Below are 64,582 nucleotides of genomic sequence, written 5' to 3'. Positions count from 1 at the left end.
ATTTTTGATCATCACTTATATATGTCTTGAGTGAAATGCACAAGAGTACTCATAATTCAAACATACTGAATTGTGTAATCAGCTTTTCTCCTGGCTGGACTGTGGACACGGTGGTTGTAATCCAGGCCAGCATGGTCCGATCAGTGTATACTGGTGAGAAGCACAGGGTTGTGGAAGACTGGTACTGGTATGAAATCTGCAGGTGACCTGAGGGCACAGTAGAATAAAACATTCAGGATGTTTTACTTAAGGTAAAGACAACGTTAGGTGTAAACATAGTATAACAATGAATCTAGGTGGTGAATAACCGTTGCAGTCTACAGCTACATTGTCTTGCCTAATGTTAGCGTCAGCAAACAAAGCTCTCAGCTGCGCTGTTGTTTTCCAACTCAGCTGCAGCTACAGATAATTCATCATCTCTGCTCTGGCTCCTACACCAGCATGTACTCGTAGTTACCGTTATCTGTATGCTAAGTAGGTAGCTACCATTAGCTGTCTGCTAATTAGAGATAAAAGTAACAAATTACCATCAAAATGAAAAAAGCCAGTCAAAATAGAGCGACCACGGTGTAACTTTTCAACCCCTTGGTGTTCCTCATCATTGAAAAGCCACGCAGCTATTACCCACCGGTCTGACCGATTCGCCCGTCAGGTCTGAGAGAGCTGACCTGGTGCGCGCATGTCAGCAGCTCCAGTAGTGGCACGGCTGGTAGCCATGGCAGCGAGGGAGCGTGACAGTCAGCCAGCCAATCATTGCATTCGATCCGAATGGAACGAGTGGCTGTGTTTCCTGCAGCGCTGCGAGGACTACAGACAGCCGATTGTTATACTCTCTTTTTCAGAGCACCTAACTTTTTAATATGTTTTAGTCTATATAGACAGTTTCAACAAATGACAAAAAGTGTTTTAGTAACAACTTGCCTACCTTCCTTTAAATAGTAATATCAGCATTGACCTCCAAAGACATTTTTTTTAATGGTGCTGCTGCCACTTTGATCAGCTGGGCCATACTACAGCTCTGTATTGCTGTTAATATTTCAACATAAACAGAACCCTGCATTCGTAAAATACCTGAAAATGGGAGTATTTGCATAAAAGATGCACGGACAGAAACTTGGGAGGAAACCAAGTGTCCCACGCTTCCATGCTGGAGCCTTCTGGTAACTACTCCTACTCACTACTGCTGGTGTTAAAAAAGAAATACTGCACAACTGCTCAAATATGAAAAGTACAAAATATGATATTTTAGGTTTTAATCTACGACTTAGTCTGACTTATTGCTGGTAATGCACATTATACCATCTGTCACATGCAAGCTGTCAGGAAAGCCACTTAAAGTCTCAGCCCTTCCTCTACGCAGAAAGTGTGTGTGTTTGCTGCTTTATGTTAACTGTTACAGGGTTTTATTTTCTTGTATCTTGTTCAACATAAACATCTAAATGTACTGTAAGTGCCTCATTGTTTCCTCCCTCTCACTGTCAACATTTAAATAATGTTGTAAATTAATGTTGTATCATGTAAAATGAAACAACGGAAGCTTGTGGCTTAAGATCACATATCTGGTTCCTTTTTCTTAAAAATGCAAAAGGTCTCTCACTTCTTTGGAAAATAGATGTGATGTTATATTTTTTGTATCTAACACACTATTCAGAGCAAAAAAAAAAAGCATTTTTTTGGAATAGAGAGTAACTATAGACAAAGGAACTTTTTGTAAAGAGCAATACAGTAATTTCCTTGGGATCTTTTTCCAACCTGGGTCATCTGTGTACTTTTTGAATAAAAACCTTGAAATCATTTTAAATTAACTGTAACATTAACTGTACGTTAAACTTCAGTGTTTGCCATAGTCAAAAGTAACATTTTAGAAATACATTTTTTATGATATGTCGACACTCTTTCCTGTCATCAGTTGCTTCTGATGACGGGACAAAACAACAAAAAAAAGTTAGCTGAACAATGAAGCAGAATTTTGATTTGTGTCTCAGGCCACATAACAAAGACTGGGTCCAAATAAAAAAAGGGAACAGAACAAGTAAAAGGCTCATTTCTGTCTTTGGATTTAACAGTAGAGAAAAGGCTTTTGTGCAATGTCTGAAAATCAAACGATTACCTCAGGTTATTTTTTTGGCTGCTGTTTAAAGCTGCTGTGGATTCAGTGTGGACGTCAGTGGGAGGCTGTTATTGTGTTCATGCTGTGTTAACATTATACTTAGTTCAAATAAATTAGTTATTTAGGGCCCTGGTAGAAAGAATTTTACAGTTTAATATAACAGCTTTGTATGGCAACCTGAATGTGAAAGACAAAAACAAGCTTTCCAAAATTGTTAATATTGCAGGGAAGGTGATTCGCAAGTCACAAAGGCAGCTTGGGGATGTATTTGATAGGGCGGTACTCAGGAAGGCCAGACAGATATCAGCAGACACACCCTACACCCACTAAACTCAGAGTTTGAGTTGCTCCCATCTGGCCGTTGATTCAGGGTCCCAAGGGCGAGCCGGAACATCTATAAGAGATTTTTATTCCCCATGCCATACAGGCACTGAATTTAAACTGAAAGCATTTTTAAATGTTTTATTGTGTTGTGGTGGCAGCCCGGCTGACAGTGAGTGTCCTGGTTTTATTTCTCCTTTTTATCAGTTATTCTGCTTTTTCCTTGGTTTTCTGTTCCCTGCCTGCCTCCCTGTGTTTTCTCCCCCTCTCTCTCTCTCCCTCTGCTCCTGAGTCCAGCCAACGACCCGCACCTGCACCTCATCAGCCACCTCGTCAGCCTGCCACACCTGCCAGTAATCAACCTCATCCCTGCCTGTATTTCAACCCCGGTTCTCCACACCACTCTTGCTTGATCGTCGTTGCTCCATACACGGTGCCACCTCTGTGTTCAGGCTTTCATGTTTCTTGTTTTTTCACATTTTTCCTGTGCTTTGTCTCTGTTATCTCTAACCCTGTCTCTCTGTCTGTTTCCCTCATCCTTGTCCTCCGTTCAGTCGGCTGGGCTCATCCCCCGGCCCTCTCCTCCTCGGACTTCCACTGAAGTCAAGCCATCCTCCACTTCAATAACGACAGTCAAGCCAGCCCTCGCGCTGTTTTGCGATGCGTGTTTTTACTAGGCATTACGGTAACATCGTGTCGCAGCACATTTCAAAATAAAAGTGAGCTTCTGCTGAACATAATGCAATTGATGTGGCAGAAACGATTGAATAAATAATTAAATGCTTAAGACACCACAAGTATCTAAAGAAAATATTAGTCTCACAGAAAGCTTACTACATTCAGCCAAGATTCAAACTGACATAAAAAGGAGAACATCTTGGGTTACGTATGTAACCCTTGTTCCCTGAGAAGGGGAACGAGACACTGCGTCGGTGACGACACTATGAGAACGCCTCTGGGCGTGGTAGGGCTGAAACATGAATGAAACTACTCCAATCCTAAAACGGTAGCGTGTGATGGCGTAACTGGAGGCGTATATAAGCACGCCGGCACACAGGACACATTAGCCCTTTTCTGTGAAGCAAGGCACTCCAGGCGGGGTGAGGTGTGGCGGACCGACGCAGTGTCTCGTTCCTCTTCTTGGGGAACAAGGGTTACATACGTAACCCGAGACGTTCTCCTTCGAGGGAACTCGAACTGCGTCGGTGACGACACTATGGGAACGAGATACCCATTTAGGCCGCGCCGAAACCCCACCTGCCCCCAGCGTGCAGCACATGATGGCACGACAAGGAGGAGAGCGCACAGGTGCAGAAGGAAGGTCCAGACTGTAGAACTGTATGAAGGTGTGAGGGGTGGCCAGCCAGCCGTATCGCATAAATCCTGGAGCGACGCCCCTGCGAGCAGGGCCCTAGAAGCCGCCATGCCTCGAGTAGAGTGCGCCCTTACGGCCATAGGTGAAGGCAACCCGTGCACCTGATAGGCCAGGGAAATAGTCTGAACAATCCAGTTGCTGATCGTGTGTTTAGAAGCGGGGAGCCCAGCCTTGGGGGACCTGAAACACACCAGCAACTGGTCTGCTTTCCTCCACTGGGAGGACCTCAGAGTGTAAATACTCAGTGCTCTGACCGGGCAGAGCAGATCAAGTCTCCCGTCCTCCGCCGTCATATGAGGTGGGGGATGAAACGCCTGCAGCACCGTGGACCCTGCCAACCTGGAAGGGACCTTAGGGACATAGCCCGGACAGGGGTGCAGGATGGCTCTGACCCTCCCCGGGGCAAGGGTGAAAGACCTGGCCCTGCGCCTGAGACAGCAGATCCGTCCTCAGAAGGACCTGCCATGGCAGCCAAAACTGGGCTACTAACAGTAGGCTGACACCGTCCTGACGGACCCGCTCCAGAACCTCCGGAAACAGAGCGACTGGAGGAAAGGCATACAGCCGCAGCCTCGGCCACGTCTGTACCATGGCATCCAGCCCTAGCGGGGCTGGGGGCGAGAGGGAGAACAAGAGAGGACAGTGCGTCGTCTCTTGAGACGCAAACAAGTCCCCGTCTATGGGGCCAAACTCTTCACACAATAACTCCATTCCCCGGGCCTCAGCCCCTGTCTCGACAGCAGGTCTGCTCCTTGATTCTGGGTCCCAGGGATGTACATCGCTCTGAGGGACAGCAGTCTCTGCTGGGACCACAGGAGGATCCGATGCGCCAGCTTGCATAATGGGCGCTAGCACAGACCCCCTGGTGAGTCAAATAGGCCACCACTGCCGTGTTGTCGGTCCTGACAAGGACGTGGCGACCGCGGAGAGCGGGCAGAAAACTCCTCAGAGCTCTGAAAACCGCCAGCATTTCTAGGCAATTTATGTGCCAAGAGAAATGATGCTCCTCCCAGGAGCCTCTCGCGAAGCGGCTGTCCGTGACTGCGCCCCATCCCGTGAGTGAGGCGTCTGTCGGAATATCCTCCGCAATATCCTCCGCAGAGGGGCCTGCTCCTGAGTCTATGTCCTTCAGCAGATCGGCCTGGTATGCCTGCAAAACCGCCATTGTGTGCAGGCTTGCACCAGCCCGGCCCGCCGCCATGTAAGCTTTGCCCACCAAAGCAGATGTCATACGACATGGCTTGGTAGGTAGCACCGGCTCTTTGAGGGATGATGCATGACCGGGCGAAAGATAGCTAGCCAAAGCATCATCCCATAGCCAAATCCCTTGACTCCCACTACGTCGCTATAGACCCTTACCACCAGAGAATAACAAATATCAAAGCAGTCGCATGTCCATTTTCTAAATGTATACACATATTTTCCAGAGAGAGAGGTGTGTGTGTGTGTGTGTGTGTGTGTGTGTGTGTGTGTGTATATATGTGTGTGTGTGTGTGTGTGTGTATATATGTGTGTATATACATATATGTATATATGTAATTGTTCAGAATGTGCATATGTGTGTATCTTGGATAATTTCTTCATTCCCGTTACTTCCTTGTCTATACAAGCTATACTGGTGGGATGCGATGTATTACAGGCACACAGAGCAATTCCACTTTGATTTTCTTGCTTTCTTCAGGTCTCTGGTGTCCATAGCAAGGCACTGCTCATGGAACCACCTTTCACACATTTCATATTGGATCTACAAAGGAGAAGGTTAAAATTTCAAAGATGAATGTCAGGGTACTCTCACAACATAAGACCTTTTTCAACAAATGAAGAAAACGACATAGTCCCAGTCTCTTTTTACTGACACACACACACACACACACACACACACACACACACACACACACACACACACACACACCTCTGCTCATACTAGATTTCCATTTCTACAATAAACAAGTCACAAGAACAAAGACTGTGACAGTGTCATTGGATTGGACAGATTACCAACATCATTAATTGTTCTAACTGGACAAACTGTGGAGGTGGACAGCCACAAAAGAATCATCCTGATAATTCATTCATTTTAATAGAGGTCTCAAGTTTGAGGATCAGAAGCCAATACCTCTTTTATAGGCCTACTAGTAGTCGACTGTGTTGGCCTTATATGGTTTTTACCCCTTTCTGTCTTTCATCTTGGTCAGCTGGTTGTTCTGTTGTTCGTTTCTAAGCTTCTGTAGGCATGGCTCTCAGGTTCCCTGCTCTTACTACCGTGTTACATTATAGGTCCACTGTTTTTTAATTAAAGGTTATTTCATCTGTATACCTCTCAAGGATGTCAACATATGCGACAATAATATATCAATGTTACAAGGTTTAGAGAAAACGTACAAGGTTGTTTATTAGTCATTTTACAGCACTAGGCTGCATAAACGGAATTTGTAGTTCATTCATGATACACACACAGCATATATTTAAGTGTAGGCCTATATTAAAATATGGTAATCTATTAAAATAATCAATATTTAGGCTACAATTAGGCTATTTATATAGGTTACATAAATAGCCTACATACACGTATACATCCATCTTGACTGCGTTTGAGCACCAAGAGTAATCGATGTAAAAACACCTCCTCTCATCTTGCTGGAGTCTTGCACTGATTTCAAATTGGACTTCCTTTTTACGTCAATTTAAATATTGGCAAATAGTGAAAATATTAGACACTTTCAAGGGCTGTAATTTATAAATAAATACTACAAAATACTACATCAGATAGCTCTGATATTGACAGAGGGTCACCCTGAGGTGGTCTGCTGTCACTGTGAAGTGAAATGAATCAGTGGAAACAGGAAGTTTCCTTTTTACATCAATTTGAATCTTGCGAATAGTGAAAATATTACACACTTTCAAGGGCTGTAACTTTAAAATACTACATCAGATTGCTCTGATATTGACAGAGGGTCTCCCTGAGGTGGTCTGCTGTCACTGCTGGAAACAAGACGTTTTCTTTTTACGTCAATTTTAAATCCGCAAATTCTGTGAAAATATTAGACATTTTCAAGGGCTGTAATTTCAAAATACTACATCAGATTGCTCTGATATTGACGGAGGGTTTACATGACTTCGAATCTTGGCTGAATGTAGTAAGCTTTCTGTGAGACTAATATTTTCTTTAGATTCTTGTGGTGTCTTAAGCATTTATTTATTTATTCAATCGTTTCTGCCACATCAATTGCATTATGTTCAGCAGAAGCTCACTTTTATTTTGAAATGTGCTGCGGCACGATGTTACCGTAATGCCTAGTAAAAACACGCATCGCAAAACAGCGCGAGGGCTGGCTTGACTGTCGTTTTCGAAGTGGAGGCTGGCTTGACTTCAGTGTTCCCCGGCTCCCTGGTCCCCAGTCCCCATGGTTCCGCGTGCCTGTGTTTCCCTGGCATCCATCTCTCCCTCCACTCCAGTCCCTCTACCCCTTTTTCCCTCAATAAACCTCCTTCCCTCCGAACGTTGCATTTGGGTCCTCTCTGTCCCCACACCACACGTAACATATTGTAGGTCGTAACCTACTTTTATTTCCATCGGCCGCGCTGCTTTCCATTTTCTGATGTTGTATGTTGACGGTGGTACGGTGTCGTACTCTTAACTGTGTGTATTATATATGTAATTTTAACTGCGATGTCACTGTTGTATATCTGTTCGGAGAAGTCAAAGACAAATTTTCACTAAGGTGGACAATAAAGTCTAATGATAATAATAATTTATTTGTCACCATCCTTCGGCTTTAGAGCCAGGTCTTGACACCATAATATCTAACAGAAGACAGAGTTATTTAAAACATGCTGTACGTTGCCAACTGTATAAATACCTTTTCATGAGCAGGACTTCAATTCAAAAGGATTGTTGCTGTTATATTAGTATAATCTTTTCACACTTTTTTATGACTATAATTGAAAGCACGAAAGTGAACAGGAAAAAAATCTGGCAAATTAACTGGGAAACAGAGGATAAATTATTTAAACTTAAAATTAATAATGTAATGGTGAAAGATCCTCTCATCCTGGTGTCTGAGTTAATTATTTTTTTAATTCTGTCCAACAAATATCTCAATTGTTCACACCATCTGAAAATGTTTATTATCCTGTTATGGTAACTACACCCAGCCTATATTTTATGAGTGAAGAAATTACGGAACCAGACATGGCCTCTATCATTGATGAATTAAATAATTCCAATGCTAAGGGTGAGTTTGGATTGGACACGAACTTCATTAAACTGCACAAAGAGTCTCTACTATGCTCAATTACGCATATTATTAATTATCAATTAAACAGTCTGTTCCACCAGCTTGGAAGGGCACGATTACACCAATTTTAAATCAGGGAGCAGATCAGATATTAATAACCACAGACCAATCAGCGTTCTTCCTGTAAAATCTAAAATTATTGAAAAATGGATAGCAAAACAACTAATAAAGCAACTGAATAAATGTTTTTTACCTCTGCATCCCATGCAATTTGCCTTTTGTGCCCACCATTCTTGTCTGTACATTTTGGTTGTCCTTTCTGTTTATACTGTATGTTGTGTAATGTGAGCTGGTGGCAATTGAGTTTCTCAATTGGGGATTAATAAAGTTTTTTTCTATTCTATTATATTCTGTTCTATTCTATTCTAGTCAACTGAAACAGCTATCAATGTTTTTATTGAAAAGGTCAAACATTCATGAGACATTCATTCAGTTGTTGGTGCTGTTTTTCTGGATCTGTGAACTGTCTCTGTCAACAATATCAAATCTCCTCACCTCGAATGTCCAGTAGGAGTCCCCCAAAGCTCCATACTTGGACCAATTTTGTTTTCTTTATATGTCAATGATCTGCCTACAGTATGCCGAAACATCAATATCTTAATGTATGCAGACAACGCAGTAATCTTTACACATGCAGATACTGATCAAGAAGCCTCACAATGTCTTACATCTCTTAAACTGTATGACTCAAATGTATTGCTGAAAGAAGAAGAACTAGAGATTGTAAACGGATTCAGGTACCTTGGCGTTTTACAGGATCCCACTGTCCTTTAAAAATCATGTCAAAAGAATATCAAAAACAGTTAAATTCAATCTTTCCAACTGTAGACATATTAGACCATCAGTCTCAGGCACTGCAGCCAGAATGTTTCTTCATTCAATGATCTTTCTCATATGGATTGTTGTTTTTACAAACTGGTCACAACAAATGCCACAACACTCAAACCAATAGGGTCACCTTTCAAACGAGCCTTCAAAGCCTCGATAGAAAACCATTTTGTTTTCATCACTACATCACTGCTTAATCCTGCAGAAACATAACTTGCTAAGCTTTGAAAAATGTTCTAAATTTAAATATGCCTTTGCTATCTATGAGATCTACATGGACTTGCTTCACCCCCACTAAGAGAGTACATTAAATTGAAAACAACTGGAGATGGCAGAACTGTAACCAGGGCCTCCACGAGAGGTGAGTGTATGGTGCCTTTATAGACGTACAACATTTAGACAATTTGTATTGTCAGTTAAGGGGACAGAGATCTGGAACAAGTTATTATATGGATATTTAAATTGCTGGAAAGCTAAGATGTCCTTTAATATGCACTGTCCCTTTTAAATAAATAAATTTATTGTGCTACAGCCGTGTCTAAAAGTGCCCTGAAGATTGTATTTCTACAGACTGTTGAAACATCACACCTGTTTACAGACATCACACATCGGAAATAATGTTTTATATTAGCCTTTACCAGTCAAAAATAGTGAACTCAACTTTGAACCTAAAAACCTTAGGCCTACGCTAACCTGCTAACTTTATCAAACATAATCAAACATTCATTATTTGTCTTAGCCATAACCAAAAAAATGGATAATAATACTTTGACATATATAATAACTTAATAAAAAATGTACTTACAATAAGGCAGAAGTAGTGAAAGTAGCTCTAACCTGAAGCGTGCTGTTGAGGCAGCAGATTGGAGGTTATGTTACTGAGGACAGAACTACTCTTACAACTGTTCTTACTTTAAAAAGTCAGACACAAAAAAGATATTTGTGTGAATATGTTTCAGCTTATTTACACAGTTACGTATTCAAACTGTTGGCCTCAGAGAGTAAATGTGGAGCTAAGTAACAGTAGAGTACACAGGAGGATCATCTTCCAGATGGCCGGCATCAGAGCTCGCCTCCACCCGAGGAACAGAGTAGACGACGTTATCATCGTCACCACGGAGCTCTGTTGGACTGTTTGGAAAAATTCACCTCAGAGTAGGTGAATTTACTCGAGTGGTCTTCAGCCTGGAAAAGAAAACAGAGTATGTAAAGAATGTTTTAATCTTACATCCAAAGTCCAAAGTTGAGGTAGCAGGTGCTTTGTTGAGTTACTCTGTTTAATTACTGTTCTGCCTCACACTGTATCTGTATTTCCTGCAGTGGTGGATGTTTTGATGAACTGGGTGAATGTTCATTCTGTGCCACACTTCAGAGTCTGTTGGTGTGTTTTAACTGCACTAATAACTCAAGTACTGCCTGCTCTGATTATTAAATGTCATGTAAACACCTTAACAAGCTTAGCAAGGCAGTAAATTAAACAGGATTACTAATTCATTGATATGGAGGCTCAGTGGTTTCAGCATCTGCAACAAGATGCTGCAGATGTTTTACCAGTCTGTGGTGGCCCTGTCTTTTATAATGCCTTGTGTGGGCCAGACCGTGATGCTAACATCCTCATTAAACTAATTAGGAAGGCGCAGTGAGCTGGACTCTCTGGGTCCATGTTGGTTAGCCTGCTGGACTTAAAAATTGCATTTTTAAATTTTCCAAAACTTCTGGCAAAGTGCAATAAATTTTTTCTTTTAACTTATACATTCATTTTGCAGATCGTACTGCAGTTTGCGCAGGAGCATGCCCGTGACTAAAGCACATAGTTTTTGATTGACATTTGTTCTTGCCTGATTGTTTGTACAGTCTGTCTGATAAATGACTCTTGAAGGTGACCTGTGGAAATTTCTATCAAACAAGCAGTTTGAAAAAACATGTTGCATGCATTTCCTTCCTCATGAAGCATTTGCAAGGCTACTTTTTAAAATATTTTTTAAACCTGCTTTGTTCACATCCATGTGTAGCCTACTAGCCAGCAGACTTTTGCTTTCTGTCTTTGCACATTGCTACAATTCCTGGAAGGTTTCTGAGCCCAAAGCTAAAATCCTATAACTTTTTCCTTACTGTATTTTGAAATCTGGATTCAGAGACAGAGCTGTAGTCATCAGTGGATTCAGGAGTTTTTTTGTGGGTATATTTGGCGAGAGTGTAAACTGAAGAGATTTCCACAGGAGCAGATCTGCTGTGTCTGTCCTCTCTGATGTTCTCATACACTTGGTTGGTCTACAGGAGGACAAGGTTTGGTTTGAATTAATAAGAGCTAGTTTCACAAAAAAAAATAATGAAACTCAGATGTTCATCAAACTCACCTCTGTGACAGAAGGGTACTCTGTTTCCACTGGAGCTCCTGAAAAACACATTATATTTACACTGCACTGATGAAACAAACTGATTCTGTTGTCCATAAAAACTTCAGTGTATGACTTGTATGCAGCCTGATTTGCTGTCAGGTGTGCTACATGTTTATTTGGCACAGAGCTCAATATGTTAAGTAGCATAATGATAGTTGGTGTTGCAAGGCACAATAAGCATCAAGCTAGCACCTCTGTGATTGCAACCTTTATGCTGAGCAGCAGTTAGGTTAATTTAAGATTGTTATTGTCATTATTCTGCTTGTTTTTCTAGTCAGTCCTCCTGAGCTTAGATGTTGTTAGTTAAGTGTCTCTGCTTTTCGTGCATTCACAACATTTCCGTTCAAGTAAATTTACGTGGAAAGAGACAAACTGTAAAAATAGGAAGTTTCAGTTTAGTTGCCTGCTGGTCTGTGTGTGTTTCCTGTTGCCTCACCCTTGGGTTTAGAAGACCTCTTCCTGCAGTATATCACCACAGCCAGTAATAAAAGGACAATCATTATGGCCAGAGTCAGACCGACAGGCAGCCACACATCTGTAATAGATTGAGGAGAAGAACAAGTTTACAGTGTTACATTGCCACACACACCTTAATGTCATGTACAGAACTCTCATTGAAAAGAGAAGGCATGCATACAGTATACATACACATATTTAATTTCGTATACACATAAATACTAATACATACGTAAACCCCTGTATGGTAATATGATGCAATGTACACTTTGAATGGGAGTTTCTATTTGAGTTGGGCATACTTTACTCATATCATATACAATGTTATGGAAAATACAAATTTCTGATTGGCTAGCAGGCATCCAATAAAATCATACAACAGACTCCAGACAATAATTTAGCCACTGTTCTAAACTAATACTTAAGGTATATATAACTGCATGAAACCCTAGCAGCAGTATTTGCTGAAGTTACTACATGCTACCAGTTATGCTCACTCTCACTGGTGAAAAAGACTGAACTACAGAGAAACTTTAAAGGAACAGTTTGACTGTTTGGAAAATATGCTTTTTTCGCTATCATGCTGTGAGTTAGATGAAAAGATTGATACCAGTCTGATGTCTGTATGGCAGTGTTAAATATGAAAGTACAGCTAGCAGGTGGTGGGTTCATATTACCTGAGCGTAGTCTTGCAGGTACAACACTAAATAAGAGGTATCTACTTTGCACAGTATTTTATTTGGGATCCTGCACATAAAACATAAGAATATGGTATAATGTGAAGTGTCTTAGCTAAGCACAATGACTAAAGTAGGAGGAAACAGCTAGCCTGTCTTTGTCCAAAGGTATCATTTACATTTATCTGACGCTTTTATCCAAAGCGACTTGCAATTGCTGTACATGTCAGAGATCACACGCTTCTGGAGCAACGAGGTTAAGTATCTTGCTCGGGGACATAATGGTGCATGGGTCACAGTGGGGGATTGAACCCAGATCTCTCACACCAAAGGCATGTGTCTTATCCACTGTCCCATCATCCCTACATATCACAATTAAGGTTGCCACTCGCCCCTTAAAATACGTAATAATATTTCTGAGTTGTCTTTAATACAGCATCCCATGCAAATCATCCCACCCACGTTCTGTGAATACTTCTCCTTTTCTACCTCTGATTGCTGCCATTGTTGGTTTCATTAATACTGTCAGGTTCAGGGCCAATCGGAGTCAGATAAGGGCGGGTCTCTGGGCAGAGAGTCGAGTTGAGATAACGGCGGCGGCAGCTAAAGAAACTACTTTTAATCCACTGATGTTCATGATGATAATCGAAAATCCTTTGCAAAAGTCTTTTCAATCAAATTGTTTCAAACCATTTGTTTTAGCCTATTTATAGTTAATAAGTTATGGACATGTTGATTTAATAAGTTAATAAAGTTCATAGTTCACATCCTATTTTTTGTGGTCTCACTGTCACACATTGTTTGCATATGTTTAATATTGCCGTAGCTGTGTATCCAGGGTTAGGGTTAGTGAGTTAATCTGTTGTATGTTTTAAGTTATGATATACAACTACTGGCACACCATCGGGCCTGTCATTGCCGGGCCCCCAAGGGGTGTTGAAGGTGGCAACCCTAATCACAATCCACCTACCTGCACATCTAAAGCTTACTCTGTTTTCATATATCTCAAATCTTAAATCTGTACAAAAATGAATGTGCAAGCTAGGCTAACCGGCAGCTAGCTGTGGTCTCATATTTAGCAAACAGATGTGAGTGTTATCTATCTTCCCATCTAACTTCTGGCAAGAAAGTGGATTTGTATTCAAAAATGTCATACTTTTCCTTTAAAGGAGCTATATGTAGTTTTTTAAAGGAAACAAATCACTTTTTTATTACCTGTGGGTTTGGGGTTGTATTCTCACGTAAAAATTATCCACTTACTGTGTTTTTCTGTTAACTCTGATGGCCAGTGTGCCTAATCCTATGTGAAGGGTTAGCTAACGGTAGCATGTATCTGCAGCTGTTAGCTTCGTAACGTTCAGTTTAGACTTATTTGTTGTTATACCATTACTCAGGTACACAGCTTCTTCATCCATCTCGGGCGCTGTAACTTATGTGACCCACATAGTATAAAATGCAACATAACGGTGCAGGACAACAACACAGTTGAAGACCCATTCACTACAACGTTATTTGCTGCGGTATAACTGTTACAAAGTGTGGTAACGATCGCATCTATAATATTCAGTCCAGCTCACTAATCCAATATATTTAGTTGTGCTGACATTGCTGAGCCTCTGGTGAAAGATACAGTTACTGGCAAGCTGTCTTCCGGTGTTTCGGTCCCTGTGTCAGATTCTGCTCGCTCACTAAAATGCTTCAATATGTTAGACACACAGTCTTAAGATGCATACACAGACATATCTCTTCTATTTCACTAGCTTTTATTTGAGTTTCTCAAAGAGGATTCTCTGATTAGCCTTACCGAAAAGCTAAAAGTTTACACACACAAGTTCTCACACAGCTGTGATTGGAGCGTTGAGAGGAAATGACAGGACTCACGATTGGTCGGTTGTACAAATCTGGAACAACTGAAGTGTCCTGTATAAATCTGGATGTCATTTGTGTTTGATGGATCTATATCTTGCAATATTGTATAAACAAGCACTTCAATAAACTCATGTACTTGCATAAAACATGCCGATCTAGTGTACATATACACAGTAACACACATACATGCATACAGAGACAATGCACACATTCTGGTTCACAGCTTTGACTGAGACCTTCTCCATAGACACTGGCTGAGAGGCTTTGCTAGGTGCTGAAAGGACAATTACTTGTTATGACTTTCAGTCATTGACTTTCATCTATCAAACAGTGTGGATGTACCTCGAGGTGATGCTGTCCCAGTCTGCTGCTGGTCAGTCTGAGAAATCTGTGTTGGTTTGGAGGCTGATGGGTCTGATGTTGAAAAAACAGAGATGTGAACAACAAAAATGTGCAGAAAACCTGGTGAGAGAAACTAATGTACAGACTGTGTCTGTGTGTGAGCTGAACTGTTTTACATTTACATTCATCCGTGTTCACTGGGGATTTATATCAGCAGCTGTTAGTGAAAACTTTCTTCAGACCTCCAGAGACATGAACAAACATTTTACTTCTCTCATTTTCACTTTAACTTAATACCATGCAGTGATACACTAATATTTCAAATGATCATTACATTGAGTGTGTTCTTTATCAGGAACTAAGTGGTGTTACATAATGAAATTATCATGTGAGTGTGTCTTTATCAGCTGTTGGTGTTAAATGAGAATCAGGAACAGTAAAGAAACATTTTCATGACTTTTAGTAGAAACTCACCATCTACAACAATGATTTCAAACTTGATGTTTGATCCACCCAGACCACAGCTGTACAGTCCTGAGTCAGACTTGGTCAGCTGTGTGATGCTCACGACAACATTTTCCCCTCCTTCATATGTGATGCTGTATCTGCCTCTCTGATCTCTGACACCAGTTGTGTGAATGAGGATGTCCTCTGGTTTACATTCTCTCTTGCAAAAGAACATCGAGGTTCCATATGAAGAAAAGGAGCATCCAACTCTGATATCTCCTCCTTCAGTTCCTGTATGGACAGATGTGATCTGGGCATTGGTGAGACCAGTGTTTCCATCCTGCAGAGCTGTTGAAAAGATGAACAACAATAGTTACTGTCTGAACTTCCTGTAAGATGCTGCAGTCTGATCACAACATGTGCGGCTTCACATTCACCGTAAAACTTATTAATTAATAGCCGAGTCCCAAATAGCCGTCTATCCCGTTTACTGGCATGGTGTGGAAAACATTTTGACAAATAAACGCAGTCTCCACTAAATGCCTGGTTTGGTTTTTACAGTTCTAGTTCTTTGGATGTTTAAAACCTCTTAACCTAGCTGGGTCACCCGCTTGAGCTGCTTCTAAGCGGCTTAGATCGTTAATACAAGTATGATCGTTAATACAAGTATGATCAATGTGTCAGTATGGACACGCTACGCATCCTTAGATCGGTTAGATTCTCCACGATTTAATCGTTCAGTTCATTTAACGGAAACAATGAGCCAAAGTCTAATTCCATAGATTTACCAGTGCAGCCGGCATGGTACAAGAGAAAAAAATGCAGACTATTACCTTTAAAGCGCTCGTTAAGTCCAAATGTGTCCCTTCCTTTATTATTAAGTGCCTTTAGCCTTTAAGGGTCCACCAATCAAAAGAATCAAAACAGCTTTCCTAAAAAATAAGTCCATTACTTTCTATCTACTAACTTCTGCCACACTTCTCTCATCCTGCACTGTGTTGTTTGGTATGTTTGTTTTCGTTACATTGCTGCCTACAAAATAAAAGTGCATAAGCCATCTGTCGGGGCTAGATCAAACTAATTTGATATATTTTTTATACAAGTAATACTCATACTGTTTGAAATAAATAAACTGTTTTCATAGTAGTTTCAGTTTTGTGCAAAAGAAATTAAAGGCCTTTACCATTTGGACATCTGTCCCAAATATAGGCAGGGTCAATTCTGTGATTTTAGCAAATAAAAGCCCGGGCTATTTCTTGAAGCCAATTTCTTGTTTGTAATTATTTTATAAATTCGGATGATTTATTTTGAGAATAGTCTTTTGGATTTATTGATCGCTTTTGTATTTAGCTGTTCTGATTAACTTAGGTTTCGGTCAGCTGTGGAAAGAGGAAGAGGTGTGTCTGAAGAGGTCTTTTGGGTCTAAACCTACGGGCAGAAACTAAAGTGCGAGGAACGACACAGTCTTTGACCTCATATTTAGTTTGACAGTATTTTTGTTGTTCGTTTTGCTTTAAATAAATAATCAAAGGAAATGAGCGACTCAAGACTTATATTTTGATCACTTAAACGTGAGAGTCAGACGTAGAGCCCTGCAACCTGGCACAGCGGTTTTAAATTAAATAAAGACACTGTTAATCAAAGTTTTATGGTACAGTCACACTGGGAGTTGCCCAGTTCAACCAGTCTGTCACTGAGGATCATAGACTGGCTCTGCAAGTGAATGTCACTGTTGACATCTCTGTCCTTCTTTTAGCCATCATCTTTTATACTTCCCTACATAAATAAAGGTTTCAATCAATCAAATGTAAATTATAAAAGTAACTGCTTCCCTCCAGATCTTTAGTTTTTTTTACTTTTCCTGCTTTTATGGCTTTTGATATTTCTTTTCTTTTCTCTCCCCTCCTTTCTTCCCTTTTCTCTTTTCATACAACAGTGAGTCATAAAAAAGGATAACTGTTTGCACAATAATGAAACACATGTAAAACTATTACATAGGTTTTTATTTCAGTAATAACAATCATTTATAACTGTCTGTCACACACCAAGACACAAAAATATATCTATAACAGTAACATAGCACCAACAAAACACTATGAAATACTGGTTTTTTTTTTTTTTTTTATAGTTTTTCAACCACAAATACAAAAGCTCACTTTCAACATTATCTTATTTTACACTCTTTCTTCCCATTAACACTCTCCTGTGGTTTGAATCCTACCTCTCGGGGCGTTCCTACAATGTATTGTGGCAAGGACAATTATTTTCCTCCCACTGCCTCTCCACAGGGGTGCCCCAAGGCTCAGTGCTAGGGCCCCCTACTCTTCTCAATTTACACCACCTCACTGGGGCCAATCATTCGCTCGCACAGCTTCTCTTTCCACTACTACGCAGACGATACGCAACTCTACCGCCATATCTGCGTGGATGAAGGCTTGCCACCTTCAACTAAACCTCTCTAAGACTGAACTCTTGGTCATTCTTCTATCCCCTTACAATTATCTTGTAGTGATTGCATTTTTTGTTAACTCTTACTTCTTTCCCTAGGTTTTTACCCCATTGATGTGATATGTGCTATTAGCTCTGGCTGTATTTATTGCTGTTCTTACTACTATGTATTGTCAGTTGTAACTGCATTTGATGCTCTGTTGATGCTTGTATGTTGTTCCTCAAATGTAAGTTGCTTTGGATAAAAGCATCTGCCAAATGAGTAAATGTAAATGTACCACAGATGTTTTAATGTGATTTAAATCATTTTTTATTTAAGTTCTTAAGTCAGTGCAGTTTTATTTTGTTTCTTTTTGTCTGTAGGTTGTGATAACTTTTTGAAAAATGTACTACAGTTATTTCAAATATTGCGAAGCTACAACAAAGTCCACTAACAGTCAGGGTAAAGAAACTCTGTCACCATAAAAATACAACAAAAAGCAACAAAATTGCACTTTCTTACATTTGAAAACGAGTAAAGCCGCAACAACAGGTTGGGATTTGACTCTTTTCTTCATATATGATAATTAACAATATATATTTTTAGATTTTGGGAAATTTTAATGGACATTTCTCATTATTTTCTCAATATTTCATATTTTCTGACATTCTATTGACAAAACGATGAATGGATTTACATTTGAACTTTTTATTTCTGTGAGGTTATTGTCATCTGTACCTTCATTTTTAAAGTAAACTGATAATAACAAAGTAACTGTGTAAGATTACGCCCTTAATTTTCCTTCCTGATGTGCAGTTTATTTTGAGGAAGTAAAGTAAAGAACCACAGCTCCAACATCCATGAAAGTGCCTCTGGTTATCATATTTAACCATATAAAGGACTCATGAGAAACTGTTACACTACTGACCAACAAAGAAAATAAAGAAACAAAATATTATAACAAGAGAGAGAGACAGAAATCCAAAGTGAATACTCACAGAGGAAGAAGAAGCAGATCAAAGTGTGACGGACTTTCATGTTGAGGCTCTGGTGGTTTACTGCTGCCCCTCTGACTTCTTTACTGACAAATCAGGAACTTCTTACTTCATAAAATGATGTAGTCCCTCCTCCAAACACAACACACACACACACACACACACACACACACACACACACACACACACACACACACACACACACACACACACACACACACACACACACACCTCCTCGTCTCTCCTCTATCTGTAGTCTTATGTAAAAACATGTCATTAAAAGTTATTGTTAGTGAATTCATTGACACGGAGATGAACCCCTATGCTCTTCAGTGTGTCTGTACAGTCCAAAATTATACATTTTATTCATCCATTTTGTTCATTATTGAGTCTAAAATGTTTTGTTTTCTTAGCCTCTGTCTCATCCATTACTATCATGGGATCTAAAACTTGTTGGGTATTATCCCGTACGCACAAAGGCCACTTGACAACAAAGTGCCTCATGTAATCAAATTAAAAAAACCAGTTGTTAATTTATACAGAGCTACCACAAAAATATTGATCCAACTTTTCTGTTTTAATCTGGGGCCTAAGTCCTTTTTGGTCCGTTTTCTCTATTTATGCATTTGGTCTTATAAACCACATGTAACACCATGTGTTTGGTATCTATGGATTCAGAAGACCCTAAGCTAACATAATCACGCATGTTATGTGCTTATAAAGGAAGTATGATTGAAAAATGCACAATAAAATAGAGAATTTCATAAGTGATAATTAGATTTTTGTGATTTATTAATGAAAATCACACCTTATACATCAATAGTGAACAGTTTTGGAACTCAAAACATGTTTATCCAACCCTTTGTGTCACATCCATATGCAGGTTTTCAATTAAATGTGCCTAGAACAATGATGTAATGCAGCCTTTTGTGAAAATGTCCCAGGCCTTTTTTATGGAAAGAGAGCAAGGGGAGTAGGAGGGAGAGACAGGGGACGACAACGAGGACAAGTTCAAGGAGGAAGAGTTGGAAGAAGAGGAAGAAAAGGACAAGTTAGAAGAGGACAAGGGCAATAAAAGGAGAGGGTATGACAGCCATCTCTGATGAGATTAGCGCCACACTTATTGATCATGTGATCAACCAGAAGAGAAAGTGAACTGAGAGTCCAGTCCAACTTGAGTGGCTTTACAGTGGCGTCTATAATTCGAACCTTCAGAAATGAGAACAGGAATGCAACTATCTAATGACTATTTCAGCATTACAGTATTGTAAAATACTGTAATGCTGTCTGGCAAGAGAAAGTCTTGTGGGATGAAGCTTAACTTTGCACTGATATATCCTAAAATTTACTATTATGAAAAAAGTGTTTGCCATTTGATGCAAATGCTTGATTTTGGGACGTGTTTATGGTATTTTGAATGCAGTGTTTCATTTTGAAGGACATATGAGGCATTTGTACTTGTTCTGTACATTTGATCATTAAGGTGGAGTTGCAGCTATCTTCGACTCTAGCCTACTAATCAGCTCTAAACCTAAACTAAACTATAACTCATTTGAAAGTCTTGTTCTTAGTCTTTCGCACCCAAGTTGGAAATCACTGCAACCAATTCTCTTCGTTATAGTGTACCGAGCACCTGGCCCGTATTCTGAATTCTTATCTGAATTTGCAGAGTTTTTGTCAACTTTAGTCCTTAAAACGGACAAAGTTATTATTGTAGGGGATTTTAATATTCATGTGGATGTTGAGAATGACAGCTTTAGTACTGCGTTTATCTCTTGTTAGATTCCATTGGCTTCTCTCAGAGTGTTCATGAACCGACTCACTGTTTTAACCACACCCTCGACCTTGTTTTGGTGTATGGTATTGAAATTGAACATTTAGTGGTGTTCCCACAGAATCCCTCTTTGTCCGACCACTGTTTGATAACTTTTGAGTTTGTATTGCTGAACTACTTGCCATTGGGCAAAAATTTCTATACAAGATGTCTGTCTGATAGTGCTATAGCTAAATTTAAGGATGCGATTCCATCAGCTCTAAATACATTATCTAGTCACAAAGTAACGGAGGACTCCTATGCTAGTTTCAGTCCCTCCCAAATCGATCATCTTGTTGATAGTGCTGCAGGCTCGCTGCGAATGACACTCGACTCTGTAGCCCCTCTAAAAAAGAAAATACTAAAACAAAGACGGTTAGCTCCATGGTATAATACTGAAACTCGCAAAATAAAGCAAATATCGCGGAAACTTGAGAGGAATTGGCGTTCCACCAAAGTGGAAAATTCTTGTTTAATTTGGCAAGATAGTCTTAAAACTTATAGGAAGGCCCTCCGTAATGCTAGAGCAGCGTACTACTCGTCATTAATAGAGGAAAATAGGAACAACCCAGTTTCTTTTCAGCACTGTAGCCAGGCTGACAGAGAGTCACAGCTCTATTGAGCCAAGTATTCCCATAGCTCTCAGTAGTTATGATTTCATGAGCTTCTTTAATGATAAAATTCTAGCTATTAGAGACAAAATTCACCAAGACCTGCCCTCAACTGGCACCGACTTATCTCTTAACTCAGGAACCTTAGAAACAGCTGTAGAACCAGATACATGTTTAGACTGTTTTGCTTCCTCAATCTTTACCAACTAACTTCAATAATTTCTTCATCTAAACCATCGACCTGCCTCTTAGACCCCATCCCGACTAGGTTGCTTAAAGATGTTTTACCCTTAGTCAGCACCTCTATACTAGATATGATCAATCTATCTTTATCAACAGGCTATGTACCACAGTACTTTAAAGTAGCTGTAATTAAACCTCTTCTGAAAAAGCCCAAACTTGATCCGGATGTTTTAGCCAACTATAGACCTATATCTAACCTTCCATTTCTCTCTAAGATTCTGGAGAAAGCAGTTGCTAAACAGCTGTGTGACTTTCTACAGAGCAATAGTTTATTTGAGGATTTTCAGTCAGGATTTAGAGCTCATCATAGCACAGAGACAGCACTGGTGAAAATTACTAACGACCTCCTTATTGCATCAGACAAAGGACTTGTCTCTGTACTGGTTTTATTAGATCTTAGTGCTGCATTTGATACCATTGACCATCAGATCCTATTGCAGAGACTGGAATATTTCATTGGCATTAAAGGAACCGCTCTAAGCTGGTTTAAGTCCTATTTATCAGATCGATTTCAGTTTGTACATGTTAACGATGAGTCCTCCATGCATGCCAAAGTTAGTCATGGAGTTCCTCAAGGATCTGTCCTCGGACCAATCCTCTTCACTTTATATATGCTTCCTTTAGGCAATATTATCAGGAAACATTCCATAAGCTTTCATTGTTATGCAGATGATACTCAGTTATATCTATCGATCAAGCCAGATGAAACTCATCAGTTAGCTAAACTTCAAATGTGCCTTCAGGATGTTAAAACCTGGATGACTGTAATTCTCTAATGTTAAACTCAGATAAAACTGAAGTTATTGTTCTGGGGCCTAAGCACCTCCGTGACGCATTATCTAAAGATATAGTTTCCCTGGATGGCATCGCCCTGGCCTCCAGCACCACTGTGAGGAATCTTGGAGTTATCTTTGAGTAGGACATGTCGTTTAAGTCTCACATTAAGCAAATTTCAAGGACCGCCTTTTTTCACCTACGTAATATTGCGAAAATCAGGAACATCCTGTCTAAAAATGATGCAGAAAAACTAGTCCATGCATTTGTTACTTCTAGGCTGGATTACTGCAATTCCTTATTATTAGGCTGCTCGAAAAAGTCCATTAAGACTCTTCAGCTGATCCAGAATGCTGCAGCACGTGTTCTGACAGGAACCAGGAAAAGAGATCACATTTCTCCTGTTTTAGCTTCTTTGCATTGGCTTCCAGTAAAATCCAGAATAGAATTTAAAATCATTCTTCTTACCTACAAAGCTCTTAATGGTCAGGCACCATCTTATCTTAAAGAGCTCATAGTACCTTACTACCCCACCAGAGCACTGCGATCCCAGAATGCAGGGTTACTTGTGGTTCCTAGAGTCTCCAAAAGTAGACTAGGAGCCAGAGCGTTCAGCTATCAAGCTCCTCTCCTGTGGAACCAGGTTCCAGTTTGGGTTCAGGAGGCAGACACCATCTCCACATTTAAGAGTAGGCTTAAGACTTTCCTCTTTGATAAAGCTTATAGTTAGGGCTGGCTCAGGTGAGTCCTGAACCATCCCTTAGTTATGCTGCTATAGGCCTAGACTGCCGGGGGATTTCCCATGATGCACTGAGCTCCTCTCTCCTCTACTTTCTCTCCCTCTGTATGCAACCTCATCCCATTATTGCATGTTACTAACACAACTTTCTGGTAGTCTTGTGCTTTCTCGTCTCTCTCCTCTCTCTTATCACTTCCTGCAGGTTTTCTGGCTCTGGAGCTGTGGAGTCTGGATCTGTGGTTGCGGGTCACCTGCTGCCCCCGTGTTCCTGCTCGACACCCTCTGCTGCAACAACTATTGTTGCTAGTCTTATTGTTATTATTGTTATTATAATCATTAACATTACGATTGTTACCATTAACACTATTATAAATATCTGTACCATTTTTCATTTAGTCTATAGCAACATCACCTTCACTGTCTGTACCTCTGTGTGTATATTGTGTAGGCTGCCTCCCTCCCCTCTCTCTCTCCTTACATCCCTCTCTTTTTCTCTCTATTCCTCTCCTGCTCTCTCTCTTTCCCTCCCTCCCTCCCTCCTCCCTTCACCCCAACCGGTCAAGGCAGATGGCCGCCCACCCTGAGCCATGGTTCTGCTCGAGGTTTCTGCCTCTTAAAAGGAAGTTTTTCCTTGCCTCTGTCGCCTAGTGCTTGCTCTTGGTGGGAACTGTTGGGCTTCTGTAAATATCATCACAGAGTACGGTCTAGACCTGCTCTTTTATGGAAAGCGCTGTGAGATAACTGTTGTTGTGATATGGCGCTATATAAATAAAATTGAAATTGAAACATCTTACCGAAGGACTGCAGTTGAAAATTAGTCAGCAGGCTAACACTGGCTCATTTAAAGTAATGCTGATTAATGTGTGTTGTCCTTAATAATAATAAATAAATAAATAAATAAAAAGTTTGTGTGTAGAGTTTTGAAAAAAGGAGATATAGTTCTGAAAGTGTGTATAAGCAGTTGTAAAAAACACTAAGTGGGGTTGTAGCTGAAGAGGAGGGGCAGAGAGTCGACAGTGTTCAGTGTTTTCAGTGTTGTTGTCTGCTGTGACCACTGTTCCTCTTTAAATGCAGTTTCTCTTCAGATGTTCACTGTTGTCATTTGGTCCATGTGGAGACAGTTTATATATATATATTATATATACCAGAAAGTCTCTTGATATCCAATCTATTTGTATAGAGAGACCTGGGCAAAGTGGAGGATATATACCCTGAAAATTGTTTTGGTGGTCTTTGTTTTTTCAGTTATCTGTGGACAGCTTGAGTCATGACAGGGCAGCAAAACTGATTTTTACATTGTTCATTCTTTATTGTGATGAGAATCTACATCCGCTTTTATTCTTCCATTATCTATTAATACACACAAAGTATACACAGGACAATATAATTACTTTAATTAACTTTAATTTAAGAACAGTAAATGGAAGTAAAGTAAATATGCTTTGTAGGAATGCTAGTTTTAACTTTGTGTTGGACTCTGCGTTGTGGTGGGTGCTGGGTGTTTGTTAACAGTCGCAAATTTTATTTTTACACATTAGCTAGCATTACACAATGACAATTTGGTTCTGTAGGAGAGCAGAAAAGAAGGCACCAGGAGCACATAGACGTCTTATACTTTGGATTTGGCCAGAAAAGCCATCCTGAGTTGTTTACATCCGTCCACAGGCTGTCATAAGAAATCAAGACAAACAGGGAAGGTTTAATTGTTATAGTTCTGGACTGAATCTAAACTGTAATGGAACCACTTTGGTGTAGGTCTAAGTGCTTTGTTTCAGTTTTACATTTTTTCCTGTTACTGTTTTTCACGATTGCTTCAACACATTTCTTGAAATGACGCCTTTTTTCTAAACAATATACACCAATCCACAACTTCCCACCCAATTCCCCAAACATCCTACTGTCAAGTCTAAATGAAGCTCTTCACCCAAAACCATTTAATTTTGCTGAAAAACCAAACTTTGCCCTCAGACATAACACACAAGCCCTCAGAGACACACACTACAACACAGTCTGACACACTGGTGAGATAAATTCAAAAGAATACTACAAAAACTGGTTATTAGTAATGTTGCTTGAGGTTCTCCCCCTCAGAAACTTTTTTGATGAACACAAAAGAAATAACAAATGTACATTTGAACATTTTTTATTCCTTGTGCTGTACAGTAGAACACAGATAACAACAAATCATTCTGCCCCAGCGTCCTGTCTTTGGTCTGAGACAGGCCAGAGATTCTTGTCCTCCACCTCCTCCCTACTCTTCTTCCCTCCACCACTTCCTCCTCCCTCCTCCTCCCCTCTACTCCTCCTCTTATCCCATATCCTCCTCCAACTCCTTCTGTTCCTCTTCCTTCACCTCTTATGCTCACTACTGCTCTTCCTCCTCCTCCTCCTCCTCCCTACTCCTCTTCCCTCTACCACCTCCTCCTCTCTGGTGTCCTCAACCTCTTCCTTCAGATTTCTCTGGATCAATTGTTCCAAAACTGAATGAACTGAGTCTAAAGCTTCTGATTGGTGTGTTATCAATTATGACTGTCTGTGTTTCCACCTGCTTAGTTGAGCAATGAGAAATGAAGGGATTTGTGTTTATAGTTTAAGAAAATGGGTGTGCTTTTTTTTAAAAATTGAGTTTTATTTCAAAAGTCTGCTTCTGGTGTTTACGCAATTGAGAAAAACTGTAAAACCTGCTAAAGATCATGTGGACTGCTTCTTAGTGAGAAAGTGTTAATCTACCTGAATACCTGAGTTTATGGCAGAGTTGCAGTGCTCAGTGAGACACAAACAGCAGCATTTGTGTTGTGTGTGTGTGTGAGTGTAGCGTAGGTCTGGTTCTGATCCCTGCTGGCTGGATCAAGGCTCTCGTAGGTGGGTTCAGATGTAGAAGCTGGATGACAGTTCTCATAGAGGGCGATCTGAAAACAAAAAAATCACAAATATTTTGACAGAGAATGACCTACAGTGAAATACAGACACATCCCTTTATATACTTTTTGTGGAGGTGACTCCTGAGAGCAGGAGGCAGGAAACGAAAACCAACACATTACAACAACTTTGTACATGAGGGTGGAGACAGAAGCTCTCTGCTAAGCTATATGTTGAAGAACAGATGAGTGATTTTGATTATTTTACCCACTGTGAAACCCGTCCCAACTCGAGTCCATTGTCCACAAACTTTCTACAGCAAAGGTTTAAAGTCTCTGGTGGGGCTGTTAATATGTTTGATGGTTTTAGGTGGAGTGTCTAAAGTAAATAAATAAATAAAGGTAACGTACAAAAATTGTAAGACATGATGTGGCAATCCCAAGCGACAGCAACATCAAGAAGAAGGAACACGAGAAGCTTGAGAAATATCAAGGGCTGAAACAGGAGCTAGAAAAGATGTGGAAAGTAAGAGCAACAGTGGTGCCAGTGGTACTCGGAGCACTGGGGCTGTGACCCCCAAACTTGGAGAGTGGCTACAGCAGATTCCAGGTAAATACTGCGCAGAACCCTCAAACTCCCAGGCCTCTGGTAGAGGACCCAAGCTTTTCATTTTTGGCCCTTACAGAATTAACGTTAATCCGCCAACATTTGTCTTTTTAAGCAGTGAACCTGTTGTTAGGGTCAGAGTGAATCTGAGATGTCAGAACTCAAGACTCACTCACTGTGTGCCCAAAAGATGTTTATGTTAACACCCTCTTAATTTTACACCTATATGCAGTGAAATGCTGCACTGTAGGCGTGAAGAAAAGCTGCGCTGCAACACAACAAGGTGACTAAACACAGCAGAGTTCAGTAAAGAAAGGATCAGCATGTTAAAATATCCCCTGATTCCAATCCTGAAGATTGGCTAAGGACATCTTTAACTGTTATAATAATCTTTATTTGTAGAGCACTTTTCAAAAACAAGTTACAAAGTGCTTTAACAAGTGTAAAGACAATAATACAAAAACAATACAAGATAAAAGCAAGAAAACATTGAAAAGACTAAAATACACGTTTAAGTTAAATATAAAATTAGTAAAATAGAATAAAATAAAAGGGATAACATAAAGTCAAATAAGATCGGGAAAGGCTCTCCTATAAATGTATGTTTTAAGAAGGGACTTTAAAGAGTTCACTGATTCAGCTGACCTGATTTCCTCGGGCAGGCTGTTCCAGAGCCTCGGGGCCCCGACTGCAAACGCTCTGTCCCCTTTAGTTTTCAGTCGAGACTCTGGAACAGACAACAGACCTCTGCCCGAGGATCTCAAGGTACGTGCTGGTGCGTATGGGACTAAAAGGTCAGAAATATAACAAGGCGAGAGGCCATGAAGAGCTTTAAAAGTGATCAATAGAATTTTAAAGTCAATTCTAAAACATACTGGGAGCCAGTGTAATGAAGCTAAAATAGGAGTAATGTGGTCATATTTCTTTGTTCTGGTTAAAAGCCTGGCAGCTGAGTTCTGGAGTCGATCAGTAGATTTTTGGGATAAACAAGTGAAAAGGCTGTTGCAATAATCCAGGCGTGATGAGATGAAGGCCTGTAAAATGGTCTCTGTGTCCTTAAAAGTTAACATAGATTGAATTTTTGCTATATTTCTAAGTTGATAAAAACATGATTGAACTAGCTTTGTGGTGTGCTGCTCAAAATTTTAATTACTATCAAACCAGACACCAAGGTTCTTTGCCACAGGCTTAATGTGATTTACTAGGGAACCAGCAGATGGCAGTATTTGTTTTGCCATTTGCTGGGACCCGATGACCAGGATTTCTGTTTTATCTGAGTTCAGCTGGAGGAAATTGTTGTCACCTGCACGGGTACATCTTATCCAACATGAGAGTAATCAAAGAGTAAAAGAAAGTCACCTCCACGTTTGCGCCATCTGAATTTCCTCTGTTCTGCAAACCTGTGAAACAGACAAACATTTTTTCTCCATTAAAATGATGAACAAACAGACAAAAACAAAACTTTCAGTACAAAAATGGCATTCCATAACTTTAACCCGTACTCACTCCATGACTAGTCACATATGGACGCATGTTCAAGGCCCATCAGTGTCAGTTTGGAACGCACTGGGGATCCCTATAGTTCATAGTTCAATGCAATGGGGGAAGTCAGTTAGTTTTTGACGGAAAGGTAAGTATATGATATTTAACAGAAAAGACTGATTAAGGAGATGGTTGGGGTGGATGGAGGGCCAGAACCCAGACTTTGTTCGTGTCCCATGTGAAACAACAAGTCAACATTATTTTTATTTAAGTTAGGCAAGTAACATAAATTGCGTAAGTTAATTCACGTGTTAAATGACGTACGTAGTTATTTTAACCCAATCCATGATCTCTTCCTAACCACAACTAAGTAGTTTTGTAGCCTAAACCTAACCAAATTGCAATGTTACACAACTGTGATAAGTTTCAAAATGGCGATGTTTCGAAATGCTAGCGTTTTATTTTGTAACCAGATGCATATATTGTTGCTAACTTTACCGGTGGTTGCATATTTATTGTTGCTTAGTGTTGCTAACTTCACTGTGGAGCCCTAAATGTGTAAAAATTCAAAAGGGGTACCCAGGGTGTTAAAAAGTGATGCCAAAGGGCCTTGACCAAGCGTCAAAATGAAACGGGTTGGGAGTGAGAATGTGTTGATCCACTAATTGTTGACCACAGTGGTGGACTGACCAACTGACAATACCATCTCTAGAGCCACACCCCTAGCATGGCTACAAAATACTGCTGATGTCTCTACACTGATCTAACTAGTATTTGCACACTGTAGCCTTCAAGTTTACAAAAAGGAAGCAAAGCTATGTATTTCCAAATTTCTGTCTGCATGCAACTGAAATGTCAGTCCTTCCAACTCCCCACCTTCCTCATGTAGCATTTAGTTGAATTTGTTTATTTCTATATTGTGTCTTTCTTGTTCATTACATTTTGTGGGTGTGTGAGTTCAGGGACAGTCTGTTGCTCAGATTTGTTCCAGAGAATTACATGAACAGAGCCACACTGTCAAACTACAGAATGTATTGATGCAAGTCTTTAAAACTTTGACATGAGTGTCCTGACTGAACTGTCATTTTTGATGAGAAATGGGAAGTTTCAGTTGTTAGCGTTACTGTGTAAGTGTTTCCTGTTGCCTCACCCTTAGGTTTGCTGTTCCTCTGAATACAGATTATCATCAGTGCCAGCCCTGATATGATGACAATGATGACAAGAATAGGAACAACATACAGCAGCACATCTGTGTGAGGTTGAAGAAAAGAAAAATTTTTTTTTTTACAGATGCTTCCTAATTGATGAATGATGATCATGAATAATAATTTTGATTAAATTATCACAATTCGGAATAACATCTTATCCCCATATCAATCTGGTTCAATCTGTGACAAAAGGTGACCATTGACATTTTCTCCCCATTCGATAAGGGACAGCTAACTGGTGCTATTTTTATCGACCTTTCCAAAGCTTTTGATATGTTGGATCATTATATCCTGCTTGACAAGCTTTATGCAATAGGTTTGAATCAAAGTGCACTGTTATGGTTTAATTCTTATCTTCACAATGATTTATTGGTTGATAAAGGGGTTCCTCAAGGTTCCACTCTAGGACCGCTTTTGTTCTCGATTTTCATTAATGATTTATCACGCATCTGTTCCATCTGTAAAGTTCATCTTTATGCTGATGATACTGTTATTTACACTGCTGACTCTGACATTCACTGTGTCCAAAACAGATTACAAGATGACTTTATTATGACGCAAAAATGGCTTCATAATAACAAATGACCACCTTGTGCTCTTAATTTGCATCTTTATTTTGAAGATGGGTCTTCCATGGTGAAATTGGATTAATTTAAATTGGACTGTCGACTGATCCTGAGCTTACCTTTTAAACCTCACACTGATTACATCACAAAGGCTATGTGCAGACTGCACGCCAAGGCAGTTCATATGTGACTCAGATCTGATCTTTTTATGACAGTGTAAACAGGCCAAGTCACATGGAATCTGATCTTTTCCAGTTCGGAATTGGGCCACTTCCATATGTGGTCCAAATCTGATACAGATCGGATCTTTTTAAATGCGACCTGAGTCTGGACACTCAGGTCGCATTTAAAGTGAGTTGTGGGGCAGTTGCGTTGTACAGTGCCGAAAACTGTAGGGAGAAATGTGATCCGTGAGACGACAGTGAAAACCGGGAGTGTTTTGCGAGCTTTCAGGCCGCGGACAGTTCACACTGGAGTCTGATATGGGCCACATTTAAGCTATAATGTGAACTGTCAAACAAAAAAAATCGGATCTGGGAAAAAAAAACGGAATTGAGCATTAAGGCCTGCAGTCTGAATATAGCCAAAAATAACATATTGCTGTCTCAGTTCACTCTATAGATCTATAGATTTATAGTTAATTGTTTCACATTTGAAGTCAGGAATAGGTCAACGCCACAGTTGATATTTCCCATTATAGACTAGGCTGATATCATCTACATGAAGACATTGTTCTTAAGCCACTTCATGTGGTATTTAACTCTCTGTGTAGATTTGTTATGAAGGGTCCTTTGAAAAACTCAATATTGTGTAATGCATAAATCACTAAATTGGCTTCAGCTTAATTCAGGAAGAGACTTCAATTGGTTTAAATTTATTTTCAAATATGCCAATTTCAATTGTCCTCCATATCTGAAAGTACTCTCGGTTCCTTGTAGTTCTACATATTCACTTAGAGAAATGCAATATCTTGTCTTTGCTGTACCAAGAATCTTCTCAGCTGCTGGACCTAAAGCTTTTCATTATGAGGCTACTTGTGATTGGAACAATCTCCCTCTTTCTTTGAGATCCATCTAATCTTTTTGCAGATTTAGGTTACACTTCACTATCTTAACAATGTGTGCGCATGCTACTGATGCTGTACTCATTAGTATTGCTTGTAATTTGTTTCATGTAATCATCTAATTGATTTACCTTCTTTGGATTTGACCTTTCTTATGCGATACTTGTTTTCACTAAATCTCAATTGTTTTACAGGTCCTGATTGTGTAATTAGTTGTTTTGACTTGTGTATCTCAACTAAATGTGATGTACTTATTGTACGAGATATGACATGTCTGAACCTTGATGTGTCTTTTGTTTTTAATTTTTTGTAATTTGCTGAAAGTTTATTGGAAATGTTTAAAATTCTATTTTCATCGTCATTGGTCTGGGGTGAGGGTGCAAGCTGCTTTGTAACTCAGTTGTTTTGAATATTTGTTCTGTGCTTTTGTATTTTCTGTACTAGGTATGTTGTGTTTTTTCTGTTGTATTATGTATGTGTATCTGTGGACCCTTGTGAAAACGAGATGCTACATCTCACGGGGCTATCCACTAATAAATTGAAATTCATTAGTGGATAATAATAGATTCAAATTGAAATTTAACATGTGGGCCTGTTCATGCAGTGCTATCAAACTGTAGAAGAATCTTTTTTTGAAGAAACCTTTTCTGGAACAAACTGTGTTCTTTCTCATTGGGTAGGTCAAAGGTTTTCAGTCAGAGCTCATCAAGGTACACACAAGTATCATGATTCTTTAATTTTATTCTACAGTAGCATTTCACCATGTTTATGGAAAATACTGATTTCTGATTGATTAGTTAATTAATCCAATAAAATCATGTTACAGGACACGTCATACATAGTTCCAAACAACATTTTAACCACTGTTCTAAATCAGTACTGAAGCTATATGTAACTGCATGCAACTAACAGCATTTTCTACAGTTGCTAACAGTTATGCTAACTCTCACTAGTGAAAACTACTTAACCTTGGGTGAATCATGTGTATATCATTCTTCAGCTGATTCTGGAGCACAGTGTCTTCAACTAGGGACAGTTTGGTCAAATCAAATGATTTTGGTGCAGCCATTGCTCATTCTGGTCCTTCATATTGTACTACAGAGAGCCAAAATCCCACCGATCAAGGGAGCTTGTGTTTCACTAGCCTTCATTTCACAATGTATTTCCTCAGTGTTCCTCTGATGGCTCTAGAAAGATACAAGTTGACAGGAAAAGACGTATGTGGATGAAGCTGACATGTGATTTGTGTTTGATGGAGCTATGTCTTAATGTCTGCTATGTCTGCAATACAGTATATACACATGCACTTTAATTAACTCATACTTGCATGAAAAACATGCAGCTCTATTGTACGTGACACATTAACGCATAAACATGCACACAGAGACAATAATACACAAACTCTGATTTCACAGCTCTGACTGGAACCTTCTCCAAACTGGCTGAGTGGCTTTGTTAGATGCTGGAAGGACAATTAGATGTCATTGCTTTCAGTCATTGACTTTCATCTATCAAACAATGTGGGTGTACCTGCTGTTGCTGTTGCCGCAGTCTGCTGCTGGTCAGTCTGAGAACTTAAACTCTGTGTTGTTGGTGTGGAGGCTGATGGGACTGCTGTTGAAAAAGCCACTAGAGTCATAGATTGACATTGGGATTTAAAAATAAGGGAAATATTCAGGCACCTCGCCCTGGGTCACCACCCTACCACTGTTCACCTAAACATACATTTAGATAAGGGTACACACAGTAAATCCTAAAATTAATACTGGGCAACCACTTACTTTAAAATATCAACAGTGCAACCGGTCAGAATGTGATACCGGGTTGAAAGGGAAATGCTGTGAACATCCCTACATGGTATAAATTAAAAGACAAAAGGGCCTCACAGGGCTCTGTGCTAACCTTTTTCCCAAGGAGCACATGTACTGGACCTTAAAATGTTGTCAAAGCTTTTGAAAACAGATTTCCTGAAAATTAGACAAATTGAGGAAAGTCTTTACAACATGGACACAGCTGTTTAAAACACCGAGCAGTGATATAGAGAAAGCAGAGAAAACAAACGTTTCACAGAAAACTCTACTGTGATTGGTGCATTGCGGCTTGTGGCATGTGGGACCAGCACTCTTTATGTAAACAAGATTAATGAACAATATTTAAAATAATAACTTTAGTAAAACAGATGTAAAATAGAACAAGGCCTCTTCCTGTTGCTCTCAGGAGGAGGCAGCTGGAAGGAGCACATATTGACACACTAGCTGTGTTTCCATCAACGTTTTTTAATGCACATTTTAAAGTATCGCATCAGAAAAGGGTGATGGAAACGGCAAAATTCGAAAGAAAATCCATTATTCCGCCAATAAGTTTTAAGCTCGCTTGAGGTGGTTATTGCCTTTGTCGAAAAAGAGTATATGCGCTAAATGGGAGATTTAAAAAACATCAGATTCGAACGCAGGGCTCCTTGGTGAAAAGCAACAGAAGGAGAGAAAGAGAATGGTAAACGGGAGAATCCCAGGAAAAACTGATTGACAGGTATGGGTAGAGGAGGTTTTGGTTTTAAAATGGTTAGAGCTGTGAAAGACAAAAACATGCAGATAATGTACATTTAAAATCCTGATAAGAGAAATGGCTGTACAGTCTGTCTGTATGTCAGCTGAACTGTTTTAAATGAACAGTTCACAGAGATGGGAATTTCAAACAATAGCAGCTGTCAGTGAAAACTTTGTTCAGACCTCCAGAGGCATAAACAAACATTTTCATTCATTTTTATTTCACTTTAAGAAAACTCACCATCTGTGACAATGATCTCAAACCCCCGGTAGGAATCTGGTAATAAACGTCTGTCCAGACAACACCTGTACCGTCCTGAGTCAGACTTGGTCAGCTGTGTGATGCTCACATACACAGATACATCTGTCAGAGATCGTTCTGTATATCTGATGCTGTATCTGCCTCTCTCAGCTGTGAAACCAGTTGTTTCAACAAGAATGTCTTTCTCTTTACATTCTTCCTTGCAGAAGTACTTCCTGCTTCCAGAGAAAATAAAGGAGCATCCAACTACAATATTTCCTCCAGCTCTTGTATAGAGGGATGTTTCTTCAGGAGGACTTCCATCCAGCAGTGCTGTTGAAAAGATGAACAATCAATAGTTACTATCTGTACTTAACATGATGCAGTCTGATCACAATAATTACAGTTTCAAATGTGATCCACAGTTACACTGGGAGCTGCCCAGTTCTACCAGTCTGTGACTGCTTTGGATTCTTACAGCAAAGATTCAGAGCATCATAATCTCAGCCTCTGCACACAATTTGATCATTGATCTTTATATATGAAAAAGTGATTAATATTCTGTGATTGCAGGTGAAAAATACTCGGAAATAAACTGTTAAAGAAAATATTCACTTCAGAAGCACAAACTGTTAAAACTTTATACTTAAGTATAAAAAATATGTGTGTGTGTGTGTGTGTGTGTGCGCGTTTATCAGCCTGTTGGTTTTATTTGAGAATCAACCAGTGAACAGTGAAGCTTTTCTTCAGACGGGAAACAAACATTTTCATGACTTTTAGTAGAAACTCACCATCTACAACAATGATTTCAAACGTAATGTTTGATCTGTCCAGACCACAGCTGTACAGTCCTGAGTCAGACTTGGTCAGCTGTGTGATGCTCACGAAAACATTATCTAAAAAAAATCCTCTTTCATATGTGATGTTGTATCTGCCTCTCTGATCTCTGACACCAGTTGTTTCAATGAGGATGTCCTCTGGTTTACATTTTCTCTTGCAGAAGAACTTCCTGACTCCACGTGAAGAAAAGGGGCATGTAACTGTGATATCTCCTCCTTCAGTTCCTGTATAGACAGATGGGATTTGGGCATTGGTGAGACCAGTGTTTCCATCCTGCAGAGCTGTTGAAAAGATGAACAACAATAGTTACTGTCTGAACTTCCTGTAAGATGCTGCAGTCTGATCACAACATTTGCTGCTTCACGTCACACTGGGAGCTGCCCAGTTCAACCAGTCTGTGACCGAGGATCATAGACTGGCGCTGTTATTTTGTTTTTAACATCTCTGTCCTTCTAAAAGCCACTTTTTATTATCCGCTGTATAAATAAAGGTTTCAATAAATCAAATGTAAATTATAAAAAGTAACTGACTCCCTCCAGATGATTTAACGTGTAGAGTTTTATTTTTTCCTAGTTTTGCTGCTATTATGGTTTTTGATTTCTTCCTTTTCTCGTTTTATACAACAGTGAGCCATAAAACTGTGTGAAAAATGACACATGTAAAACTACTACAAAGGTTTGTATGTCAATAAAAACATTCATTTAGAATTAAATATTAATTTCAACCAAAGTGGAAAACAGAGTATACAGCATAACAGACAGAGCACCAAGAAAACACTATGAAATACTGAAATCAGCATTAAAAAGGAGAACCAGACAAAATATGCACATAAACATTGTCGGTCAGGTCAGTTTTTACAGTTATTCTCAATTGATTAAACACATTTTGTGAAATTATGCCTCTTTTTCTCGAATACTCTAAACACAAATCCACAACTTCTCACCCAATTCCCCAAACATCCTATTTTCAGATCAAAATGAAGCTCTGCACTCAAAACCATACAGTCTTGCTGAAAAACCAAACACTTGACCTCAGACATAACACACAAGCCCTCAGAGACACACACACTGCAACACAGTCTGACACACTGGTGAGATAAATTCAAAACAATACAACAAAAACTGGTTCTAAGTAATTGTTGCTTGTGGTTCTCCCCCTCAGAAACCTTTTCACACGCTGAACACAACAAAAGAAATAACAAATAACCTATAATAATAATCCTTTACCTCTTACTCCTCTCTATACTGCTCGTCCTCCTCCTCTTCTTCTTCCTCTTCCTCCTCTCTCATGTCCTAGACCTTTCTCTTTAGATTTCTCTGGATCGATTGTTCCAAAACTGAATGAACTGACTCTGTCCCTTTTTTCTATCTATTGAAGCTTCTGATTGGTGTGTTATCAATTATGACTGTCTGTGTTTCCATCTGGGTAGCTGTGTGCTAACTGAGCTCAACCTGTGCTGATTGAGTGAACAATATTGAATGTTAGTGTTTTCTCAATGACTACATGGTGAAGGCAATGAGAAATTAAGGGATTTGTGAGTAGAGTTTAGAGAAATGGACGTGTGCTTTTTGAAAAATGGAGTTTTGGTTTTGAAATTTTTGTTCAAAAGTCTGCTTATAGTGTTTAAGCAATTGAGAAAAACTGTAAGCCAAAAAACCACAAGAGCTCAGTGAGACTTTCAACATTCTGTTACACTCTTACAACTGACTTTTTTTACATCAGAGCTTTAGCAGGATTTGTTAGATGTGTGACTGTAAACAGTGATCAGTAGGTTAAGAAAAATGATTTAATGTGATGTAAATACATTTTTATTTATCCAATTCTTAAATCCATGCAGATTTCTTTTCTCCTCTAACCATGTAAGATTATGCCCTTCATTTTCCTTCCTTATGTGCAGTTTAAACAAAGAAAATAAAGAAAAACTACATAACAAGAGAGAGACACAGAAATCCAAAGTGAATACTCACAGAGGAAGAAGAAGCAGATCAAAGTGTGACGGACTTTCATGTTGAGGCTCTGATGGTTTACTGCTGCCTCTCTGACTTCTTCACTGACAAACCAGGAACTTCTAACTTCTTTAAATGATATAGTCCCTCCTCCAAACAACACACACACACACACCCCATCATCATCATCTATATTTCTACTGCAGGGTTTCCTGCGCATTAATGTATGTTGTACATGCAGAGAAAGAAATTATATCACATGTTTCTTTTTGTTTTTTAAAGCAACTAGATGAAACACACAGATGAAACCATGGTATCCTATGACGTGACTTCTTTGTTCACCTGCATCCCCACCATAGAGGCAGTAGAAACTGTTAGGAAATGGCTAACACAAGACAACACCCTGGACAACAGAACTAGCCTCAGCCCTGACCAGATCTGTAAATTACTCGACCTCTTTCTAAACACCACCTACTTCCAGTACAACGGTGGATTCTACAGACAGAAGCATGGCTGTGCCTTGGGCTCACCGGCATCCCCGATTGTGGCAAACATCTACATGGAAGAAGTGGAGAACAAAGCCCTCAACTCCTTCAGAGGAACAGCACCGAGCCACTGGTACAGATATGTGGACGACACCTGGGTCAAAATTAAAAGCCAGGAAGTGCAAGCCTTCACAGAACACATCAACTCTGTGGACAGTAACATCAAGTTCACACGAGAAGATGTTCACAACAACAGTTTGGCCTTCCTGGACTGCGCTGTACACATTGAAGAGGACAGGAGCCTGCAGATTGGTGTTCATAGAAAACCCCCACACACAGAACAATACCTACTCTTCGATTCACACCACCCACTGGAGCACAAGCTAGGGGTCATGAGAACACTACACCACAGAGCGGAAAACATACCAACAAGCGCCCAAGCCAGAGAGAAGGAACAGAAACACCTGAAGGGGGCACTTACAGCCTGTGGATACCCTAAATGGACCTTTGTGAAGACAGCCACAAGATCCAAGAAGAACAAAACTACAGGGGAGGAAAAGAAGGTCAAACACAACAACATTGTGATTCCATACGTGTCTGGAGTATCAGAGAAACTCAGGAGGATTTTCAACAAACACAACATCCCTGTGATTTTTAAACCCAAGAACACACTAAGACAGATGCTGGTACACCCCAAAGACCGCACACCCAAACACAAGAAAAGCAATCTAGTGTATGCGGTCCAATGCAGTGAGGAATGCACAGACCTGTATATTGGGGAGACTAAACAACCACTACACAAACGCATGGCTCAACACAGAAGGGCCAACTCCTCAGGTCAAGACTCTGCAGTCTACTTACATCTGAAGGACAGAGGACACTTGTTTGAGGCAGAGAAGATGGATGGTTTGAAAGAGGTGTCAAGGAAGCCATCTACGCCCGGGTTGAGAAGCCGTCATTGAACAGAGGAGGGGGTCTACGCCACCACTTATCCACCACTTACAATGCTGTCCTTTCATCACTTCCCAGGAAACTCAACAAACGTAACCTATTGGCCTCAGGTGAAGATACCAACGATGGTCGTTCAGTCTTGGCCACAGGTAGTCTTAACGACTGTAACGACTGTCGTCACAGAAACAAGGAACACTAATGAACCAGCGGTATCGATGATCCGGGCCAACGAACCCACTGAGGTTAAATAGCTGAGTTTCCCTGCCAGTCAGTCAGAACTGAAGAAGTCCTTTGGATGAGGGACGAAACGTCTTCCAGTATCTTCAACCAAGTCCAGTTGCCCTTGATTTTAACCTTCGTTGGATATTTAAAGCAACTAGTAACTATAAATGTCAAATAAATGCAGTGGAGAAAAAATAACAATATTTCCCTCTGGAGCAAATGGAGCAAAATTATAAAATTGAAAAAAATACTCAAGTAAAGTACAAGTAGCCCTATGTAAAAATGTAATAATTTCTTGGACTGTTGGAAATTTCAGCAGTAATCAATGAAACAGCCATATAAACACCCTGATAAGATTTTTAGAACATAAATGTACAATGTGTTGTATATTTCTTCACGTTATAAAATGTCTGTGGGGGTTCAGGTCTTAAACTGGAGACACACAGAATCAGGTGAGGATGCATCTGGATGCAGCCAACCAATGAATGCTCTGCAACTGGGTGACAAAACTGCAAGTTGGACCGTGCGTAGCTGTGGATTATCTGTTTTCAACGTGGTGGCGGGGTCAGGAACTGAGGCAAGAAATAGGCAACCCAGTAACAGAATCTTGATTCATATTTGATCAGCTCTGCCTAGTTTTACAGTTTGCTGTCTGTTTCGTGAACCTGGTGTGTTGTGTTGAACAGGCTAATTTCTGTAAAGTTGAGCAAGTTGTGTTTGTACAAATTCAGATACAGCGACTGATCAGTCAGCTCTCCACGGCGTGTCCTTCATGCACCGCATGAGCTCCTGCCTGTCACAGAAAATGAATAGGATCCGTCAACAGATCCAGTATGTGTGCTTTAGGGTGGAGATGGGGATTGGATCGTAGTGAGAGACTTCTGAGGGAAGTGAGAACAGAAGAGAAGGTGCTTGGGAAATAGTCTGAGGGTATATGGTATATTTAATAAATAGTTTTTATCACCTAAGACATAAAAATCTAACAGGAAGTGACTTGCCTTCCTTTTCCAAACACAACCAATCAAACGCTTCTTTAGCAGGTCACACACTCTCTCCTCACATGTCCAATCTCTAAAGCTTGATTTATACTCCTGAATAGGGTCTACGTGCGTAGCTACACCGTAGGCTCCACACGTAGCCATGCATTTGTTCTTGTGCATCGATGTCTGCGTTATCCTGCAGTTACACCCCAAATGCTACATGCTTGATTTTGGGACGTGCTTATGGCATTTTGAATGCAGGCGAACACTGGCACATTTACAGTAATGCTGATTAATGTGTGTCTGTAATATATATATTTATCAGACAGTCTCTTGACATCCAATATATTTATACTGAGAGAGACCTGGGCAAAGTGGAAGCTATATACACTGAATATTGTTTTGGTGATCTCTGGTTTTTCAGGTATCCTTGGACAGCTTGATTCATGACAGGACAGCAAAACTAATTTTTGTATTGTTGATTCAGCTCCGCCGGTGGTCCGATCGACTCCTGTTCCCTCATCGGTGGTCCGACCAGCACAAGGTAAGATGGTGGTCCAGCCGACTCCTGTTACTTCTGCCCCGTCGGTGGTCTGACCGGCACCTGCTTCGCCGGTGGTTCTCTCGACCCCTGCTCCCTGTTCTCTGCCGGTGGTTATCAGCCCTGCCGCTCAGCCCGTGGCCCTGAAGAGGTGAGGCCTCAGGTGAGCCCCGGTTCTCTCTGTCGTCCTCCAGCACGACCTCCTGATCTCTGTTTCCTGGCTGATCTGCCTGACTTGCTCGATCGACCCTCGGGACGGCCTCCCGAACCCTGTGGCCCCCCGGTTCTGCTCGGCCATTTGGGTCAGGAGGGCCTCCTGAACTGTTTCCCCCTTGCTCTGTCCTCGGGCCGCCCGCCTGAGGTTTCCTTGTCTGGTCCCCCTATTCTGCCCTCAGGTCAACCCCCCGACCTCCATGGTCCTCTCTCGTTCTGCTCCCTGGACTGTGTCTTTCTTGTTTTTCTGGCCTTGCCTCCCTCCACCCCCCGGTCGGCCTGGACTTTGTTGTTTGTGCTGTGTTCTGGTCTGTCTGTTTTTTTTGGTACTGTCACGATCCTGTCCCGAGTGCTGTGTTTTCTGGTTTTTATTCTGAGGGTTTGGGTTTGTATCTGCTATTTAGTTGGTTTTGGTTCCATGTCTTTGCTCTTCTGTACTCTGTCCTGTACTTTAGTTCATGTCTTTAGTGTTTACTCCTGGTCTTCTGTTCTCTGTTTAGTATATTCCCTTGTTCATTTACTGGTTCTGTTCAGCTCTGTTTGTACCGGTCTGTCATGTGTTATAGATTGTTTCCTGCATCTCAGCCCTGTGTCTTAGCTCCTAGTTTTGTGTCTTAGTGTTTTTATTTTGGTCTGTGTGGGTTACTTGGCCCCTTTTCTGCCTGTGAAGTGTTCCGTCTGTTTCCCCCAGTTATCACTCTGTCGGCCTGCCTCTTTGTTCCTCTTTACTGTCTCTGCCTGCCTGCCTCTCTCTGTCTTCCCTGCTATCTCTCTGCCTGCCTCGTTAGTCTCATGTCTGTCACCTCCGTAGCTCCCGCCCTGCTCGTTAGTCCCTGTGTATATATACCTGGTGTTTCTGTCATTACCTCCTGTTACTTTGTGTACAGTTTCTTGCGTTGTCTTGCCCTGCCAGTTCTATGGTTAGTTGGAGTTTGCCTTTTGAGTTCTTTTGGATCACCGGTTTTGTTTGGATTGCTTATTTATTTTGGACATGGACTCAGCCACTCAGTTGTAAGTGTGCTCGCCTTTTGTTTGCTTTAATAAACCATTGAACTATACCTGCTCCACTCTGTGTCCTGCGTTTGGGTCCTGCAACCTGCCACACCACCACAAACCCTGACAAAAACACATTATCATGCAAAAGAAAAGCCAGCTCCGCAGCATGATATTGCATAATTTGAAAATTGTAATTTTATTGATATTACGTGGTAAATAATTAATATAATAAATATATAGTCATAAAACACTGGCATGGCCCACTCACGCCGCCAGCCACCAAAGTAACCTGCAAACAGCAAGCCAGTCAATCCACCAGCCAGATCAGCCCTGGGAGTCTGGATCAATCAGCTGGCTTTTTGGCTTCTTTGGACAGCAATTTGTCCACGTTAGCAAGCAAGCTAACATTTGCTAATGTCAGCCACCAAAACCCATAATGTTTTTCTGCTTTGCAGGAATGTTAGTTTTGGCTTTGAACTTTGTATTGCTGACGTTTGCAAATTCTGTTTCTAAACTAATGTTTCACATATTTGTTTCTGTAGGGGAGCAGAAAAGAAGGCACCGGGAGCGTATAAACATCTCATCCTTTGGATTTTGGCAGAAAAGCAATCCTGAGCCCTTTACATCTGTCCACAGGCTGTTATAGCGAAACCAAGACAGTCAGGGAAGGTCTAATTTTTTAAGTTCCACCACTAACGTGTAGGACTAAGTGCTTTTTTCAGTTTTAAAACCTGCTAAAGATCATGTGGACTGCTTCTTGGTGAGAAAGCGTTAATCTACCTGAATACCTGAGTACATGGCAGAGTTGCAGTGCTCAGTGAGACACAAACAGCATCATTTGTGTTGTGTGTGTGTGTGTGAGTGTAGAGTAGGTCTGGTTCTGATCCCTGCTGGCTGGATCGAGGCTCTCGTAGGTGGATTCAGATGTAGAAGCTGGAGGACAGTTCTCATAGAGGGCGATCTGAAAACAAAAACACAATTTGACAGAGAATGACCTACAGTGAAATACAGACACATCCCTTTCAATACATTTTTGGAGGTGACCCCTGAGAGCAGGAGGCAGGAAATGAAAACCAACACATTACAACCAGTTTGTACATGAGGGTGGAGACAGAAGCTCTCTGCTAAGCTATATGTTGAAAAACAGATGAGTGATGGACAGTGAAGAAAGAGGATTATACTGCAGAAGTGATTTGGTTTCTGTTGACATTTTGATTTTTTTTCCCCACTGTGAAACCCGTCACTACTTGAGTCCACAAACTTTCTACAGCAAGGGTTAAAGTCTCTGGTGGGTCTGTTAATAAGTTTGATGGTTTTAGGTGGAGTATCTTAAGTAAATAAAAAAATAAAGGTAACTTACAAAATATTGACGTCCTACTGTTAGTTGGAATAGAATAAAATAGTTGGAATATAAACACAGTCCATTCGTGGTTGTACAGCAGTGTAACAGAGTGGAAGCTCTTTACGCACAAATGATCTTTGGCTGTACAGACACAGACCTGATAGAGAAAAGTTTCATTTTTGGCACTTACAGAAGTAACGTTAATCAGCCAATGTTTGCCATTTTAAGAGGTGAACCTGGCAGTAACATGTAAGATTAAAGATTCAATAACAGATTTGTTAGGGTCAGAGTGAATCTTGATGTCAGGACTCAGGATCCACTCACTGTGTGCCCAAAAGATGTTTATAGTAACTCTCTATATTTTAACTCCTACGTGCAGTGAAATGCTGCACTGTAGGCGTGAAGGAGAGCTGCGCTGCAACACAACAAGGTGAGTAAACACAGCAGAGTTCAGTAAAGAAAGGATCAGCATGTGATCGGGTTTATTTAAGCTGATACTGTCAAAATTTCACCTGATTCCAGCCCTGAGGATTGGCATCTCTAACTACTGTCTCCTGCACTGGTACATCTTATCCAACAGAGAGAGTAATCAAAGAGTTAAAGAAAGTCACCTCCATGTTTGTGCCATCTGAATTTCCTCTGGTCTGCAAACCTGTGAAACAGACAAAAGTATTTTTCTCTATTATAAATGGTGAAACAAACTGAAATAAAAAATTAAATCTTGGCATTTAGTTGAATTTGTTTCTTTAACATGTCTTTCATGATCATTACATTTTGTGGGTGTGTGAGCTCAGGGACAGTCTGTTGCCCAGATTTGTTCCAGAGAATTACATGAGCAGTGTTGTGGTGGCAGCCTGGCTGACGGTGAGTGTCCCGATTATTTCTCCCTTTTTTTTTTGCTTGTGATTCTGTTTTCCCCTGGTGTTTTCCTGTACTCTGCCTGCCTCCCTGTGTCTCCTCCCCTGCATGTGCTCTCCCTCCCCCTCTCTCTCTCCCTCCTCTGCTCCTGAGCCCAGCCAACGACCCACACCTGCACCTTGTCAGCTACCTCCTCTGCCTGCCACACCTGCCAGCAATCAGCCTCATCTCTGACAGTACTTCTACCCCGGTTCTCGATTCAACCCCTGTTTGATCGTCGTTGCTCCTTACCTGGTGCCACTTCACCACTCAAGCTCTTGAGTATTCTGCGTTTCCTTGTACTTTGTTTTCCCTGCTTCTGACCCTGTCTGTCTCCACTCCAGGTTCACTCACCTCCGTCCTCCGTTCCATCAGCTGGGCTCGCCACCCTGCCCTCTCCCCTCCACCTCCTCCCCGTGCCTCCTTACTCCCTCAGTCCCCAGTGCCCCCGGCTCCCTTGTCTCAGTCTCCTCGGTTCCCTGTGCCGTGTTTCTCCCCGGCGTCTGCCTCTCCCGCACCTCCACTCCCTCAACCCCTTTTTCCCTTCAATAAAACCTGTTCACCCTGAGTTTTGCGTTTGGGTCCACTCTGTCCCCGCACCATAACAAGCAAAGCCACACTGTCAAACTACAGTATGCATTGGTGCAAGTCATTAAAACTTTGACATGAGTGTCCTGACTGAAATGTCATTTTTGATCAGAAATGGGAAGTTTCACTTGTGGCTGTGTAAGAGTTTCCTGTTGCCTCACCTTTAGGTTTGGTGTTCCTCTGAATACAGATTATCATCAGTGTCAGCTCTGAGAGGATGACTATTATAGGAACTACATACAGCAACACAGCGGTGGAGGAGGTCAAAGCTGTGGTGGAGGTTGAAGAAAGAAAGTTTGTTTTCAAGATGCTTCCTGAACATGTGGGACCTGAGGCCCTGTTCATGCAGTGCTGTCAAACTTATTGTAACACCTGAATAGCTGTCTATTTTAAACAAGATATCAAATCCTAAAAACAAAAGAATATAGTTTACATACATACACATGCATTTACATATTTAAGTACTGTAGAAGAACATCTTGTTGAAGAAAAGTTAACTCTTTGAAGAGAAGAACTTTCTGGAACACATTGTGTTCTTTCTCAGTGGGTATAATTCACCGAGCTTCATCCACAGGGTTTCAATGAAGTGGAAACGGCTCATGTCACAGCTCACTGCACTTAATCAAAGTACACAAAAATCAATATCAGACATAAAACTAAACAAAAAAACTATTAAGTATTTCATTTTCAATGTTGCCCCTTCCGCGCAGTAGTAAATAAACGCCAGCAAAGCGCGTGCATGTGAATGCGCATGATGCACGGAACAGTTGTGCACGTGAATACATTTTTGATTAATAAAAAAATGTATTAATCAAAAATTAATTAATAAAAAAAAATATAAAAATATATTATTACTAAAAATTCACTAATGAAAAAAATGTATTAAAAAATTTCAAAAAGAACAACAAAAGGTGAAGAGGGGTATTAAAATGGGGGTTTGTATTTAGACACATCCAGCCTTATCTTCTGTTAGCTGTGGGGGTCGATCACCAAAAGGTGAAGACAGGCGTGAAAAGGGGGGGTTGTGTATATGGGATGTCCGGTGTTATCCTCTAAAAGCGGGATTTTTGGGAGTGGCTTTAGCAGGCCGTTGTGTATGTATAAAGGGCTAGTTTTTAGACTTACATCTGACCGAGAGTATGGAACAGGGTGACTGAACGGAATAACAGCGCCATCTTTGCAGCATCACAATCATGGACGTCACAGGTAATCAATTGGGAGTAATGATTCCAAAACGACGAATAATTATAGGTTCTGTTGCAATGAGTATGGCTCCTAGAAAGAAGGCTCCCCTAACATTGGCTGACTTTCTGGACCGAAAGGCTTGGGCGCCTCAGTTTGAATGGGCGGTGGAAGATTTAGAATGTCAGGATTCACCCTGAGGTACGACCTGTCCAGGAGTACACCCTGGACATCGCCAGACCACACATAGACAGACATCCACTCACACCTAAGGACAATTTAGATCTGTCCTGCATGTCTTTGGACAGCGGGAGGAAGCCGGAGCACCAGGAGAGAACCCACGCGGACACGGGGAGAATGCGCAAACTCCGCACAGAGAGGCCGGGGCAACCGGGGTTTGAACCCACAACCTTCTTGCTGTGGGCCAACAGTGCTAACCACTGCACTGCTTGATTACAACAACATTACCAACAGAGTAAGCATTTTACCAACGAGAGACGTAGAATTAACGTTTCAAGGAAAATTTGCACAAATGTTGGGATTTATCCCCGGAGTGACTTTTAAAACTCACGAGGGAATTACAGAGTTGACACAGATGCCATATTTGGCACCACATCCTGCTGATGTTAATGTAGGGATGTATAATATATTTGTTTATACCGATATTGTTGTTCATCAAACAGTAGGGGATAGTTACGTCCCTCTTTTAAGAATAGTACATATATCTGTTAAGGTACACAGAAAGGATTCGTAAGCGGACACCAGATGGTTTGTGAGTACACAGGCTGGCCTTTATTTAAGAGCTCAGTGAGCCAGGGGGTCCGGGAGCAGGCAGGGAAATCCAGTCTCAGGGGGTATCCAACCAAATGGCGTTCTGGATGGACAGGCGGGCAGCGAGCGAACGGGCGGGCGATCCGGAGAACAGGCAGGCAGGCAGCGACTCCGCACACGGGCAAAACTGTGGCTGATGGAAAAACAAGAAGTTAGGCAAGGTAACTAACAAGACTAGGAAATTGGCCGGAGCAATATACCACTGTAGGTAAACTGACGAACTGGCGACGAGTGGGAGCTGAACCAGAGCTTATGACTGCAGGAGTTGATGAGGGTGATGAGCCACAGACAGGACAAGACAGACACGACAGAGACAGCAGAGAAGGGAAAACTGGGAACACAAGGAAAAGAGGGGAAGGAGAAGCCAACACATAACAATATCAAGGCCAAATAACCATATGATCACAAATGCTTATGACAGACCCCACTACCTGAGGCTCTGCAAAACACACATTGATAGATCGAGATTTATCGAGATGTAATCGCATGACATGACGTAATCGCTGACGTAATCTGTACTCTGCGCATGCGTTGGCGTCTGTAGCTACCTTTCGGAAGCTCCGTCTTAAACCGGACTCTTATCCAGTTTTAATCCACACTTTTATGTTACATTTTTTGTATCCTTTTATTTAACTTGAGTTTTTAACTTAAGTTTCATGTGGGTTAAGGATTTAGGTCATCCCACATGGATTTTAAACTAGATGACCGTAAAAAAGCTATCAACGCTACTGACCACAACTCCGGCGACTAATGTTATGCTAGCCGAGATAACTCTGCCCCATGAGGACTGCACACTACTTGAGAAAGCGAACAAAAAGATTGCTGACCTTATGGAAGACATCCGACGACTTTCAAACAAATTGTTTCTCTTAGCACAACCGCTAACATCCAGGACACCGTGCTATGGGACCCCTCATTGTTACATGAAATTAAGTCTTCTTCTTCATCAGCGTCCTGGTTTCAACAGTAAGCCACCTCAAGAATGACAATTACCAACAAAAAACATTATTTTCTAAGCAGACATGTTTAACAAAAACATTATAAAATAACACTTGTATTTCAAACAAATAGGAGACTTATTAGCAAATTTTATTAAAAAAGCAAGGTTCTATTTCGTATAGGCTTCGCTCTCTAAGGCTAACGCTATTGGGTTTATCCCTTCCGCGCAAAAGAGAAAATAGCAAAAGACGGCTTGACGTCTGCCACATGGGCTACATCTTCCCATTCATGGGACTCCGAGCGTTGAGCTAACGTTGAGCTACCGGATAGCTAACGTGATGCTCACATGCGGTCTGCCTGCATCAGCCAACCAGGGAGAACCCGTGTGCCCACGTTGCTCCATCAGCTGCTGCTAACCGGTTTCATTGCTGCTGGCCGACCCAGCCACACCAAGCACACATTTCCCACACTGTGAGCCAAGTGGCTCACCTGCAGCTTGAACTCAAAGCAACAAGCACTCTGTCTACACTCTGTTCACGATCAGAGGTCCCTTCACACACCCCTCCCCACAGAAACTGTACGAGTCCACGACATTCGCTTTGTGTGGACAGAACATATACACACCCAGTACAGATATTTTTCTGACATTACATTTAGCTGACGCTTTTATCCAAAGCGACTTACAATTGCTATACATGTCAGAGGTCGCGCGCCTCTGGAGCAACGAGTGTCTTGCTCAGGGACACAATGGTGGATGTCTCACAGTGGGAATTGAACCCAGGTCTCCCACACCAAAGGCAAGCATCTTACCCATCTACCCCTTGGCGTGGTACTGGACTCCTCTCTCTGGAGAACGCGGCTCACTCAGGAGAGGGGGGATTCTCTGGTGGAGCTGCTCTGCCGTGTTGTCCCTCGAGCGGCAGTGGCAGCTCTGTCGGTCATGAGGCTTCTGGGCCTCATGTTGGCGGTCACGTGGTGGTCCCTCTGGGCCTCTTTCATATGAGGAGGCTGCAGTGCTGGTTCATCCGCCTGCGTTTCGACCCGGTGAGACAGAGGCCCCTGATCTGGCCTACTGGCGGGACCCCCTCTCTCTTTGTTTGGGGTTCCCCTGGTCAGGGTCACGTGGGACCTGCCTTTCACAAGCCACAAAATATCTGTTGTGGTTCTTCATCTGTATTACTTTCTTCTTTCGTCAAGTCTTCCGCAACTGTGAAGTAGAACATGTGCTTCATGTTTACACCGGCAAGGGTGTGCCGTACATGAACGGTCACTTTTCACAGTGCGTTTTCAGTCATTATAATGTAGATTGAGATCAGTTCTGATATGCAGCTAAACCGCTGATGACATTTTCGTTTTAAAACTCTGTGATATTTACCATATTCAGCCTCTGATCAGAAACCAACATCAGGCAGTGAGCGCAAGCTGACCAGGGAGCGTCACCAACGCGTTGTATATTTGCTTACGCTATGTTCAGGACTTAAACTGGAGACACACAGAATCAAAGATGCATCTGGATGCAGCCAACCAATGAATGCTCTGCAACTGGATAAGAAAACTGCAAGTTGGGTTGTGCTTAGCTGTGGATTGTCTGTTTTCAACGATCTAATCAGTACACTGAAATATGTTTCTGAAAACCTCTGAGGCAAGAAATAAGCAACCCTGTAACAGAATCTTGATTCATATTTGATCAGCACTGCCTAGTTTTAGTTTGCAGTCAGTTTCGTGAGCCTGGTGTGTTGTGTTGAACAGGCTAATTTCTGTAAAGTTGAGCAAGTTGTGTTTATACAAATTCAGATTGCATTCCATCATGCACCTGCCTGCCACAGAAGATGAATAGGATCCAACAGATCCAGTGTGTCCAGCTTTTTGCTTTAGGGTGGAAATGGGGATTGGACCGTAGTGAGAGACTGCTGAAGGAAGTGAGAACAGATGAGACGTTGCTTGGGAAAAAGTTTGAGGGCATCTGGTGGGCAGGCAGGGAATGGCAATTAATATTTTTTTTCACAACTGCTTACACACAAAATCTTTGCATGTCACATGATTTTTGAAACCTCTCATTAAAAGAGTAAAACTGCACACTCTAAAACCATAAGCTATTTCTCAACCTTTCACACACACATAAAACACTTTCTTTCAAAACACTACACACAATTCTCTACCTAAGACACAAAAATATAACAGGAAGTGACTTTTCCAAAACGCAACCAATGAAAATGCTTGCTTCTTCACCAGGTCACACACCCACTCCTCACAAACTCTAACTGCTTAACTGATCTCTAACCAATCACTGCTTTAGTATAGGCCTATAAACAGGCCAAAGGTCAGATTACCTTTTTTGAACAATGGAGCAAGGGTAGTAGGAGGGAGAGACAGGTTCGAGGACAACGAGGACAAGTTCATGGAGGAAGAGTTGGAGGAAGAGGAAGCGTAGGAGGATGAGAAGAAAGAGGAAGAAGAGGATGAGTTAGAAGAGTACAAGGCCAATACAAAGAGAGGGAATGAGAGCCATCTCTGATGAGATCAGCTCCACACTTATTGATCATGTGATAAACCAGGAGAGAAAGTCAACTGAGAGTCCAGTTCAACTTGAGTGTCTTTACAGTCGCGTCCATAATTTGAACCTTAAGAAATGAGAACAGGAATGCAACTATCTAATGACCATTTCAGCATTACAGTATTGTAAAATACTGTAATGCTGTCTGGCAAGAGAAAGTCTTGTGGGATGAAGCTTAACTTTGCACTGGTATATCCTAAAATTTGTTTGCCATTTGATGCAAATGCTTGATTTTGGGATCTGTTCATGGTATTTTGAATACAGTGTTTCATTTTGACATATGAGGCATTTGTACTTGTTCTGTACATTTTATCATTAAGGTCAGCAGGCTAACACTGGCTCATTTAAAGTAATGCTGATTAATGTGTGTTTTCCTTATAAATAAATAAATAAATAAAAAGTTTGTGTGTAGAGATTTGAAAAAAGTATAAGCAGTTAAAAAAAAACAGTAAGTGGGGTTGTGGCTGAAGAGGAGGTGCAGAGAGTTGACAGTGGTCAGTGTTGTCTGCTATTCCTCGTTAAATGCAATTTTACTTCGGATGTTCACAGATGTCATTTGGTCCATGTGGAGATATATATATATATATATATTCATTTATTTAACCACAAAGTCTCTTGATAGCCTTTCTATATGTATTGACAGATACCTGGGCAAAGTGGAAAGCTTTGGTGGTCTCTGTTTTCTCAGTTATCTGTGGACAACTTGATTCATGACAGGACAGCAAAACTAATCTTTACATTTTTCATTCTTTATTTTGTTGAGAATCCACGTTAGCTGTTATTCTTCCATTATCTATTAATACACACAAAGTATACATAGGGTAATATAATTCCATTAACTAACATTAAAGAACAGCAAATAAGTATAGTAAGTAATAATTATAATCAGTCATAAAACGCTGGCATGGTGCTTGCTGCTCACAACGCCAGAGCAACAAAGTAACTGGCAAATGGCAAGCCACCAATCCACCAGCGAAATCAGCCCTGGGAGTCTGGATGAATCAGCTGATATTATCCATTCAAGATGGTATTTTGCTTCTTTAGACAGCTAGCAATTTGTCCACATTAGCAAGCAAGCTAAAGTTAGCTAACTTGATATCTAGGTTTGACTTTGAATTTTGTGTTGTGGTGGGTGCTGGGTGTTGGCTGACAGATTGATGATTGCATGTTTGGTGTGTTTTTATATTATCGGATGGTTTGTGTTTTATTGGTTTTACTGATTTCTACTTATCGACGGCTGGGACTGATTATACGACACACCCCGCGGGGCCTGATTTGAAGGAGAAAAGATTTGGCCCTGGTTAAATTGATTGTGGACAGTTGAATCCCAGCATGGGACAGGGACCAGACAGAAAGAAGAGGACGCGGTTGAGAGCTGGGAGAGAGCTGAACAGGAGGAGAACGGCATGGCAGACCACACAGAAGAACGAAGGGAGAGAACAAAAGGGGGCATACAAGTGGAATTGGAGATCGAAGTTGGCTCGGACAGAGGAGTCGATTGCCACCGGTACGGGGGTGGAGAGAGTAAGAGTGCACGAGAGACCAGACGAACCAGTGGAGTAGGAAGAACATGATTCAACGCACCCTACGTGTGTGTGTGTGAGCTGATAGTAATTAATGTGCCAGTCTCTTAACGCTGTCTGTTATTCCCCCGTAGCCATTGCCAAACCCCTTTCCCTTTTTTTTTTTTTTTTTAGAACTCAGGTAGATTGGACTGTTCCATTTCTTAATGCCGGACTTTTAAAAACTTTTTAGCCTTTTATATTGTCCCTGACATTTTTATTGAGTTGTGTAGTAGTGGGAATAAATTGTATAAAGGTTTGGTGTCTTCCTTAACAGTGGAATTAACTAATAATTTGCTGGTATAAGAAAAGAACCTCACACCTGTGTGTGACAAAGGTCTAAACACATGACACAAAGAATGTCATTTGTGTTGTGTGTGTGAGTGTAGCGTAGGTCTGGTTCTGATCCCTGCTTGCAGGATCGAGGCTCTCGTAAGTGGACTCAGATGTAGAAGCTGGAGGACAGTTCTCATAGAGGGCGATCTGAAAACAAACAAAAAAAAACATTTTGACAGAGAATGACCTACAGTGAAATAGAGATACATCCTTTTAAATATCCAACGAAGGTTAAAATCAAGGGCAACTGGACTTGGTTGAAGATACTGGAAGACGTTTCGTCCCTCATCCAAAGGACTTCTTCAGTTCAGAACTGAAGAAGTCCTTTGGATGAGGGACGAAACGTCCAGTTGCCCTTGATTTTAACCTTTTGTTGGATAACTATGACCTGGATGACTGAGAATCTTCATAGACATCCTTTTAAATACATTTTTGGAGGTGACAGGTGAGAGCAGGAAGCAGGAAATGAAAACCATAACAATCAGTTTGTACATGAGGGTGGAGACAGAAGCTCTCTGCTTACCTATATTTTGATAAACACATGAGTGACGGACAGTGAAGGAAGAGGATTATGCTGCAGAAGTGATTTTGTTTCTGTTGACATTTTGATTATTTTCTTCACTGTGAACTCCCTGACGACTTGAGTCCACTGTCCACAAACAGCAAAGGTTTGAACTCTATGATGGAGGACTGGTTTTAGGTGGAGTATCTTACAGTTTTTTTTTTTTACAATTGCTAACAAGCATTTTTCAATAATGACTTCAACAGAAGTCTATGGGACCAAACTGAGACTGACTCTTGCCTTGCTGTAATACAAAATGCAATGATTTAACACAAAATATGTTCAATGACTATGGCTTACAAAATTTAAGAATCATTTTCTCACTCAAAGTTAACCGGCAGGAAAACTGTGTGTATCCACAGCCAATTTTGCAAATGCTTATATAGTCTTTTCAAAACTGTTAAATTTATGTTCAACTTTACATACATTCAAATGGACAGCAATTTGCCAAAATCCAAACCCCATTGAAATTCATTCAAAATCCTAAAAAAGATGGTTATGGAGACAAATAGTGAAATTGTATTGATTGAAATTATGTAAATGATACCAAGGTCATTCCCATCTCAGTTAGAGCCCTACCCTGGTCTTTTCACCTAGTGATCTCTTTACCACCTATAAAAGGAGACATCTTTGAAATGTTTTGTTACACCTCCACCCCACTGGAGCCTGCAAGAGACGGAGGAGAAAGAGTGGTACAGAGAGGAAGAAGATTCTGCATGCGTGGTAGTGTAAGACAACAGCAGAAATGACCAAAAGCTGTAGTCTTTGATGACATTAGGGCTACTGTGGTAACCAGGTAATCAACCATGGGCCATTACTGAAAGAGACTGGTTTCAGAGAGCAGCCAAATGTGAACCCGCTCAACGGTGGCATCAATTGTCAGAATCTTCTGACATTACTGCTTGTGTGTAATTCTTGTATTTCTTCTTTAGGACCCAACGACTAGCCCCAACAGAGGGGATTTCTTCGTGGAGCTGGAAGCCCATCACACACCCCATGTTTTTATCTACGTGGACTTGGCCACAACAACAATTTTAGCCAATCAAAAAAAAATAAAGAACACAAAATGATTTACTACTTCAAAGATTCACATAAAATGATGCGTCTATTGTAATGCTACGTGTTGTTAGTGTTTTTTAGGAAATTGTGTTATGAGTGACAAAATGTTGCTGTTGGAGAGAACTACTGCTGGTATTTTTGTAAAATTATTATTAACAAGTTTGCAGTGTTTCGGTACATTTGAGGCGTGTTGGTACAGACAACAGTGCTAAAAGTTTTGAAAAAGTAAACTCAGTACTGAAAAATGCTTGTTATCAATTGTAAAAAAAAAAAAAAAGTAAATAAAGAAATAAAGGTAACCTACAAAACATTGTAAGACAATAGTTTAACAGGTCCTGGTTTAAACTGTAAGCTTAAATCATTAAATATTTATAACTAGAGAGAAGACTGTTTAAATAGTTGGAAAAGAAACACAGTCCATTTGTGGTTGTACAGCAGAGTAACAGAGTGGGAGCTCTTTACTCCCAAATGATCTTTGGCTGTACAGACACCGACAGCACTTGACAACCTGACAAAGAAAAGTTTCATTTTTGGCCCTTACAGAATTAACGTTAATCAGCCAACGTTTGTCTTTTTAAGCGGTGAACCTGGCAGTCAGTGCCGGCTAAACATGTAAGATAAAAGATTCAATACCAGATTTTTTAGGGTCAGAGTGAATCTGAGAATTTTTCTTGTCAGAACTCAAGATCCACTCGCTGTGCGCCCAAATGATGTTACACCCTCTTATTTTTACACCTATATGCAGTGAAATGCTGCATTGTAGATGTGAAGGAGAGCTGCGCTGCAACACAACAAGGTGACTAAACACAGCAGAGATCAGCATGTGATCGGGTTTATTTAAGCCATCACCATCTCTTAAAATCTGCCCTGATTCCAATCCTGAAAATTTGCTAAGGACATCTTAAACTATTGTCACCTACACTGGTACATCTTATCCAACATTAGAGTAATCAAAGAGTAAAAGAAAGTCACCTCCATGATTGTTTCATCTGAATTTCCTCTGGTCTGCAAACCTGTGAAACAGACAAAAGTATTTTTCTCTATTAAAAATTATAAACAAAAAAATGGCATTCCATCCAATCAACCCGTTCTCACTGCCTGACTAGTCACATATGGACGCGTGGTCAAGACCCATCGGTGTCGGTTTGTAATGCACTGGCGATCCCTATAGCGTCATAGTTCAGTGCAAAGGGGGAAGTCAGTCAGATTTTGACGTTAAAGGTAGTTATATGATATTTAACAGAAAGGACTGTGTAAGGAGCGGGTTGGGGTGGATAGAGGGCCATAACCTGGACTTTGAACCAGGAGAAAAGTGTTCGTGTCCCGTGTGAAACAAAAAGTCAACGTTAAATATTTTTATTTAAGTTATGCAAGTGACGTAAATTGCTTAAATTATGGAAGTTACGTAGACGTAAGTTAACTTACATGTTAACTGACATACATAGTTATTCTCTATTTTTTTCGATCTTTTTTTAACCATAACCAAGTAGTTTGGTTGCCTAAGCCTAACCAAGTACGTTTTGTGCCTAAATCTAACCATATTGCAACGTTTCACGACTTTAATAACGTGCTGTTTTAAATTATGTGAAATGAAATGATGTTTCGAAAGCCAAGTGTTATTGTTTGTAACTTCACAGCGGAGCCCTGAATGTCTAAAACTGACGCAAAAGGGGTACCAAGAGTCTGGAGTGAGAATGTATGGACAGGTTTCTTGTATACAAACACTACTGGACTACAGAGGGCAAAAGCGATTTGGTAACAGGTGAATTCTGCCTGCTTGCATGCACCTCGCGGGTGATAACGGTCATGTAGGCTGAGAAAGGAGGTGGATGCAAATCTCGGCAAGTAGCCTACAACATCTGTTCTGCCGAATTATGCATCCACCTCTTAAGGTCGTTTTCACACTCTTTGCTTTGCTCATTGATCAAACTCGCTAATCATCACATCTTTTAATTCAAGCTCAATGAATGCTACTTCTACTAAATATAATAAAATATCAACGACTCTAAACGTTCAAAAAAATATATACTTTGAATCATTTATCACCATTTATGAACCCCACAAAGGATATTACAGCATTTGAAAGCAGTAGTTGGAGGTGCATGCAATTCTCTATTTTCTTACTCTTGATGTGCTATCACTTTGCACTTTACTGAGCATTCCACTAGAATCTCAACAACTGGGGGTGTGTCCCACCCACTGAAACCAAGCTTTTTTATCTTAGTAATCCGGAGGGCGATCTCAGTTTAATGCACAACCTGTATGCAATTATACTACTTCAGTGAAACCTATCACTGAAGCGCCAGCGTAAGCGTGGGCTCCTTGTGTGAAGACATACTTGGATAAAGACCAGCGAGTCTACCTGTGCAACTCCACCCACAAGAGTAGCTTTTCCTTTTCCTAAGCACACCAACTCGCTTAAAGCTGCCAGCTACAACTACACACAGGCCATTTTCTACCATACTGTCCCTGTTGTCTCCGGTGCACACAAGAGGTATCATGCCATTAGGCACAGAAATAAAGCACTCCTCAAACCTTTAAAACAGACACCACCCACATCTGTTTACTTCTCTGTTGGGTCATGGAACTGCCAGTCTGCAGTCAACAAAGCTTACTTTATTACTGCTTATGCTAACACATTATCTCTTGGAACAAACCAGAAAACTCTGCTACCTCTGCTATGTTACAATAATTATGCAGATGAGGTCTTTACATTGGCTTCCTGTATGTCAAAGAATTGATTTCAAATCCTGCTGTTAGTTTATAAAGCACTAAATGGTTTAGGGCCAAAATACATTTCTGATCTTCTGCTTCATTATGAACCATCCAGACCTCTCAGGTCGTCTAGGGCAGGTCTGCTTTCTTTCCCCAGAGTCAACACTAAACAAGGAGAAGCAGCGTTCAGTTATTATGCCCCATATATCTGGAACAAACTCCCAGATAACTTTTAAATTAAGACTGAAGACTTTTCACTATTTAAAAAGCTTAAAGTGCTCTTTTGATTCTACCATCTCACACAGCTGATCCTCATTTAACAGAGCCGTGTAGAATTACAAGGATTAGAGTCCCTGTTTTGTCCACCGTTAACGTGTTGACAGGGCCCGCTGTCAACCGCTTTTACATTTACAGTGACGACTGTATCTAAGGAAGGGCAAGAGTCCCCTTAGGGTTAGAGTCCCTGTCAACCCCTTTTACCAGAGTTTGTAGTGTGGACAATCTGGATTTACAGTGACGACTGTGTCACTGTGTGACTGAGTCCCCTTAGGGTTAGAGTCCCTAAGTAACTAAAGGGGGGATAGAGTGGGAGATGGGGAATTAAAGGAGTAAAATAAACAAAGGTGGGAGACCTGCCTGTTTTTATTTTCTATTTAACTTTTAAACTTTTTTATATTTCCCTGTTGCTTTTATGTTTTATGTAAAGCACTTTGAATTACCTTGTTGTTGAAATGTGCTATACAAATAAACTTGCCTAGCCTTACCCCAGCTGCACTGTCCACCAATTACTCTTTCACCAACACCCCCCGACCGTCTGGAAGGGACTGGGATCCTAATTTCGAACAAATGGAAATTCACACTGCTGCTACCCCGGAATCAATATACCTCCTTCTAATATCATGCTTTCTTGGTGTCCGCTCCGGTAAAGGTCTCTGTGATTGTCATATACCGTCCACCAGGACAACAAGGGTAACTTTGTGGATGAGCTAGACCTATTGCTGTCTTCAATCCCAGAGCATGCCTGTCCATTACTTGTTCTCGGTGACATGAACATTCACTTAGACAATCAAACTCAGCAGAATTCCTGTCTCTGATTCAGTCCTTTGACCTAACATGGGTTCTCAGCCCCCCGCCGCACAAAGCTGGCAAGGTGCTTGACCTTGTTCTTCTCCGAAACTGTGCCACGGAGTGACTGTCTCACTTCTCTACACATGTCGGACCACTACTTTATTCAGTTCATGGTACGCCTACAGAACCAGCCCCTTTGCCACAGTGGTAGCTTACCTCACTCGAGGTCAATGATGCCGCACAATCTTTGTACTTAATACTGAGCTCGTGCCTGGATAGCCTGTGTCCTCTATCCACCAAACCTGCTCGCCTGAACCAGTCCCGCCCGTGGCTAACTGATACCATCTGTGGACTCCGTACTGATCTCAGAGCCGCTGAAAGAAAATGGCGAAAAACCAAAGACCCTGCCGACCTTAAGGGCTAGCAATTGCTCCTATCCTCCTTCTCAACAAGCATCAGTGCTGCCAAAACTGCTTTCTATAATGACAGAATTAGCAGTGCCACCGACTCATGGAAATTATTTTCCACTTTTAAAGTGCTACTAATTCCTCCTCCACCTCCACCACCCACAAACTTGGCTGCTGATACCTTTGCTGCTTTCCTCACGGGCAAAGTGGTGGCTATAACTAGCCAATTCTCTAAATCACTCAAAATCAACTATTCTATTCCCTCCTAGGTCAGCGCCCACTGTGTGAACATGACACAGGAAAACCTACCATGTAGCAGTCCTTATACTTTATTTTTTGAAAAGTTTCAATCTGGTTTCAGGAAGTACCACAGCACTGAGACTGCCCTGCTTAAAGTCACTAATGACCTTTTAATGTCTGCTGATGAAGGCATGTGCTGGTACTCCTGGACCTTAGCGCTGCTTTTGACACCATTGATCACAACATCCTGTTGGACAGACTGAGGCACTGGGTGGGAATCTCTGGGTGGGAAAGTTTTGCGTGTCTGTAAACAACTGTCTCTTCGTTCTGTCCAGTTAAATATGGTGTGCCTCAGGGGTCGGTCTTAGGACCCATTTTGTTTTCCTTGTATCTGCTTCCCCTTGGACATATTATCCATAAACATGGTATTTTGTTTAATATTTATGCTGATGGCACACAAATGTACTTGCCCGTCAGATCCACAGACCCTGGAATGCTGAGTTCACTTAACAACTGCCTTTGTGAAGTTAAAAAATGCATATCAAATAATTTCCTCCGGTTGAACTCAGACAAAACTCAGACAAAACAGCGGTATCGATGACCCGGGCCAACGACCCCACTGAGGTTAAATAGCTGAGTTTCCCTGCCAGTCAGTCAGAACTGAAGAAGTCCTTTGGATGAGGGGCGAAACGTCTTCCAGTATCTTCAACCAAGTCCAGTTGCCCTTGATTTTAACCTTCGTTGGATAACTATGACCTGGATGACTGAGAATCTTGATAGACATCAGACAAAACAGAAATCCTGTTCATTGGGTCCCAGCAGATAGCAAAACAAATACTGCAAAAATTCGATCTATGTTAACTTTTAAGGACACCGAGACCACACCTTTACACACCTTCATCTCATCACGCCTTGATTATTGCAACAGCCTTTTCACTTGTTTAATCCAAAAATCTACTGATCGACTCCAGACTGTCCAGGACTCAGCTGTCAGGCTTTTAACCAGAACAAAGAAATATGACCACATTACCCCTGTTTTAGCTTCATTACACTGGCTCCCAGTATGTTTTAGAATTGACTTTAAAATTTTATTGATCACTTTTAAAGCTCTTCATGGCCTCACGTCTTGTTATATTTCTGACCTTTTAGTCCCATACACACCATCTCCTACCTTGAGATCCTCGGGCAGAGGTCTGCTGTCTGTTCCAAAGTCTCGACTGAAAACTAAAGGGGACAGAGCGTTTGCTGTCAGGGCCCCGAGGCTCTGGAACAGCCTGCCCGAGGAAATCAGGTCGGCTGAGTCAGTGAACTCTTTTAAGTCCCTTCTTAAAACATACTTTTATAGGAGAGCTTTTCCCAATTTTATTTGACTTTATTTTATATTTATATTTATCTTAAATGTGTATTTTAGTCTTTTCAATGTTTCAATTTCTTGCTTTTATCTTGTATTGTTTTTGTATTATTGTCTTTTGGGTATCATTGTCTTTACACTTGTTAAAGCACTTTGTAACTTGTTTTTGAAAAGTGCTGTACAAATAAAGATTATTACTATTATACATGTCCTGCGATGGACTGGCGACCTGTCCAGGGTGTACCCCGCCTTTCGCTCGATGCCAGCTGGGATTGGCTCCAGCCCCCCGCGACCCTGTATGCAGGATAAGCGGTTGACGATGGATGGATGGATGGATGGATTATACGTCTCCCTCCATCTGGTGCAAAATGCTCAACACCGAGGCTAACATGTAGCAGTCTTCCTACATCTGTTTCTCTGTCCTCCGAGGTCAATGGCACTTCACTCTCCTCGTTTACTCCTCTCACGGAGAGCGAAGTATCTGAACTCCTTACACCTAGCCATCCCACTACATCCCCACTGGACCCGATTCCAACGAATCTCGTCCAAGCCATATCTCCTACCGTGGTCCTGGCATCACTCATGTGATAAATACTTCCCTGGCTTCAGGAACGTTCCTGACCACTTTCAAAAGGGCTCGGGTTACACCTTTGCTCAAAAAGCCCTCACTCGACCCAACTCAAGTTGAGAACTATCGGCTCATGGAATGACCTCCTAGATCCATATCAGTCTGTTCTTAAGAATGGCCACTCTACCGAACGGGGCTCTTTTGTCTGTAACAGAAGCCCTAAGGTCAGCTAAAGTTGCAGCCCAATCCTCGGTTCTTATCCTGCTTGACCTATCAGCTGCCTTTGACACAGTCAATCACAGGATTCTGTTGTCTGCACTCTCAACAATGGGCATCTCAAGTAAAGCACTCCTGTGGTTTGAATCCTACCTCTCTGTCCTTGCCACAAAACATTGTAGGAACGCTCAATTATCCTCCTCCCGCTACCTCTTCCACAGGGGAGCCCCAAGGCTCAGTGCTAGGTACCAGTACCACCTAACTGGGGCCAATCATTCGCTTACACGGCTTACCTTACCACTGCTACGCAGACGATACGCAACTCTACATATCATTCCTGACAGACGATCACGGCCTGTCTCTTGGACATATCTGCATGGATGAAGGCTTACCACCTTCAACAAAACCTCTCTAAGACTGAATTCTTGGTGATTACAGCCAAGCAATCTGTCCACCCTAACATCAAACTACAAATTGACTCCTCAACCAGCACTCCAACCAGGGTAGTGAGAAACTCGGATTGATGACCAGCTGTCTTTCAAGCCCTACCTCACTCAGTATGCCACCCAGCTTCTGGTACAGGCCATGGTTATCTCTTGCCTCAACTATTGCAATGTCCTCCTAGCAGGTCTTCCAGCTTGTGCGGTGAAACCCCTACAAATGGTTCCTTCTCAGCCACTACGCTCCTCCAATGAACGCAAAGCAATCCCAGTCCCGGCTCATCGCTGACACCACGATGGTGGAATGAGCTACCACACGCCATCAGAGCAGGGGCGTCCCTCTCTAACTTCAAGAAGCTCTTGAAAACTCAACACCTCTAACTCTACCTCTTTTTCTTCTATCTCCTCACAATTATCTTGTATTGATTGCAGTTTTTTGTTAACTCTTAATTCTTTCCCTAGGTATTTACCCCATTGATGCGATATGTACTATTAGCTCTTACTAGCATTTATTGCTGTTCTTACTAGTATGTATGGTCAGTTGTAGACCTGCTGTATTTGATGCTGAGTTGATGCTTGTATGTTGTAACTCAAATGTGATATGCCAGTGAAGCATCTACTCAGCAGGAGAGAGTAGTGTTAATCAACGTTTTGTGTTTTGTAAAAGTACTGAATAGGCTACTTCTCTTATAAACGCATGTGTAAAACATTAACGTAAGTTCAAAAGTCGAGACACTTGCTTGATTTGTTTTTAATCTCACACCGTGGCTGTTGAAATGATATTGTTGTGAGCCAGGTTCAGGAGTGCCAAAGTTTCGGAGACTGATGAAGACTTAACATAGCATGGTTTATTGAGCCCGGCCGAGGAGATACAGTGCCAGCATACAACATGTGAACACGTCAAATGCCAACACCAAATCTGAAGGATAGCATCTCCTGGTCCCTTTTATGTTTCTGTCTTCCCCCTAGTGCCTGTAGGTTTCTCTATTAGGTCACCATTCACTAAGAACAACTAACTATCTGATGTTTAGACTCCAATGCTTCATCATATTGGAATCTCTCACTATCCATTCGTTGTACTCTAATCTGTGGAGCCAGTTAGTTGTTGTATGGCTCAACCTTGTAAGATTCCCGGAGAACACTGATGTCTGCTAGCCTGACATCTGAGCTACTGTCTCTAACTAATCAGCCTATTGTTGTCTTCCTGATGAGGACAAGTACGTGTGCAAATACCTAAAGCTATAATGACAAACAATTATGGGGTCAGCTACATTACTCTAAGCTTTCCCTGTTACATCAATTAAGAGATATTCTCAACAGTGGTGTAAAAAAAACCATAATGCTTCGTAAAATTCATACTCATTGCTGCTGTTCTGAATACGCGATTAGCTGAATTGTCAGGAGGGACCTGCTTTTTTATTATTTTTAAATAGCCTATATCCATAGCCTATATGATACAGCATCACCTGGTCTGAGAGGCTGCAGTGTTTTCAGTTCGGATGGTTGTTGACTCCTTGGTTAATTATTGTTCCAGTAAAGTGGATTCATTGCTAAACTGCACTGCTGAACAAGTTTCCCGTCACTTTTAAGGATGGGGTGCGGTGGTTGAAAGTAATTGTAACGAAACAAGCAACGTGACTATTTACTTTTAATATCCAGTAATATGTAAAGTAATCTTTAGGCCTGTTCCCGACTAAGGATTTATATAGTCGAATCAGAATCGTCAAGGCCTGCCTATAGTCGACTGATAGTCGAAATCATATGTGTTTTTGTACACGGCGATTGCGAGCCGGGGGGGGGGGGCAACATTTATTGAAAGTGGTTTTTCTTTTTACATGTTTATTTACAGCATTAAACGTTGAAATGTGTATTGGAATAGGCTGTATATTAACGTATTGGGAGAAAACTGGTAGTTCTATGTAAAATCAGACGTTGAGCACCCCCATATCGCCAAAATGCCATGATCCTTGTTTCACTGCGAAGCTTCGACTGTGAGATTGACAGTCGAATCAGCCTTGAAGCATCCGATCTTCGACTATTCGGGGTCAGCCCTAGTATTATTATTACTTTTTAAATGAGTAATAATTAAAATTTAACTCATTACAATTTCTGAGTAATTTGCCAAACACTGCTGCTAGATATGCCATATAAACTGATGTGCCGCAAAGACAGAGCGCTGCTTTCTGTCCCCTGGTAGCGTGCGCATCGCGGTGATGACGTTGCACAGAAACCCGTCTATTGATCCACTAGTTGTTGACCACAGTGGTGGACTGACCAACTAACAATGTCATCTCTAGAGCCACACTCCTAGCATGGCTACAAAATACTGTTGTCTCTAAACTGATCTAACTCGTAGTAGCGCACTGTAGCCTGTAGGTTTACAAAAACTGCAAACAGCAGGAAAGAAAGCTATGTATTTCCAAATTTCTATCTGCGCGCCCCTGCAATGCCCTTCCACCTCCCCACCTTCCTCATGTATTAGCATTTAGTTGATTTGTATATTTCTTTAACATGTCTTTCTTGTTCATTACATTTTGTGGGTGTGTGACCTCCGGGACAGTCTGTTGCTCAGAGGTGTTCCAGAGAATTACATGAGCAGAGCCACACTGTCAAACTACAGTATGTATTATTGCAAGTGGTGAAATCTTTGACATGAGTGTCCTGACTGAACTGTAATTTTTAATGAGAATTGGGAAGTTCCAGTTGTTAGCGTTGCTGTGTACGTGTTTCCTGTTGCTTCACCTTTAGGTTTGCTGTTCCACTGAATGTAGATTATCATCAGTGGTAGCCCTGAGAGGATGACAATGATGACAAGAATAGGAACAACATACTGCAGCACACCTGTGAGGTTGAGAGAAGAAAACGTTTGTTTTACATGCTTCTTAATTGATGAATGATGATCATGAATAATAATTTTTATTCAATTATCACAATACATTATTCAGAATAACATCTTATCTTCAAATCTATCTGGCTTTAGGCCTAATTCTTCTATCACCATAGCTTTATCAAAGTTTACCTATGACGTTTTCTCCCACTTCGATAAGGGACAGCTAGCTGGTGCCATTTTTATCAACCTTTCCAAAGCTTTTGAAATTGGTGGATTATTATATCCGGCTTGACAAGCTTTATACAATAGGTTTGAATCAAAGTGCACTGTTATGGTCTTCACAACAGACACTTCACAATAGTGAGTTGCTCTTCAGGGTTCACTGTCTGATGATTTATTGGTTGATAACGGGGTTCCTCAAGGTTCCACTCAAGCCTACTTTATTATGATGCAAAAATGGCTTCACAATAACAAATGACCACCTTGTGCTCTTAATTTGCATCTTTATTTTGAAGATGGGTCTTCCATGGTGAAATTGGATTCATTTAAATACCTTGGACTGTGGATCGATCCTGAGCTTACCTTTAAACCTCACATTGATTACATAACAAAAAGAACATATTGTTGTCTCAGTTCACTCTATAGATCTGTTAATTGTTTCAGATTTAAAGTCAGGAAAAGGTTAATGTCTTAGATGATATTTCCCATTATACACTAGGCTGATATCATCTACATGAATACTAGTGACATTGTTCTTAACCCACTTCATGTGGTCTTTAACTCTCTGTGTAGATTTGTTATGAGGTGTCCTTTTAAAACTCATCATTGTGTAATGCATAAATCACTAAATTGGCTTCAGCTTAATTCAGGAAGAGACTTCAATTGGTTTCAGTTTATTTTCAAATGTGCCAATTTCGATTGTCCTCCTTATCTGAAAGTACTCTTGTTTCCTTGTAGTTCTACATATTCACTTAGAGATATGCAATAACTTGTCTTTCTCAACTATATGTGATGTACTTATTGTACGAGATATGACATGTCTGAACCATGATGTGTCTTTTGATTTAGTTTTTAGTTTTTTGTAATTTGCTGAAAGTTTATTGGAAATGTTTAAAATTCTGTTTTCGTCGTCATTGGTCTGGGGTGAGGGTGCAAGCTGCTTTGTAACTCAGTTGTTTTAAGTATTTATTCTGCGTTTTTGTATTTTCTGTCCTAGGGTTGGATTTTTTCTGTTGTATTATGCATGTGTGTCTTTGGACCCTCATGAAAACGAGATGCTGCATCTCAAGGAGCTATTCGCTAATAAATTGAAATGTAAAGAATAGAGTAGAAGAATCTTTTTTTGAAGTAGACTCCATTCCTTAAGAGAAGAATTTTCTGTAACAAACTGTGTTCTTTCTCATCGGGTAGGTCAAAGGTTTTCAGTCAGAGCTCATCAAGGTACACACAAGTATCAGATCACGATTAGGTATTTAATTTTCTTACACAGTAGCATTTTTAGCCATTTCCAATTGGCTGGCAGATATCCAATAAAATCATGTTACAGGACACGCCGACACTGTTCTAAATCAGTACTGCATGTATATGTAACCATAGAAACAGTGTTTTCTACAGTTGCTAACAGTTATGCTAACTCTCACTAGTGAAAACTACTTAACCTTGGGTGAATCATGTGTATATCATTCTTCAGCTGATTCTGGAGCACAATGCCTTCAACTAGGGACAGTTTGTTCAAATCAAATGATTTTGTTGCAGCCATTGCTCATTCTGGTCCTTCATATTGTACTACAAAGATCCAAAGTCTCACCGATCTGATGGTTCTGGAAAGATACAAGTTAGATACAAGACAGAAAAAGACAGGACTCACGATTGGTCGGTTGTACAAACTAAACTAACTGAAGTGTGCTGTTGAAGCTCACGTGATTTGTGTTTGATGGAGCTATGTCTTGCAATAATACAGTATATATGCACTTTTATAAACTCATACCTGCATGAAAAACATGCAGCTCTATTGTATCACCTCATTAACACACACACACACATGCACACCAAGACAATACACAAAGTCTGATTTCATGACTCTGACTGGGACCTTCTCCAAAGCCACTGGCTGAGATGCTTTGCTATGTCCTGGAAGGACAATTGCATGTCATTGCTTTCAGTTATAGACTTTCTATCTATCAAACAGTGTGGATGTACCTCGAGGTGATGCTGTCCCAGTCTGCTGCTGGTCAGTCTGAGAAATCTGTGTTGGTGTGGAGGCTGATGGGTCTGATGTTGAAAAGACCGGTAGAGTGAATTTTGGTTTTGAAGTGGGAACTACATGAGCTGTGAACAACAAAAACATGCAGAAGTCCTGATGAGATAAATGAGTTTAAACCTGTTTTAAATGAACTCTCCTCTCTCCTCCTATCACTTCCTGCAG

General features: G+C 41.0%; 2 protein-coding genes across 8 annotated transcripts in view; both read right to left on the bottom strand.

The window, feature by feature from the left end:
• Nucleotides 1–9,437: 9,437 nt before the first annotated feature.
• LOC119905013 lies at nt 9,438–36,226 on the bottom strand. Of its 6 annotated transcripts, none has more exons than XM_038721685.1 (7): nt 36,104–36,218; nt 15,150–15,470; nt 14,676–14,747; nt 11,768–11,866; nt 11,290–11,327; nt 11,045–11,203; nt 9,438–10,117 (listed from the first exon to the last, which is right to left on the bottom strand). In XM_038721685.1, exons 1-7 carry the CDS (start codon nt 36,141–36,143, stop codon nt 10,043–10,045), a joined length of 804 nt encoding a protein of 267 aa, XP_038577613.1. In that variant the 5' UTR covers nt 36,144–36,218; the 3' UTR covers nt 9,438–10,042. The 6 variants fall into 6 exon arrangements, with proteins under 6 accessions (XP_038577613.1, XP_038577612.1, XP_038577608.1 ...); XM_038721684.1 differs by lacking the exon at nt 36,104–36,218 and adding an exon at nt 18,549–18,652; XM_038721680.1 differs by lacking the exons at nt 9,438–10,117; nt 11,045–11,203; nt 11,290–11,327; ... (1 more) ...; nt 14,676–14,747; nt 15,150–15,470 and adding exons at nt 25,141–25,634; nt 27,550–27,590; nt 28,823–28,921; ... (1 more) ...; nt 33,297–33,629; nt 34,088–34,417 and having other exon boundaries at nt 36,104–36,226.
• Nucleotides 36,227–40,671: 4,445 nt separating this feature from the next.
• The window catches only part of LOC119905016, a 27,518-nt gene continuing 3,607 nt past the window's right edge, over nt 40,672–64,582 (bottom strand). The window contains exons 4-7 of one of the 2 annotated variants that reach the window (XM_038721690.1): nt 64,357–64,485; nt 43,459–43,566; nt 42,424–42,464; nt 40,672–41,431 (exon numbers count right to left, since the gene is read on the bottom strand). In XM_038721690.1, the coding sequence (XP_038577618.1) occupies nt 41,285–41,431; nt 42,424–42,464; nt 43,459–43,566; nt 64,357–64,485 (425 nt within the window). In that variant the 3' untranslated portion in view covers nt 40,672–41,284. The remainder of the gene's footprint in view (nt 41,432–42,423; nt 42,465–43,458; nt 43,567–64,356; nt 64,486–64,582) is intronic. The other variant, XM_038721691.1, reaches the window with a different exon arrangement.

Source organism: Micropterus salmoides, unplaced genomic scaffold (assembly GCF_014851395.1).
Source record: "Micropterus salmoides isolate LMB-PRFRI ecotype aquatic unplaced genomic scaffold, ASM1485139v1 Ms_hic_scaffold_16, whole genome shotgun sequence".
In the NCBI taxonomy this organism is placed as follows: Eukaryota; Metazoa; Chordata; class Actinopteri; order Centrarchiformes; family Centrarchidae; genus Micropterus; species Micropterus salmoides.
This window is presented reverse-complemented; position numbering and strand designations above follow the sequence as displayed.

Excerpts from the sequence above, each read along its gene's own strand:
- LOC119905013 (XM_038721680.1), bottom strand. The coding sequence starts at position 36,143 with ATGAAAGTCCGTCACACTTTGATCTGCTTCTTCTTCCTCT. Across the intron at positions 34,418-36,103 it reads GATCTGCTTCTTCTTCCTCT|CTCTGCAGGATGGAAACACT; the intron begins GTGAGTATTCAC and ends TCTTTTCAACAG. Across the intron at positions 27,591-28,822 it reads GAGGAACAGCAAACCTAAGG|GTTTGCAGAACAGAGGAAAT; the intron begins GTGAGGCAACAG and ends TCTGTTTCACAG.